General features: G+C 35.1%; 5 protein-coding genes and 1 long non-coding RNA gene across 8 annotated transcripts in view; 3 read left to right on the top strand and 3 right to left on the bottom strand.

Annotated features, from left to right (window-relative positions):
* The window catches only part of LOC21397145, a 9,077-nt gene extending 2,474 nt beyond the window's left edge, over positions 1-6,603 (top strand). For both annotated transcript variants that reach the window (XM_010095251.2, XM_024163776.1), the window contains 3 exons: positions 5,567-5,640; positions 5,791-5,943; positions 6,405-6,603. In XM_010095251.2, the coding sequence (XP_010093553.2) occupies positions 5,567-5,640; positions 5,791-5,906 (190 nt within the window). In that variant the 3' untranslated portion in view covers positions 5,907-5,943; positions 6,405-6,603. The remainder of the gene's footprint in view (positions 1-5,566; positions 5,641-5,790; positions 5,944-6,404) is intronic.
* A 1,052-nt stretch (positions 6,604-7,655) lies between these two features.
* On the bottom strand, positions 7,656-9,783 carry LOC21397144 (gamma-interferon-inducible lysosomal thiol reductase). Of its 2 annotated transcripts, XM_024163779.1 has the most exons (6): positions 9,308-9,783; positions 9,125-9,182; positions 8,836-8,901; positions 8,475-8,615; positions 8,092-8,184; positions 7,656-8,016 (listed from the first exon to the last, which is right to left on the bottom strand). In XM_024163779.1, exons 1-6 carry the CDS (start codon positions 9,343-9,345, stop codon positions 7,945-7,947), a joined length of 468 nt encoding a protein of 155 aa, XP_024019547.1. In that variant the 5' UTR covers positions 9,346-9,783; the 3' UTR covers positions 7,656-7,944. The 2 variants fall into 2 exon arrangements, with proteins under 2 accessions (XP_024019547.1, XP_010093552.2); XM_010095250.2 differs by having other exon boundaries at positions 9,125-9,783.
* A 2,434-nt stretch (positions 9,784-12,217) lies between these two features.
* Positions 12,218-16,751, bottom strand: LOC21397143 (protein TIC 56, chloroplastic). Its single transcript, XM_024163775.1, has 5 exons — positions 15,951-16,751; positions 15,003-15,200; positions 13,772-14,054; positions 13,093-13,255; positions 12,218-12,705 (listed from the first exon to the last, which is right to left on the bottom strand). The coding sequence occupies exons 1-5, from the start codon at positions 16,660-16,662 to the stop codon at positions 12,511-12,513; spliced, it is 1,551 nt and encodes a 516-aa protein (XP_024019543.1). The 5' UTR covers positions 16,663-16,751; the 3' UTR covers positions 12,218-12,510.
* A 5,196-nt stretch (positions 16,752-21,947) lies between these two features.
* Positions 21,948-25,160, top strand: LOC112091044 (gamma-interferon-inducible lysosomal thiol reductase). The gene is made up of 5 exons (XM_024163778.1): positions 21,948-22,470; positions 23,567-23,632; positions 24,425-24,562; positions 24,693-24,785; positions 24,882-25,160. The coding sequence occupies exons 1-5, from the start codon at positions 22,159-22,161 to the stop codon at positions 25,065-25,067; spliced, it is 795 nt and encodes a 264-aa protein (XP_024019546.1). The 5' UTR covers positions 21,948-22,158; the 3' UTR covers positions 25,068-25,160.
* An 18,311-nt stretch (positions 25,161-43,471) lies between these two features.
* Positions 43,472-46,462, top strand: LOC21397142 (cationic peroxidase 1). The gene is made up of 4 exons (XM_024163767.1): positions 43,472-43,950; positions 44,627-44,818; positions 45,449-45,614; positions 45,833-46,462. The coding sequence occupies exons 1-4, from the start codon at positions 43,720-43,722 to the stop codon at positions 46,216-46,218; spliced, it is 975 nt and encodes a 324-aa protein (XP_024019535.1). The 5' UTR covers positions 43,472-43,719; the 3' UTR covers positions 46,219-46,462.
* Positions 46,463-51,874: 5,412 nt separating this feature from the next.
* LOC112091047 lies at positions 51,875-52,463 on the bottom strand. The gene is made up of 3 exons (XR_002901977.1): positions 52,436-52,463; positions 52,079-52,132; positions 51,875-51,912 (listed from the first exon to the last, which is right to left on the bottom strand). It is a non-coding gene; the product is annotated as an uncharacterized LOC112091047 (long non-coding RNA).
* Between the last annotated feature and the right edge of the window lie 2,567 nt (positions 52,464-55,030).

Here is a 55,030-nt window from a genome sequence, read left to right as displayed (position 1 = left end):
GGGGTTGTCTATTGTAGAATAAGGGGATTTATAGGAGGGGGAAACAAAGGGGAGTTAGTTAGAGAATTGTTTTGTGAGAAGTTGAAGAGTTCAGGTCTCTCGAAAACCTGAGTGTGGGAATCGTGTCCGGAAAGATTCTTGTCTCAATCTTCCGATAGTTGTTTCAATTCAATAATTCGTGCTTAATAACATTTCTACTTACCAATATGGTATCAAATTGGTATCAGAGCGTCGATCTTGCGTGATCTGTGATGGCGGCCAGGAAATTGGAGGAAAGACTGGGTACCGTGAAAGAACAGTTGAGTTCTGTTTGGGAGGGAATTGCGAAGGAGATGGAAGAAGTTAAGGATGATTTGCAGAAGATTCCTGCATTGGAGAAGAACGTGGCATTGATTTTGGGAAAACTGGACTCGTTGTTGCAGAAACAAGGAGGAGAGGATTTGGAATATAGGGAGGGCTAGGGTTGAGAATGGGAGCGGAGGCGGACCGGTGTATGAGCACCGGGAAGGAGAATTCCGGTTGGGAGGGATGACGAGGCGAATCGAAATGCCGATTTTTGAAGGCACAAATCCAGATGGCTGGATTTTTCGTGCTGAGCGATTTTTTGCCCTAAATCGCCTGGGAGAAAAGGAGAAATTGGAGGCGGCAGCCATTAGTCTCGATGGCGAAGCTCTGGCTTGGTTTCAGTGGACGGACGGGCGCCGGCCCATACGTGATTGGCTAGAATTCAAGAAGTTGTTGCTCGACTGTTTTCGACCGTCGCAGGAGGGGTCGAACTGTGAGAAGTTCCTTGCTCTCCGGCAGGAGGGAACAGTGCGCGCGTATATAAGGGATTTCGAGATGCTGGCCGCGCCTTTGACGGAGATTCCCACGGCGATCCTCGAAGGTAACTTCATCAACGGTCTTAAGCCGGAGACTAGGGCGGAAATTCGCCTGCTTCAGCCGAGCGGGTTGAACCGGATCATCGAACTAGCGCAGAGGGTGGAGGATCGAGATTTGGCTTTGAGAGGAGCTAAAGGAACGACGTCCAGCCCGTGGATGCGACAACAACCTTATAACTAGCCTTTTCGGAGCCAATAAACAAATACCTTCAAATCAGCCATGTCCAACAACAAGTCGTTTGGCCCTTCCCAAAACGACAAGTCGTTTCTGCCAACAGGTATGCCTTCTGTTAGGCGTTTTTCTGAGGCTGAAATCCAAAAAAGACGAGAAAAAGGCCTCTGTTTTAAATGTGATGAGAAATATTACTTTGGACATGTTTGTAAGAATAAGGAATTGCAGATTTTGATTTTAGAAGAGGAAGAGGAAGTTAGTCAAATTGAACAGGAAGAAATTACAGTAGTGAATGAGGAAGAGGTAGTGGAACTTTCTTTGAATTCAGTGGTGGGAATCACCACTCTGAAAACCATGAAAATACGGGGGTTAGTTGGGAGTCAGGAGGTGGTTGTGCTCATCGATTCGGGAGCCACCCACAATTTTATTTCCATGGAATTGGTGAGGAGGTTGGACCTGCCATTAGTTACAACCCAGGAGTATGGGGTGATTATGGGGACAGGAAAGGCTGTGAAGGGGAGTGGGATTTGCAGGGGATTAGTGTTGGGGTTGCAAGGGGTGGAGGTGGTTGAGGATTTTTTACCCCTTGAGCTTGGGAGTTCGGACGTCATATTGGGCATGCAATGGTTGGGATCCCTTGGCAATATGACTGTTAATTGGCAGACATTAACAATGAAATTCAAGGGGGGAGAGTCAACGGTTACGTTGCAGGGGGATTCGAGTCTCAGTAGGACATTGGTTTCTTTAAAGTCCATGCTGAAAACAATCAAGAAAGCAGGAGAGGGGATCTTAGTGGAGTTGGGATGTGTACAGGTTGCAGGGGAGGGGAAGCAAACGGAAATTCCAGAGGAGATTTCGCAAGTATTGCAGCAGTTTGCTGCTGTTTTTGAGAAGCCGCAGGGATTATCACCTACTCGGGCTCGTGATCATGCGATTGTACTTCAAGAGGGAACTACTCCTATTAGGGTGTGACTGTATCGTTATCCACAGGTGCAGAAAGATGAGATTGAGCGCTTGGTTAACGAAATGTTACAAGCGGGCATCATTCAACCTAGTGCCAGCCCGTATTCGAGTCCGGTACTTTTGGTTAAGAAAAAGGACGGGAGTTGGCGTTTTTGTGTGGATTATAGAGCTTTGAATTGCGCTACTGTCCCTGAACGGTTCCCAATTCCAGTAATAGATGAATTATTGGATGAGTTGCATGGGGCGAAGATCTTTTCCAAGTTGGATCTTCTTTCGGGGTATCACCAAATTAGGGTGCGCGCTGAGGATGTACCAAAAACAGCATTTAGAACCCATGAAGGGCACTATGAATTTTTGGTAATGCCGTTTGGATTGACAAACGTGCCGGCCACTTTTCAGGCCTTAATGAATGAGGTGTTTAAGTGTTTCCTACGGAAGTTTGTGTTGGTGTTTTTTGACGACATCTTGATTTATAGTACGACCTTGGGAGAGCACGTGGAGCACTTGTTTCAGGTCTTTGAGTTGCTGTGGCAGCATAGTTTGAGAGTTAATGATAAAAAGTGTTGCTTTGGCCAACCTTCACTGGAGTATCTCGGGCATATTATTTCAGCCGAGGGGGTGGCGGTTGATGAGAGGAAGATTGAAGCAATGCTAATTTGGCCAGCATCCAAAACATTGCGGGAGTTGCGGGGTTTCTTGGGTCTCACTGGATATTATCGTAAGTTCGTCAAGAATTATGGGATGGTGGCTAGTCCTTTGACTGGGCAACTCAAAAAGGATCAGTTTGGGTGGAATCAAGCGGCGGAGGAGTCGTTTGTGGCATTGAAGAAGGCCATGACTACAGTTCCGGTGTTGGCCTTACTGGATTTTTCTCAGCCCTTTGTGGTTGAGACGGATGCTTCCGGCCATGGACTAGGAGCAGTGTTGATGCAAAATGGTCGTCCAATTGCCTTTTACAGCCATGTTTTGTCCCCTCGAGGCAGGGCACGTTCAATTTACGAGCGTGAGTTGATGGCAATCGTCTTGGCCGTGCAGAAATGGCGACCATATTTGCTTGGAAGGCGATTTATCGTTCGCACTGACCAACAGAGCTTGAAATTTTTGTTAGAGCAGCGACTGATTAGTATTGAGCACCAAAAATGGGTTACTAAGGGCCCGTTTAGTTCGCTGATTCGAGTTTTTAATTCGAGTTGAGATGTGATTTTATGTGAGAGCTTTTTACTGTAGCAAAAAAGTTAGATGTGATTGTTTGTGAGAGCTTTTTACTGTAGCAAAACTCGAATTCTAAACTCGAATTAGCGAAATGAACGGGGCCTAAACTATTGGGGTATGACTTTGACATCCAATACCGGCCGGGAATAGAGAACAAGGCTGCTGATGTGCTTTCTCGTGTGGAAGGGATGCCCTCTTTATGCACACTATCGTTTGTACACGGTTTGGATTATGGGGAGATACAGCAACAGGTGTTGTCGGATTCCCGGCTGATGGGAGTTTATCAGGCTTTGTTATAGGGGGACACCAGCTATCCTAGTTTTTCGTTGGAGCAGGGTCGGCTTTTGTACAAGAGTCGGCTAGTCTTGGCCAAGTCTTCCCCGTTAGTGGCTGCCCTATTAAAGGAAGCGCATGATGGCCCAATTGGCGGGCATTCAGGGGTGTTCAAAACTTACCGCCGCTTAGCCTCTTCTTGGTATTGGGTGGGCATGTTCAAGTTAAGGAGTATGTTGGTCGCTGTACGGTTTGTCAACGCAACAAGCATTCCAATTTGTTGCCCGCGGGGCTTTTGCAACCTCTCCCAATTCCGGATCAGATTTGGGAGGATTTGTCCATGTTTATTGAAGGCCTTCCTAAGTCCGAAGGCTATGACACTATATTGGTCGTGGTGGATAGATTGAGTAAGTATGCCCATTTTGTGGCACTTCCACTTACCTACATAGCCGCGGATCCGGGCGTGGTTGTTTCGCAAAATTTCGCTTTCAGTTCGTAGAGTGAATCAAAGATGTGTTCCGCTTGATTCGTTGGAGCAGGGTCGGCTTTTGTACAAGAGTCGGCTAGTCTTGGCCAAGTCTTCCCCGTTAGTGGCTGCCCTATTAAAGGAAGCGCATGATGGCCCAATTGGCGGGCATTCAGGGGTGTTCAAAACTTACCGCCGCTTAGCCTCTTCTTGGTATTGGGTGGGCATGTTCAAGTTAAGGAGTATGTTGGTCGCTGTACGGTTTGTCAACGCAACAAGCATTCCAATTTGTTGCCCGCGGGGCTTTTGCAACCTCTCCCAATTCCGGATCAGATTTGGGAGGATTTGTCCATGTTTATTGAAGGCCTTCCTAAGTCCGAAGGCTATGACACTATATTGGTCGTGGTGGATAGATTGAGTAAGTATGCCCATTTTGTGGCACTTCGTCACCCTTTTACAGCTCCGGCGGTGGCTCATTTGTTCATGCGGGAGGTGGTTCGCTTGCATGGGATTCCTCGTTCCATTGTGTCAGACCGTGACAAGGTTTTTTTAAAACCTCGTCAATGGATGCGTTGGTTGGCTTGGGCGGAGTATTGGTATAATACATCATACCATTCTGCGGCCAATACTACACCCTTTCGTGTGGTGTATGGCCGAGACCCTCCACCCTCGGCCCTCCACCCTTGATCCGGTTTGGTTCCGGCAAGATAACGGTGGCGTCGCTTGAACGTCAGTTGGAGGACAGAGACGTTGCTCTGGATGAATTGAAGTTACACCTGCTACGGGCACAGGACAAGATGAAGGGGGTGGCCGATGGCAAGAGGCGGGATGTCGAGTTTTTGGTGGGTGATTTGGTGTTTCTCAAGTTGCGTCCTTATCAGTAACTGTCATTGTCCCGTCGCAGGAATGAGAAGTTGGCACCCCGTTTCTTTGGCCCTTATTAGGTGGCACAGCGGTTTGGTAAGGTGGCTTACCGTTTGCAGCTTCCTGAGTCAGCTCGCATCCACCCGGTTTTCCATGTGTCCCAACTCAAGCGTTGTTTGGGATCGGCTGAGGCCTCTCAAGAGCTTCCTGCTCAGCTTACTGCGGACATGGAGATGTTGATGGAGCTAGCGTTGGGTGTTCGCCAACCTAGAGAGGGCAGCGGGAATGAGGTGGAGGTGTTGATCCACTGGCAGGGGATGCCCACCTTTGATGCTACATGGGAATCTTTTTTAGCTATCCAACACCATTTTCCATCTTTTCACCTTGAGGACAAGGTGCAGGTTTGGGCGGCAGGTAATGATAGGCCACCGGTGCACTTTACTTACGTAAGGAGAAATAAAAGACAGGGGTAGAATGGGATTCTGCGGGGGGTGGGGAGAATTGTTTTGTGAGAAGTTGGAGAGTTCAGGTCTCTCGAAAACCTAAGTGTGGGAATCGTGTCCGGAAAGATTCTTGTCTCAATCTTCCGATAGTTGTTTCAATTCAATAATTCGTGCTTAATAACATTTCTACTTACCATTCTGTATCAGAATTGTAAATCTGGGTTGTTTCTGTCTCAATATTTGACAATTTGATTTTTTGGTCTAAAAGTGAAACATGTTTTTTGATCTGCAGGAGGACACTTTCTATGTTTGCATCCGTGACAGATATCATTCCTGATCTGTATGATCCATCTAAAGTTTCAGGCCGTATGCTTCTGCGATTAACTTTTATCTTTCTTTTTAAAGAAAAAAAATAAATTCACTTTATACATGACTTATTTTTGTAGTTATGTCAAAAAACGAGCAAGGATTTTTAGCTTCCGATAATACTGTTCTCCTTTACCATGTGACCTGCAGATATTGTTGATCGAGAAGAAAGGGTGGTCAAGAAATTCGAATTTGACCCAACACAGATGAGTGCTTTTGATGTGTGTGATAGCATTTGGACAATGATAGTTCAGGATAAAGTTTGAACTTGCTACCCTTAAAGATCTCGTCTAATGCCTGGCGGTAATTTTCTCACCTTAAGATGGCTTCTTTACTCTATAGAATGTTCTTTATTTAAGAATTGTTTTTGAAACATTTTTTGTATCTGTGTCAACCTTACTTGAATAGTATCTGATCCATAGGCTTTTATCAACTGTCCTTGGGTTCTAAGCACATTTTCTGACGTGTTATTAAAAGATCATCTAAAGCTGATACGTAGGGATGAGATCATTCATTTAAGAGTTAATGCCTAGGGTTAGCCACGCTCAACTTTCAAGCATAATTCATAGCCAAAATTTCATAGTTTTGGCACATGAAATAATATTAACCTTAATCATTTTTGTTCTAGCCAAAAAAAAAAAAAAAAAAGTCATTGATCATTTTATTAATTAGGCAAATGAGAGGAAGACCTTAAGGTTATACAAATTAGATGATTTAATGATGTTTAATGCTTGGAAATGAAATTTCTTTCTCTGCTTCCACAGGACTCTTTCCAATTCCTAATTGGCTATGCAATTTTCTTCTCGGCGCCATTTTCTTATTACGGTTGTATCTCTAATCCTGGTTTGTTAACATGTAATTGTCAATGATAAATTGAGATTTTGATCGACTTCACGTGATTCATATTTTGTTGTTGAAAACCTTATTCACGTCAAACACCTTTATGTTTGTGAGTTATTAGATTACCCGTCTTATGTCATCGATATTTCAAATCATTAGCTTATAATCTATCATACTTAAAGCTCTCCCACATTAATCTATTCTAATAATAAAAGATTCAGTTGCTCAGGCCCGTTGGAATTAACAATAACAGGACAAATGTTATGATGAGCTCTGGTCATTTATTATAAGGAAAATCTAGGATGTGCTTTGGTGCCCCATGCGAGTACTGTAAATTGTTTTTCTTCTTTGTTATCAGTTTGACCATTGCTGAATGCGACTAGATAACAAAATTTATAGCAAGATACATAATAGAAGTCTGAATTTTTCTCAAGAAAAACTAGAATTGAACTTTATTGATCATAAAGCCCCAGGCCGAACTTACAATCTAACAAATCATTAGTGATTTGAAGGATTAAGTTCGTATGTCCCCTTATTTGTGTTCCCTTTCATATTCTCCCAATAAAATCATATAATGTCAATTAAAATATTTTAGCTGTCATGACTATTTAATTGACATGATATGATAGCATGATATTATTGAAGGGACATGAAGGAAGACATGAATAAGAGAACACAAGAGTCGATTAAGGTGCTTCCTTCTCATCCAACTCAACAATGAGTTATTCCCTCTTTAAAATTCTACCGTGACCCCCTCTCCATCACATTACAATCTTTTCTCTCTAGAAGCGGCCAAAAGAAAACTACTCCATCTACAGCGCAAAACGTCTAGCTAGTTAACTCTTATTATTTTTCCTCGTACCTATAACCAATTGGTGGTCGATCATTGAGGTAGAGAGAATTGTTGAATCAATTTTCAAGAGTTGTTAGCTTTACGCCTATTTAGGATTTTTGTGTGTGCTTTTGTTTTTTTTGTTTTTTTTTAACTAAAAGTAAAAGTTAACGGCTTAAAAAATTACATCTTTTAAAATAAATTAAGGAAATACTTTAGTGTGTGCAAATCGCTTTCCTACATTTAAATCACTCTGGTGGCATATGCATCCTTTTATGTACAGAAGCAATATTGAACTGGGAACTCTACAAAAATAGATGAGCAAAAGAAAACATTTTTTTTTCCACTTTTATGAAGATATGTATTGCTAACATAAATGTATTTTTTTTTTTACTTAATTTATTTACATAAGTAAAACAGACACAACCCAGGATCACATATTCACTATGGTGTAAAACGCAACACTATTCACCACCTTCAAGTACAAACGAGGGGGAAAGTTCTTTTCATCATGGAAATAATGTTGATCATGTGGATATTATATATAAACTCTCTCACACTCTTCTCTTTCTCCCAGCAATATTGACTAATTTGCAAACTGGATTTACTTTCCTGTTCCAACTAAAGGAAAACTATTGGCAGGCTATAGGGGCAGAATTCCCTTTATAGGCCTTGCATGCATACGCGGTAAAGTTATTATAATCCTGCATAATTCAGAGACATATGGTGCTTAGAGAGTGACAACGGAAACAGATAAAGGGAAATTAAGGAAATCTTACCTTTCCAATAGGTTGGTTATTCACAACCACCCAAGGTACAAATGTGTGAGGCGGATTAAGTTGAGCAGTTTCAATAGCATACTTTTGTTCAAGCTGCAAATCAGTTGAAATTTCATACTAAATTAACTGGAACCCAATTGGGAACTTTAAAGAATACTTTCTTTTCTGGGGAAAAAAAAAAGGACAAACACAATGTCAAGGATCTTTTTAGGATGACAAAACATAAATTTAAGTAAAACCTTGTATTGCTATGATTTTTTGTCCAATTTTGTTCACTTGACTTTAAAAAATAAAAATATGCACCGACAATATTAAAGACACACTAGACCCTAGCATTGACCCAAAAAAAAAAAAAAAAAAAAAAAAATCCTACATCAGTGTACCTTTGTTCCATTTACGCTATTGATGCAGTTCAACACAGGTTTCTGATTCAAACCCAATGAACTGAAACAAGTTCTCCAATCCTTGTACCTTCCCTCAATGACCAGAAACTCAAAGCAGTAAATCAAAGCAAAATGCTTGTTCTGCATCAGAATTTAGTAGAAAAAATTATGAATCTAATTAACGTGAGAACAATATTAGAATAAACGTCCCGTTCATTTCACCGATTCGAGTTTTGCTACAGTAAAAAACTCTTAGAAACAGTAATATCTAACTTTTTTGCTAAACTCTCAGATAATCACACATTAACTCGAATTAAAAACTCGAATCAGCAATCTATTATTTAGAAGAGTAGAGTCTAACCACATCACGCAAGACATTAACGGTGCAGGCTTGCAGAGTATTCAGCTGGCATTCATCTGAGCCATTCTAAAAAAGAAAAAAGAAAAAAATTAAATTAAATTGCATAACAGTTACTAATTAATAGGAAGCAAACTATCAATACGAAAACCCGAAAACTGGTTTTCAAGAAAGAAAGATGCGCATTTGGATGGTGATATTTTGATAAGAAAATGAGAGGAAACGAAGAAGAAACGCAATGTTTATGCATGAAAAATGCACAACTAAGAAAACCCAGACGGAAAAATCTTACCTGACAAACAATGGCGTTGCTAGATTTGTTGACATAAGCATTACCCCAAGGGATCAACCTGAGATTCAGAATTGTGTTCAGACCATTGTCGAAAATCCGAGCAAGATTTTTAACGATGAAAGTGGCACAAGATGGGTTTAGAGCCTCATAGTATACAGAAAGATTTAATTTCTTAGAAACGACCTTTGAATCCTCATAAACTTTGCCATAATCCAAGTCATAAGCAGCGACACTATGACTCTGACATATGAACAAGAGAAATGGACAAGCAATGACAAATGTGAGCACTAAACTTGGAGAACCCATTCTTGAGAAAAGCTTTTTAATATTCATGTGTCTTATATATATTGGCTTAATGTTGATGTAGATCACCAAACAGTAACGCTCGCTGTTGCACCTTTGTTTTACCACCAATGAGTTTGTGTAGCGTTATGTCTTTCCTTTTTTTTTTTTTTTTTTTTTTTTTTTTTTTACTTCAAAATTTCCAAATAGAATATTAACAGTCCTATAGGTCTTTCTCTATCATGAATAGGTTGTGCAAGACCTATTACAACTCGTCTGGAGCGGGGCTTATTCTTTAAGTTGAATTATTCTGGCCCTTTTAGTTCCATTATGGGCTACATTATTTCTTCTCTCAATGATAGAAATGGCCGAAAGGGGTCGGGATAGCACCAGTGATCCATTTTTCTTTATTCAGCAAAAAACAAAAATCAAAATTCTAAATTGCACCTTTCTTTTGCCTCATGTCATGAAAGTGAATTATGTCCTTTCCTATTTTCCCAATTGACAATTTGTATTCAATATTTCTTGTTTCCTGTAGAAGTAATTGTACAAAAGCTTGTGATGGCTTCCAAAAGAAATGATAGTTGTTTCTCTTTCATGGTTGGCAAGGTGATGTTGATGATACACGGACCAGACTACATCAATGCACTCTGCTAGTTGCTGGCTATGAAAGAGCCAAAATCATTAACTCTCGAATGTTTGACGTGGTCACCCAATTAATTTGCGTCTATCTATTCATATTTCATATGTCCAACATTAGAATTTTCTAAACACATATAAAGAATGTTTTGTCTGCTTATGATGCGTGTTATGGGGAATATGAGCCAAATCAGATATACTAGATTACCATCTTTGAATGATGATATGAGGTTAGATTATTAAAGTCAATGTTTAATATTGTAAATATTGCTAGACTGGTTGAGCTGTGAGAGGAAAAGACTACCCTTGGATCATATTTATGAAGTGGACCATCGTGGATGTCGTTTTAGAAGCATTGTGGCCAGTCTTTTAGGAGCTATTTGTCAATACTTGCTAATTTGCTCATATACATATACATATAATATATATATATATTTGACAATTATCTCATTGCCTTATTTTTTATTTTGGGCTTTTTTTTAATGTGTTTATATATATCCATTGCTTAGTTCAATTTTCCATCTGCCGGTTCTTTACCCCTTTTTTTTCACATGAGCACTGGCGTGAACAGCAGAAACTCTAGAAGGACTTGAACTATTTTATGCTTTTTATTATTTTTTTATTTTTTAAAAAATGGGATCAATGCCACAACTACCAACCGCTAACAGCTTATGATTTGCCTTATGAGTTATAATGGTGGGATCGAAGCATTCTTTGAATTGTGATGAAAAGACAAACTCGGTCAGCATTCACAGGAATATCGTCGAGACTTGCGACTAATAGGACATGTTCTCAGTTGCACAACTTCTTTCTCTATTTTACTTTTTTTTTTTTTTTTTTTTTTTTTTTTTTTTTTTTTTTTTTTGTTTAGATCCGAGACTTGTTTGTTTGGTATTTTGATCCCTAAATTAAAAAATTTACCAATCTCATCTCAGTCATGAATCTATTTATGTTTGCGGCGTTACTCCAAGTACCAATAAATGTTAAATCTCTCCTATTTTTATTGCCACAAAATCCCTTTTAAGTTTTTACTAGATTGACACGAATGTTAATATTAGGATAAATGCCCTGAAGTTTTGTTAGGTTGGCATAAACGTCCAAAGACTTCCAACAGATCACCATAAATTGCACGGTCCCCGATTTCTTAATTGTGGCATGTTAAACATGCTAAAAATTGTTGGCCCAATCAAAAATTAAACTAATCCATCTGAAATCCATGAAACGATAGGGTTAATGTTGTCTGTATGTGTTTATGTGAATACGTTTTTTTTTTTGTCATTTCTTGGCGTTGAACATAAGGTAACTCAACAATGTTATTTATGAGCACCACAGCATATTTGCATCCACCGACAGCTTTTACAAACAAGAAATGCTTGAGATAAAAGCAATTGTTTGTAAAACTTTTAAAATAGCTTGGGTTTGTCCTTTTCTTGCACTCGTCTGAGTTTGAAAGAATTATTTGTGACTAGTGCTTTGAACAAATTAAAAAGTGGAACCAACTATAACCTGATTCATTCTGATCAACGAACAAACTTAGACAACCGTAATGATGTTACCCAAAAAATAGTGCTAAATGTTATCTTATATGAAATCGAACCCCGCGTCTCTTTATTTATATTCATTTTTACATCTTTCTAATATATCATGTCATATTAATTAAAATATCATATCACGTCAATTAAAAAGTCATGACAACTTTAACTGATACTACAAGATTTTAGTAAGAAGACACGATAAGATTTTAGTAAGAAGACACGAAGAAGGACACGGATAAGATTTTAGTAAGAAGACACGAAGAAGGACACGGATAAGGGACAAATGAGCTCCAGCTTATCCGATTAGGTCCAGCTAAAAAGCAAACAAGCTAAACGAGCAATGTCAACCCTCCAAGGAACCGGTTATGGAAAGAGAAGCTAAATAAGATGCACGACGCCACTTAGTATTTAGCCTTAAAGGGTTGATTTTTTTTTTTTCCCCTTGCTTTACTTACTGTGTTTTGTCTTAAAAAAATGAACAAATTATGTTTGAATTTATAAACCAAACGGCCAATGATAATTTGTAATTGATTTATCAATGCAGGGATTCAACTTCAAAACCTGAATCTACGGCTGAAATGGCCCCTTAATTAGTTTGATAAACACTTGTATACAAAATGCTGTCTCAAGACCAATGAAAGCAAAAGAAGACTTACATAATGCAATTAAAACAAGCCAACCAACAGAACCTATCTTTAAGTCCAAATATGGATTCCATATGTACTCTACTATCCTCCTCCACAATAACAAACATGACCTGGAGTTGCCATTTGTATGATCAGATGTGAGATTTGGGTAAAACACTAAAAGCAGTATAATGAAGACCCAGCATATTCAAGAACCAAAAGTCATCTCTGGTTTCCCAAGAAGAAACACATTTATATAAAGTGAAGATGTACGCTTTTCTTTGCCACCAACGGAAAAATTTGACTATTTCCCTATAACTCGACGATAAAGTTCTTCCTCCCCGGCTTTCTTCTTAGCCAACATCCTCTCCTTCCGTCTTGCATCCCTCACAGCAGCATCAGCATAGACTTTCTCCATTATTGTGGTGAAACCAGGAATTGCCTGACTCATTTTCCGGTAAACTGCACTGCTAAGCTTTTCATAAATCCTCAGTATTCTCTGTAGAAAAATAAAACATGAGACAACTTGTTAGAGATTTGCTTGTCCTTGGAGGATATGATAAATAGACTGAAGCCAAGAGAAATTTCACAAGAAAATTCAGCCAGTTTTCCTTCTTGGGATGGTGTCCATTGCATTTAGAAGAACATGCAGACACATAAAATGATTATTCGTATCAGCTAGGAACAGGAAACTACGAGAATAGAGCCTTAAATCTTTCAGATCAGCAAAGAATATGTGACCAGTTTAGCATACTTTAAACAGTGTTTTTCTTCCAATAATTGATGGAACCATGATTTGTGATTTTGCCATGTTCAAACCGTGAGGAAATATCAAGCTCAAGTGCAGAAGAAAACTTGGTTTTGAAAGTCAGGAGCAAGTCTATACCATGACATCCTTATTCCATTTTCGAATGTATGGAGGGCCCGTCGTGTATGTACCGAGAGGCTCGCGGTACCATTCCCCACCATATGTTATCTGATCCATTGCTTGTTCAACGCTTAGAACTTCCCATGGCCTTAGACCAGGGATAATTTCAGCCAATTGACGCCTGCCCCAATAAGCAAACATTGCGTTAGTTAATCAGTTCTTGATATGCAATAGCAACAAAGCTATTTCAACAAACATATTGAATAGATTTAAGTGTGATGAATTGTCATATACTCAACCCCGTTCAGAAAGAAGGAAGCCAAGCGGGAGAAAAACACGGCTCTTCATTTTCATTACTCTTGTAACAAAAAAAAGAAGAAAAGGAAAAACTGAAAAAAGGGTGGTAATCTATAAAATTTAAATATGTTGGTGAGTGCTTCATTCCAGTAGTTGACTACTATGAAACAATTTAAGATCCCAATACAAAAAGCATATACCTTTGAAAGAAATTAACCTTCATCAACACCCCTAATTAAGTTTCTAAAACAAATAAAATAGCTATTATACACTTTGCTCCCCAGGGGCAGCTTCTTCTCTCGATTGACACAACATAGCTCCTCTACCAGTGAAACGTTAATGACAAAAAGGAAATGCAGTTTTACTTTTGGATTATAAAAGATTATACGACAAGAAATACCTAAGATCATTTGGAATATATTTGTTTGGCATGTGATCCTGTTGAAGAATTGATGTCAGTTCTGAGCCACTAGCCCAAAGAAATAGACAATGACTTGGAATTCTAACACCAGGCCAAACACCACCATTAGCTTCCAGTACAGCTAAATCGCGTCTCTTGCTTTCATAAGCTTCTCGTTGGGCCTGCTCATATGTTTTTGGCTCATGCCCCTTCAGAGGAACCCAAGGAGGAATGCCTTTTTGCAGTTTGTGAAGAAAAGCAGTAGCAGCAGCTCCAAGTCTAACTATAACCACAAATTAGTCTGGTTATAGCACAAATTGATTCCTTTTGACACAAACTATTAAATAATAACAACAACAATGGAAAGCGATGAAGAAAACAAGATATGATATTCTTTAAAGTGGCACAGCTTCTTAGCTCGTCTAAAACAATCATAATAACCTACCTACGCCAGGTCATATGTAGCTATGACATGTTCTTTCGTCTCAGAAGATGTTATAACCCTTGGGTAGAACTCATCCCCAAAAGCTAGCTTGTAGAGAAAGGGTGCCCAAATGGTTATAAACCCACATGCTAAGCCCATACTTTAGCAATGTGGGACTCATCCAAGACCTAACATACCACCATGCTTCCGACACCGACGTCCACGGCGGCCCACTCTGGATGGCCCACTCTGGCCTTTCTAGGTCGCCCCTTCCGCAACGTGGGCCTGAGGAGGAGCATGCTCTGATACCAATTGTTATAACCCTTTGGTAGAACTCATCCCCAAAAGCTAGCTTGTAGGGAGAGGGTGCCCAAATAGTTATAAACCCACATGCTAAGCCCATACTTTAGCAATGTGGGACTCAACCAGGATCCTAACACAAGATTGAGACCAACCTAAAAAATCTAAACTTGAATTTGTTAAGTATCATTACTTATGAAATAGATAACTTCATAATACTGTCAAAAGAGATATAAAGTTCAGCAAAATTTGATGTACTTGCCAGAGACATCCTAACTTTCTTCTATCAACATTTGCAAAATCATTTAAGCTGAATCCTTTAACAAATCTTGTACCAAAGAATAAGGTATTGCGATTTCAAAATTTGAAATCAGAAGGCCATTTGTATCAAGAAAAAGGGAACATTCTTTATCTTTCGGTCAACATATGTACCCCAACATACAATCATATATATCAACAAACTCGCTCAAGCAACAAAAATACAAGTATGAAGGAAGATTAACAAACCTTCCCACGTGGCAATCGCACGTTCCATGCCATAAACCATGTGAATTGGCGCCCATTCATCCATGTCTTCACCCCAAATGAACGTGTCTTTATCAATGATGCCAGCCCCCCATGCAGTTTTGAGGGTTATCAACTCACATGGTCCTCGAGTACGACCCAACCGATCCTTATAGTAAAATCCACCACTCCTCATGATAACTGCCATCAGTAAACAATAACAGCCTCATTTAAATACATAAACAGCATTCCAAACAGAATTTCTTTCCATTATGTTCACTGACGGCAGGGATACTCTGCTACAAGTACACATTTTACAGCTAGTGCCAAAGCTAGAAAAAACGGAACACAATACCGAGTCTGAGAAGAGTTTTTCCAACTAGTTTCCAATAAGATAAGCAGTAAAGATTATTGTTAGAAACAAACGTAGAGAAATCATTGGGCCACTCGAATCATTGTTTACACCCGAATACATGGAAGTACATTCACAAAATTCCTTTATTGTGATAAAAATGTATTCAAGCAGTTCAAAATGTTAAAAAGTTTCAGACAACAAAAAAAAATCGTACTAAAACAATTCTCAAATATTAAAACAATGGTAAGAAGGCACTTGACAGATTGTTTACAACTGAACTATATAGAAAAATAAAAATAAAACAAAGCACTAAAAGTGAAACAAATGCACAGAATACGGGTGCATTCACAAATATACATTATCAAAATGCATTGCACTAACTCAATAATAATCAAACTAGAAAACAATGGTAAAAAGAAAATTGACTTGTTTACAACTGAATTATATGAAGGAAAAAAAAAAGTACTCAAAGTGAAACAAATACACAGAGTACAAGCGCATTCACAATTACACATAAACAAGTCTTAATAACAATAACACAATTCCATAGCAACAAGCATTAAAACCAACCAATTCTGAAACCAGAACAAACTTACAATCATAATAGCGCTTCTCGAGGCGCTTGTAGCCGATGGCCTGAGCGACGTCGATGGGGCGGCCCGACGGGTAGGGCCTCTGGCGGAACCCCCAGAGCCCAAAGAAGAACTGCCTCGCAAAATCCCAAAACTTGTCATCGGACTCTTGCTTCGTCTTTATCGCCTTCCTCGGCATGGGCCGGCCGTCGAGCCCAATCACGTGCGGCACCGACCGCCATAGCTTCCGGTCCTCTCTCCTGTACGGATTCTCGTTCTCCTTGAGCTCCATTTCATTCACAATATCCGCAATCTCCTCTGCCCGTCTCAAGAACTTCACAACCGGATTGGCCCAAAAGTCCTCCCAGAACTTGGCGTTCTCTCTGATCTCCTCCTCCGTCGGGTTTTCCTTCTTCTCGAAAATGGGGTCTTCGTTGAGGATCTTTTCGACCTCCGGGGCGTAGCGGTAATCGGGCAAGTTCTCGCATTCCCAGAAGTACTGGTCCAGCATTTGACTGTACGGACCTTTGGGTTCTTCGGTCGAGGAGGAGGGGTTAGTTTCGAGTTGTTGTTTGTCTCTGTCGAAGAGGTTTGAAGCGGAGAGAGAAGCGAACTTTGAGGGGGATTCGGTTCGGAAGAAGGAGAAGTCATTGAGCTTGAGGAGGTTCAGTGGAGGAATTGGCTTCGGTGGTTTTGAGAACCAGCTTTCGAATGGGTTGAAATTGATCGATGCCATTGGAAACAAAGGAGAAAGGGTTTAGAGTTCAGAGACTGTAAAATGGGATAAGGTGAGACTCTGTTCTATGAGAGACGTTTAAAGTCGAGAGAGAGAGAGAGAGAGAGAGAGATAATTTGAGTTTTTAATTCGTAAAAATTTTTTATTTAAGAATTTTTTATTATAATAAAAAAATTAAATATTATTATTTTTTAAAATTTTTTATTATAATAAACTTTTAATTATAAACTTAAATTAATAAAATAAACGGCGTGTGCACGACCCGATTCTATTCCAAACACTCAGGCTCATTTACCAAACAAGAAAGGAATGTAACGGAGAAAGAGAAACTTGGTGAGCTCTCTTTTAAAAAAAAAAAATTAGCGAACTTATTCTTTAAATATATTGGTATAAGATTTTTATCTTAACTCCTGATTAAATATTCTTTTAACTATTAGATGGTGTAATAAAAATAATTTTATTCACTTTTTTATGTTTATTAATATTAAAAATAGTAATGTTATAAATATAATTATTAAAATATTTTTTTACATAATTAATAATCATTGATTATATAGTAATTCATTAATAGTGGATAAATAAATTTAATATTCAATTACTTTAACACGAAATTAATATTAAAGAGTGCAAAGATTGACATTTCCTTTCATCATTTCTTATTTTTTGTGGACTCGTTAAATTTTTATTACAAATTTTATAAATAAATATATTATTAAATAAAAAAGAGAATCACTTTTTATTTTTTATTTTTCCTTTGATGTAAAGTAAACAAGCCTAAGGATTGTTAAGACATTATAAATGAAAAAATTGCAGTAAATAAACCAACTTTTACGACCTTTAAATGTAAATAGTAAGGTAAATTGTATGAATAGTCTCTAAACTCTTTAAAAAGTGACAGTTTAATTTTTAAATTTTTTTTTTAAACGAATTTCAAATTATTTAGAATGGTACAATATAATTATTTCGGTCCGATATTGTCAAAAAAGTAACGCCATAGTGCATGTGAGATATCGCATGAGCTATGTTTTTTGGAATATATGTGTAAAATCGGGAGATTTGGGCACATTTTTGACCCATTTAATTCACTGATTCGAGTTTTTAATTCGAGTTGAGATGTGATTTTATGTGAGAGCTTTTTACTGTAGTAAAAAAGTTAAATGTGATTGTTTGTAAGAACTTTTTACTGTAGCAAAACTCAAATTCTAAACTCGAATCAACAAAATGAACGGACCATTTATCTCTCTCTCTCTCCACTCTTTAGCAACCATGTCCGAAATCTTTTTCCGCAGCTACGAGCTCCGCCTCCTCCGCTGCACCCTCCCTCCCTCTCCTTCTCCCCCTCTGCCTTTGACGACGCTCACAACCAACACCCTCTCCACTCGCTTATCACCGACCTCCTTGCCTCCATCGAAGCCAATCACTACCTCGAAGTCCTCGCTTCCTGTCTTGTCTTCGGACTCAACTCCACACAGTCGCCGCTTGACGAATCCTCGTCGGCCAAATAGAGTTTGTTTTCGCTTTCTCTTCTTTTCAAATTATTTAAACTAGATTCGGTGATTCCCATGTAGTTTATATTAAAAAGAAGAAGAAGAAGAAGGCCCTTTTGGCGTATTGTGTGATATTCTAGAATTTGATATAAAGCTTCTGTTTTGGGTCAAAGGCAACTAGAAATTTGAGTGGTTTTTATGAGATTGCTGGAAAACCCAACAATAATTCTTGCTTTTTTAGCCGTTTTGTTCATTTTTGTTATCGTTCAGGTTTTGGATTACTTATTTTAAGAAGTGAGTTTTTCCTGGATAAGAGAGTTTAGGTTTTAGGTGAAGTTCTGAGTTTGATCAGCTTCTAATTTGGGTCAAAGGCAGTGGGATTTCAATAAAAGGGATTGATTTTGGACTTCGGTGGAAGAAGGAAAACAAACCCAAAAAGAAGTTAGGATTTTTTATAACTAAAGAAGAAGATATAAACTAATCTCTCCGTTCAAGTGTAATTAAGGGCATTTTCATCGTTTATGTCAAAACATAACCCACGTGATATCACGTGCACTGTTCTATTATTTTTTAGACGACATCTGATGAAAAAGACTACATTATACCTTTTTAAATAGTTTAAGATTCATAAAAAAAAATTTAAGACTAAAATATCACATTTTAAAGAGTTTGAGAACCTTCGTACAATTTATCCTAAATTGTATATAGTAGGTAGTAAATAAACGGTAGATTTATCAATCACTATATAGTGTTTGGTAAGGGGATTCGTACATTAATTCGAATCATGATTTATGGTTCGTTACAGTATTTTCTCTCATAAAAAATACACGTAAATCAAAAATAGTTCTAATCTCATGATTTTAATCTATGAACCAAACGTTTAGTAAAAAATAATATACTGTTTTTAATTTTCTTTTATAGAAGACGGTTTAAAATTAAAGGGATGTTTGGTTGGAGGATTCAAACCATGATTTGAATCATAATTCATGATTCGCTACAGTATTTTCTCTTATAAAAAATACACATAAATTAAAAATAATTTTAATCACATAATTTTAATTCATGAACCAAACGTCTCGTTATTTTTTTTTTCCCCTTACTTTTACCTTTTTATAGGGTTTCTATTTTTTTCCTCAAATTTTCTCTCCGCCACGCTAGTTTTGTGTCTATCTTTCGACTCTCTTTGAACCTCCCCTTCTCTAGCTCTCTGTACTCCCTATTTCTCTCTCCATCAATTTTCTCCTTCAATCTCTCATCGAGACGATTGCCTGTCGTGCCCCCTCTACAAATGTCATTCACATAGATCGCGAACTTCGTCGCGATTTGCGTCGACAGAGATTACGATTCCGTTGTCTTCCCGAGTTCCATCAGTGTCTCAAATTGTTGGCTAGTCATTTTTTTTTTATTCTTTTGAAATTTTAATGAAAAGCAATATTAAAGTTATAATAAATACGGAAAACAACCCTAATCGAGGGCACTGTTTCAAAAAGCAGCCTTAAGCAATTGCTTAAATGACCTAGAGGTTGAGCCTATATTATTTTGGGGCAAACAAGATTAGCTGCCGCGATTTTCTCCACTTCTTGTTAATACTTTTCTTCTATATTCTTGGATTTTATATTAATTTTAGTGTGATTTTAGTAGTAGGGTATCAAAATATGCGACTATAGTTAGGATTTTATTTTAAACCCTGTATTTATATTAGGTTAAATTATTTTTGTACACTTTTTGTTTTGACGTGATTTTAAATAAATTTAACATGTATTACTAGAAAACTCCTAATTTTCAAGACCAAAAAAGGTAGTAAGTAGAAAACAAGAAAATGGAGTAAATATTAAGCATACAATACTCCTTCACGCATTCTTTTTTTTTTTTTTGGCAGTAGTATTTCAATCCATAAAACTTCCAAGTATTCTAATGTTGAAACTTTACGTACCCTACATTCAATAATAAAATAGCTGGTTTATTCCTCCTAAATACATACTACGTACGTACATACGTATTAATTGGCAGACGGTTTTTGCCAAGGGATGGTTATATCACATCTCTTGTTATAATCCCCTCTTGGCTTTGTAGGCATCAAATGTTACAGCAACATTGACCCAAGCAATATGGCAAGACATGGACTCGTAAACCGTCGTCCTTGGACTCGCAATGGATTGTGAGGCTCTGCTTATCCGGTAACATGTTTAAAATCTCGACTTGCGTTTCGGGTTTGATAACTGGACTGATCACTATTTTCTCTTGGGCGTTCTGGGTTTTTTCATCTACGCTAGTGGTGCTAGTGCAAAGTAGAAACAACAATGCAGAAAACAAGGTTTGGCGACCGCCTTCCAAATTGACTCATCTTATTGGAAAGGGTATACACTACAAGGATTGATATTGTTTCACAATGCAATGATGTCTATATATATATATATATATATGCTGAGTATGTATATATTTATATTCGGGTAAATAAATGTAGGAATTCTACCCAAAAAAAAAAAAATTTTTTTTTTGCAAGAATAAAATAGTAAAACATGGGGTTTCATCAATTCTTGAATTGTCGGTTATAAAACTCTATGCGGATTTACCATAAACATTTGGACAAGTAAATGTCATATAAATATAAATAAAGGAATAAACTCAATATGTTTCCCTTTTTTTTTTTTGGCTGGGGATAAGAGTGAGTTAAATACAGTCGGTTAAAAAATAGGGAATAAAGAGATAGTAAATGAAGATCCATCAGTAATTTTAATTTGGAAGGTTATAATACGATAATATGAGAATTTTATAATAAGGTGGTCTATTGACATTCTTCATTCTACTTTTTACGCATACATATTTAAACCATTTCAATTCTACTTATTATAACCCACTTAAAATTTTAAAAAAGTCCTTATAACTAAATTGCATTGTTTTTTCTTTTTTCACCCGCCCACCAACCTAACGTAACTTTTATTTCTTTCCTTTCGATCTTTCGATTTTTTTTTTCCAATTCTTTCAATGAATCAATTTGAACATTTACTGATATGAAATCATGTGTCGTTGTTTTTTCGTTGCAAGGGATTCATAAGAAGATCATTGGTTTCCAAAAGCAAAACAGAGAATCAGAATAAAAACGTATTTATACAATCAGATGAAATGAATAAAAACGGGCATCGTTCATTTCACCGATTCGAGTTTTCAGTTTTAGATTTCTACAGTAAAAAGCTATCAGAAAATGCCACATTAATTTTTTCTACTACAGTGAAAAGTTCTCAGAAAATATTACATCTCAGTTCGAATTAAAAACTCGAATCCGCGAAGTGAACGAGGCCAAATTAAATTGAAAACATTCTCTCTTCAATTTTTTTTTTTTTTGAATCGGATAATCTTTCTCTTAAAAAAGTTTTTGCGAATCAGAAATATTTGATAGTTTGATATTTTGAATAAAAAAAAGTTTTATATTTTGATATTTTGATATTTTTCTCTTAAAAAAAGTTTTTACGAATCAAAAAGTTTTTAAAAATGTATTTTGGATTATTTGATATTTGATATTTTCAAATTTCTAATTTATAATCAATTCATACATATCTCTCGGCCAACGGCAGATTTTTACACATGGAATCCAAAAATAATCAAGAGAATTACTGATTTTGGAGGCTTTCTTTTTTTATTATTATTTATTAAGAAGATTTTGAAGATAGATAAAAAAACCAAAACAATATTTCATAGCACATAATTTGCTAGATTTTGGGTATGTTTTGTTACAAGCATAACTTTGGGTTAGCAAGGGATAATTACTTGCTTCCAAGGCACTAATTTCCCCAAGAAAGTAAGGTGGAACACCGGAAAAGGCAAGACTAATAAAAACGAATAAAAACTGGATAACACAACCATAAAGAAAAATGTGGACCCTCCAAAGACCTGGATACCCCAATAACCATCACTCAATCTGCCTTTCAAAACAGACCCCATTATCAAGCATTTTGGTAAATTCCATTACCAATTCCCAAACCAAAATAAAAGGCCACTATTTTCAGCTCAGATGCATTTGAAACTTCAGAAGCTTCTTTTCTCTGTTCTCTGCTCCAGAAAATCAATGGCGGGTCGTCCATTGTTTCCCTTTTTTGCTCTGAGTTATTTTACATTATTCTTGTCTGTAAATCCGTACAATTCTCTGGGTTCTCAGAAGGTTGAAGTTTTTTTGTATTATGAGACTTTGTGTCCGTACTGTGCGAATTTCATAGTGAATCATCTGGTGAAGATCTTCCAGAACGGACTCATCTCGGCCGTCAATCTCAGAATGGTCCCTTGGGGTAACGCTTGGATCAACTCCAACGGTTCTGTCGTTTGCCAGGTCGCTTCTCTCTCTCTCTCTAAAATCTCTCAAATCAATATCATTTGTTTTTGCTCTTCTTTTCAAGTTTTTACCCGGTCATTGAAGTTGGAAAAATGGTATTGGCCACGAAAAAGATATCTGAATTGTTTCTTACCAGTTAGGATTCGCTTTGGAACTTTCTCTTCTGTCTTCGGGTTTACAACGTAGCTTCTCCAATCCAGTGTGGGCCCACCAGCCTGATCATACCCCATCATAATTACTAAAATACCTATTTACTAGTCTCTTGTATCTTCTTTCATCTTTTGTCACGCACATCCCCTAATCACAAATACATGTCTTCTTTCTTCCACGGTGTATCATATTCTAATTACGTTAGAAGTTTTTGAAAAGGAAATGATAAACATAAAACATTGGGTAGTTTTTTTTTTTTTTTTTTTTTTTTTTTTTTTTTTTTTTTTTTTAATGAAAAATAGCCAGTTTAATGTACATAGAATAGTGAGTCGTTAATTCAGAACTAAACATTGTGAAACCGTTTACCTATGTAGTAGTACTAAACATGAAAGGAGGGCCGATGGTGACCTTTCTTAGTTAATACCAGAACTTATAAAGAAGTTATGGTGCGTGATCTTGCACAAGTTTTAGGGGTTAGTCTAATTGTAAGTTCTGGCAAAATAACTTCAAGTTTCATATTATTTAACCATGAGCATATTGGATCACTCTATTTAACAAGTTGATTTTTCAAGACGAAAGCCACTCAAATGTTTTAAAAAGTCGAACTATTAGTAATTAAATTCTTCATCATAAACTTGTAATATAAGTAAATATTTTTAAAAAGGTGCCCTATTATATTGAAAACGTCTCTTTCTTGTCTCTAATAATCTCTTTCGGTGTTGCACAATAATATCTCTCTCCCATCCCTACTAGCTGGCCTATTTATTCTAGGCCTCTAATGCTTTAGGCTGACAGATTACACAATCGGTTTCCACGTGCGAGACTACCTTTGTCAATCGTTACGCTTCTTCAATTTTAATTTTTTGGTCTTTATTCTGTATATATTTATTCATTGTCTGGCGTGAAAAGATTAAAACTGAAGTTTGGACATTGTTTTCTGCAGCATGGAGCAGATGAATGCTTGTTGAACACAATGGAGGCCTGCACTATCAGCATCTACCCTGATGTGGTAATTACTGATTACTATATATAAAAAACCCTCATATTCTAAAATATAATTTTATGCGAAAACAATGACCCATGATATATATATGTGTGTGCGCGCCCGCGCGTGTTATGTCAGCTCAAATATATAGCTGGCTTGTAGACTTGGTCTTGAAAATCAATTTATGCTTCCCTATTGTAGGCATGTGACATGTGAGCTCTATACCATAACCATTTTACTATATGAGAAAATGTATGACAGTTTTTGCAGCTGTCCAACCAAATTGATCAAATCTGGACCCACGTGGTCCTACTTGATCCTATGGCTGAAGGTCATTTAGGATTCGTTCTCTGATTCGAATCATGGTTCGTGGTTCGCTACAGTATTTTTTCTCACAAAAAACACACGTAAATCAAAAATGGTTCTAATCTCATGGTTCTAATCCATGAACCAAACGGGTTAGTAACAACTGGCACTACCAAAATTGCTCACTTAAACTTGTGTTTATAGCAATATTAAAAAGCCCATCTATTCACACTTAGGCTAACTCAAATGGTTGGATGTGTAAGTGTGTGCGTGTGCCTGCCAGGATTTGAATTTTAATGGTTTCATTTTTTTTTTTTTTTTGAGTAAAGTGGGAGCCATAAGTCCCATCTGTCGGATATAGTCTTTTTTTAATTGATTAATGTTTTTCAAAGTTTGTAGTGGGAGATTTGAACTTTACACTTTAAGATAGAATCAATTGTGGAATTATCGTTAAGTTATATATGCAGCCGCTGATTGATTGCTCTTGATAATAACTAAATTGTTGTGCAGTACGCACATTTTAGATTTATCCACTGTGTGGAGCGGCTCACTTTGGAGAACAAACACACAGAATGGGCCAAATGCTTTGAAAAGACAAAGTTGGGCACACAGCCAATTGATTGCTACAACAGTGGTTATGGAAAAGTGGTTAGTTTTGTTCATCTTTTTTTTTTTTTTTTTTTCCTTGGTGGTTTTTGATGTTTTCAACAGAATAAATCAATAAATCATCCTTTTTTACTAGCTTGATTTTGAATTTTAATTGGCATTTGATTCATAGATTGAAGACAGATATGCACAGGACACCGCCAAGCTTAATCCCCCACATAGGTTTGTTCCGTGGGTGGTTGTGAATAATCAACCACTCCAAGAGGTCAGTTTCTTGTTAATATTGTTTGGTTTTTATCTCTATGCTTTTGAAAACTATCACTTTTGTTTCCCTCTCTCAATAATTGTTATCTAAATGCAGGATTACCAAAATTTTATGGCTTACATATGCAATGCTTACAGAGGCTCTCCAAAACCTGAGGCTTGTAGATCAATTTCATTTGAGATCGAATCAACGGATAAATCGAATTCAGTGCCTGAAGTATGCCGTGCAGGGGAAGCAAGAAGCTTTACATCATCAGAACTAGCCAAGAAGATTCCAAGATGATCAAAGATTAATGTTAGCTTAGAATTTTCCGGGAAAAACAGAATATTTAGCTGCCAAGCAGTAATAATGATATTGCTGGTCCACTTATGCCAATATTCTGAAAATCATTATTTGGCTTATTAAAATTGCCATGCCTTTAGTTCAGAATCTTGAGCTGGTTTTTCTTTTATTGGGATTGGTCCTATTGGATAATGGAATATTTATTAGCGCTTGAAACCTCGTTTGCCATATAGGAGAACAGAATTTCCCTCGTTTGTCATACACGAGAGCAGAATTTGCTTATGTTCAGACGATTTATAGCAATGTTTCACATTTTTTGGAGATGATTTCTCAAGGCTAACTGTCCTTTATCATTAGGTTAGCTTTCAGAGTTTCAAACTGATATCTTTTACCCCACTTCTGAATCCCTCCGATGACATCTAGACCATCCAATTTGAATTAGGCTCGCCATGCGAATCTGCATTTGGAACTAAAAGTCTTAACTCTGTGAAAATTCTGATTTAAATCCCAAATCTAGACTCGTCTGCCCCTCCTTAATTTGGTGATTTGAACTCATCCGCTACAGTAAAAAATTCAGAGTTTTCAGTTTAAACTAAAAAAGTTCAAATTACATAAAGTTTGATATGCGAAACACACGAAGCTAAAAAGAATGTCCGACTACATTTAGGTTTCTTCCTTCTTGCATGTATAGCGATTGACACATTGCAGAGAAACAACGAAGAGATCAGGAGAACATAAAGGATCAAAGAATTTGAGTGCTCTATGGCTAAACTTGATGGTTCCAAATTCTAAGACATTATTTATTTCTGAATCTCGTTTTTGTTTCCATGTTATTGCTATTGAGAATTAGACACCCTAATTCTCTACTGCCGATAACAATAAAATTGCAGAAAAAAAAAAAAAGCCAAACAAACAAGAACACCCTTCAGGTCGATCCATGTATTGTCTATGCATTATAAGGACAATTATTAGACTTCGTATCAATGTAAGAATTTTGTGGCCCATGTAATGAATTAATAGCCCATTAATATTATCAGCCTTATTATTTATTTAAATGGTTTAATAATTATTTTAATACTAAAATCTTATTAGGTATGAGGGATTACAGTTCAGATGTGTCTGTATCTTATGAAGGAATGTGTGCTTTGATGGAAGACACTGATTCATAGTCTATAAAAAGTCTAGTCCTCTCTCTACCCAATTAATTGTATATTCATTCCATTAGAAAAAATAAGTTAAAATTACAGAGGATTTAGAAAGATAAACTTAGAGCCCGTTTGGTTCATGGATTATAACCATAAGATTAGAATCATTTTCGATTTATGTGTGTTTTTTATGAGAGAAAATACTGTAGCGAACCATGTGTGACGACCCTCCTATAAGGCCGCCACTATAACTTAAACTTTTAACTTGTACTTACTGGAATTTCTTAAAATTTGCGGAATATTTTTTTTTTTATATAAGAAGGAATAATTTCATAACTCGTAACAATAATTTCAAAAGAATGAATCACTAAATTTCTTAAAGCTCTTCTTAATTTCAATTAAGATAAAACATTCTAGAAATATCTTTCAAACGAAGCATCGTTTGAACTCTTGTTTCAAATACTCTTCAGAAACCTTTCTAAAACTAGCCCATTCAATTTGGCTTTAAAACAGATTTCGAGAGAAATCTTAAATTCAAGTACATTTTTAAAGTTCTTTTAAAATCAATCATTTGAATCGTCATGTTTAAAATTCGTTTATTTGTTGCATGCACTATTGCAACGTTCTAAAACTTAAATACTCAAAACTATGGTCGTTAGCTACAACCTCGGTTTCCCTAACATACATATGTACATATACTTTTTAAATATACATGCTTGAAACCTTTGAATCATATAAACATATACATGGTTTTACTTAAACTTACTGCGGAAGATTTGAATGTTAGCGGTATCCATTCCCATCTCCACCATTCGTCCGCCGCTCGCCATTGCCCTTCAAGAATTGCTTATGGGTTTCTTACCTACAGCATGAACATATCTGATTGAGCTTTCACTCAGCAAGTAGGAACTATATCTTACAAAGTAACTGTGAGTACACATGAATAAATATGCATGAGCTGATTATGCTTAATTATGATGTCTTATCATAGTCTTATTATCTTATCTTATCTTTCTTACTGATGGGTCCGAGTGCTCGCGTACCACTTGCGCACAATCATCAGAACGTAAGGGTTTGCAAGGTCCCCCACGACACCGTGATTATAACTTGAATGCCTCCCTTCAGTCGGAGGACATTATTGTTATTTTCTTTTTCTCTCTTGTGGAGCTTGAGTTACCTCCCTTGTGGAGGCTGGGACGGCACTCAACTGATATTATGCTTATAAGTTCCTCTTAACTTATTAAGGTGTATGCAATATGACATAGCAGAGCATACTATAACATGGAATGTACTCAAACACATATAATTCATGTGTGCTGCTTATGTGTATGCAGCATGACATAACATCGCATACAATACTTAAAGCATAAACATGCATATATAACATGTGTAACTTTTTCTTTAAAATCTATTCATACTGTAGGCGAGATTCCTACTTGCCTGATTTACAGAGCTAGAATCCACTTTTCACCAAACAGCCTATTCTCTTACTTGCTTACTTTTGAAAATGAACACCCATTGAGAGTGTGAGATTATCTGTCGTTTACTATTCTATTTTAGCAGCTTATGAAGAAAATCTAGCCCTTTACTTAAGGCATGTATTCCTTTCCTTTATTGAAGGATAATTTACTATAAGGATCAATTTAAATTCAAATTCATCCTTTATCCTGCTGTCTAATTTTAATTCAAATTCAAATTCCCATTTAAAGTCAAACTTCAAACTAATTTGAATTCTAATTAGGTAATTTGTCTAAAAAGTAAACTGGATAATATGGAGAGTAAGCAAATGAATCACAGAGAGACTCTCTTATTGTTGGGCGTGCGCAATATGTGGTCCCACCACATGTGTATTCAAAAATTACATATTAAATAATCACATTATTTAATATCTACTTAATTATTTTTTAGTGATATTAATTCCCAATAATTCATCTTGTCTTGTAAATATTACAAGGATGATGTGGGGACTTATAGACCTATAATTTTGAGCTTCAATAAAACTAATAATGAATTAAACTCTTTGTCTAATTACTTAATTCTATTAATCCCAAAAGTTACGCCACTATAAACTTGAAATTGCACTATCGAAACTGTATACATAATTTACTTCCAAGAAATTGAAGTGTCCATTTAATATAGTTACTACATGTATATTGATCCTCTATAAATAATTCATAATTAGAGCTACATGAAATATGTTAACCTCTCTAATTTCCTCTTTGATTACGCCCAAACGTGTCGAAAACAAAGCGGTCACAGTAGCATAATTAGGACGGTCGTATCCACAAAGAGGAGACAAATTAAACAAGAAACGTTTAGCAAATAAAAAGCGTTAGGTGATAAATAATAAAATAAAACTAAATGAGAATGAGATTTTCTTGTTGGGAAACTAAAGCGTAAGAAAAATATATGAGAAAACTATATAATTAAAAATTGGTAAGGCGTTAAGAATCCCCTATACGCTTTGTTCACCCGTTTGGATTTTGATTTTTGAGATTAATCAATTGAAAGTTTCACATCCCAAACTATCAATTAGAAAATAAGAGTTGAAGAACTTGTGAATAAAAATGTATTCGAGTAAATAAAATTCTAACATTAAGAACTAAGAAAATTTTTTTTATGAGAAATCTAAAAGTGACAACATAACTCGGGATGGTATTGCAGTAAAAGACTACTCATAAAATAATGCCTACCATTATATTGTATCATGCAACAATAACATAAAAAAAGCTTGACTAGATATATATAAAAGTTATTAATAAAATATATTGATATGAGGAAGAAATGTGATTAAAGAAAATTATTTACTCAATGTATAAAACTTTCAAAGCATTAGAGAATCAAAACCCAAACAAGCTCACTACACTTATAGGATCATCTCTAAGCTCACCTAAATATTCTAGCCTAGCTTGCAAAGCATTCTCATAAAATTCTAAAGAGAAAATATGAGAATAAAAGTACGATAAAAATGAGAGAAAAAGTATCTAAACTTAGGTTAAAATTCAACAACCAATAACCTTGGTAAAGCCCCTATTTATAGAGTTTTTTTGGTGCTTGTTTACACAAAATACTCAGCCGCAAAAATTAAAAAAAAAAGAAGAAAATGTTTCCAATTAATTGGAATTTACAAAGAATTAATTTGGATTATAAAAGCTCATTACATAAGAGAAAACAACAGCCACGAACGTTCTTTAGCTGAGAAAGGAAGTTGGAAGTAGAGATGCAACAATGGGCCGGGGTCCGTGGGCCAGCCTAGGCCCATCTTGACACAGTGACGGGTCGGACCGACACGGCCCGTCACTGTTAAAGGCACGGCCCATTACTGTTCAAGGCACGGCCCATCACTATTCAAGGCACGGCCCAGCCCATAAATATTGGTAGGCTGGGCTGGGCCAACATATATCGGCCTATGGGCCAAGCCGGGCTGGGCCAGCCCGTCTAGGCCCATGATGGGCCGGCCCAGTCTGGCCCGTCTAGGCCCATAATGGGCCGGCCCAGCCCAGCCCATCTAGGCCCATAATATGTTCGTGTTTTTTTTTTCTTTTTTTTAAGTAATTTTGTAAACATCTTATGTATAATTATCCTGATTGTACTCTTTTTTCCTTACTAAGGTTTTGTGCCACTGAATTTTCCTTAGAAAGGTTTTTATTTAACGAGGTAATCGTAAGTAAAATGTCATTTTTCATATTTTCATTGACTATTCAAACTTATATATTTGTTAACTTGTTTAAAAATTTAAAAATTAAAAATTAAAAATTGCATGCTTAGATGGGCTGGCCGATCTGAACTCATAATGGGCCAAGATAGATCTTGAGTGGGCAAGCCCATTCAAGACCCATGGCACGGCCCATTCTAACCCGTGGCACGGCCCAACCTGACCCACGTAAAATTAGCCCGTGGTGTGGGCTGGGCCGATGTCATTCTTATACAGGCCGGCCCGGCCCACGTGGGCCTAAGGAGAACGGGCCAGACCGGACTGAGCCAGCCCGTTTTTACATCTCTAGTTGAAAGGTCGTGCACGGTGGGACCCATGGGTTTCTTGGGTTGTCTTTTGCGCGTGCTTGGCGCATTAGATGGAGGCGGCACGCATGTGTGCTGTTAACAAGGAAAGCAACTTAGATAATGTGGCTTGACTTGGACTGATAATTTCTTGGGCCCTACTTTTGTTTCTTACTTGTCAAATTTGGCCCAATTGATTTTTTCTTCAAAACAAATAAAATCAAATTATCAAAATTAAATATTTCCAAACTAAAAATTTAAATTAATTCGATGAAAATTTTTAATTAAAACTTAATTATTTGATAATTATGTACACAAAAAAGTGCATTTTTGTGCACTTATCACTCTTTATCCTTGAGTGTCATTAATATTTTAATAAATAGTGATTTATAAAATAAATTCATAAATCGAAAATCTTACTAATTCAAGGAACGAATCTACCCTTAAGAGAATTATTTATCTGCTTCTTTATTTAAGAATGAATAGATTTCATCTCATATATTAACATTCTCGGCTACTTATTTCTCCAGGTCTCCAAGATACAAGGAATATGATTTAACTATCTCGAAATTCATACCGAGTAAATCAAAAAATACAAATCAATAATTAAAATATGCTAATAACTCAAGATTAAGATCAATCTATATATAACTATTAGTAGACTCAACTTAAATTCCTAGATCTCATAGCATGATCAATAATGGCATGAACCTTCACATTTTTGGCGAGCTCCTGTGGTCATCGCCTAAAACATACTAAACATATATGTTTATATCATAATTAATATTCATAAATTAAAATTTGGTGATACGTCATCATTAATTAATTGTTAGTATAGATTGCAGTATTACATGTGTATGGTGAAAATGAGGTACAAATTTAACCTCAACAGAATCCTTGAATTTAAAAATAAGTAGATAATGCTCACACAATTCAGGATGTGAGAGAGCCATATTTTAAAATAAGATTAACTCTAAATTTTAGCATGTCATGTTAAAGGAGCTGAGAGCCTTTATTACCTTGTATTCACTAAAGTTATTGAAGAATACTACTCTATTTGTTAGTATTAGAGGACGTTTCGTTTATGTATTTATAATCATGATTCAGAACTATTCTCGTTTTACGTATATTTTTTGTGAAAGAAAATACTATAGAGAACCATGAATCATGATTCAGAATTATGGACGAATATAGGAAACAGACGTCCCCTTAGTTATTTTCTCCTCCACTTACTGTTCAGTATATTCTTTGTATACCGTGTCCCATAGGAGTAGTACACCAGTATAGGTTACCTTGTTCATTTTCTATAAAAATGCTTAGAGATACTACCATTGTTTAACGCCACCCTTAATCCATGGGCCTTATATTATGAGATTCATTCTTTATTTGTGAGTGGTGCTCAGTACTATTGATATCTTATGCTATTATTTGTATATATATCACGTGTGTCAGTATTTTGTCAGAAACAATGTCAAATTTCTTCCTCTTTATTTTCTCTGCTTTCATAGCCAGAAACAATACATTATATATGTGTTTGGATATACATATATTTATGTATATGTATGTATAGGCTTGTTTACTCTAATAATATTGACTTATCAATGAATATCATCATTTTAATAGAAAGATATATTGACCTGACAGTTGTTATAAATTATATAATTGATCAAAAAATTTATGAGTATGAATTAAATTTGATTTTTTTATATTATGTTATTAAATTTATATATTTAACTGGTAACCACTGCAGAAACGTAATTATTGAAAGATCGTCTGTACATCTATATATATATATATTTATTGTTTGGAGAAACTTCAGATAGTAACATTTTATTTTGTTGGTAGGGGATTATACAATTCCTCATTGTCGAGCTACTTTCTCTACAATTAATTCAACTCGAAAGAAAGCGACAAATTTTTTGGTGTTACCGTGTTGAATGAACGTGTAAAGCACAATTGGAGAAACCTGCTGTCTTGATCAAATTGGCATCAAATCATAGATTCACACGGACAAGGTCAAAAAGAAGGCTACACAATGTTTGAATATCAGATGCACTTTAAGAATATTTCTCTTATTTAAAAAATAAATTTGGAATAAAGATGTCTTTCACATAGAAAGCTTTTGAAAATTTGTGCATGCAAACATAGTTGATGGTTGGCCCATTATTATCTTTTCACCTAAAATCCTTTTCTAGAAATGTATACGTATAAGTAATCCTCTCTGGTGGTTGTAATCTAATATGATATTACTAATTAAAAAAAAAAAAAGGAAAGGGCAAAGGTCAATGATGTTAGAAAGCATTAAAGAATGTGTTACGATTTTCATTTCATTGCTTGCTTGTAGCGCAATGAATTGTTGCCCAATCCCCCTACTCCAAATTGAAGTCTTCTCTTTCCCACTTAAAGGTGCTCAGTGCATTTTTCTTAATAGATAAAGACGTTCAATTGGTGTTTTGCATGAAATTTTTAATTTTCGTTGAGTAACCTACAACCTTCAGTACTCTCCCACTTTTAACTAATTGATTTGACAAGTGCGTATACAGATGAACCGACTGTGAAATTAAAATGAATCAGTAGTGTCTTCGTGTTTCACCCGATATCACTTTCAGAATCTAATATGGAGAATATATATAATATCAGTCCGTGCTCTCCTCAATGATTCACAGAGAATAGGGGAGTTCATCCCTTGCCGCTTTACCACCACCATTGATGGATACATGGTCCTTCTTGATCCACGTAGATTCACTGGATGCATGAATATTCAATCAAGAGCCCATAACTTAAGTGCTGAAAGAAAATTCTCTAACATACGTTACTCTATGCAGTTGTTAGATATTGACAACAAGTTACTAAATTTAATGCTTGTTGCATGTGATCAAAAGAGCTAATTAATGATTCTTTAGACTTCAAAAGCTAAATTCTTACCATGCCGAAGCTAAGATTATAGAGCAATCAAAGTTAGGTATTTATGGTGTCCCATCAAAAAACCTACCAAGACTATTTACATTTTAGTATGGATACATATATTGGTACACACTAAACAATATCCGATACTAAGCAAGTTTCTGACTGAATCATTATCAATAAAAAGAAAAATTATTAAAAAAAAAAAAAAAAAGAAAAGGAAAAAACAAGATAAACAGCCTATCCAACGAAAAAAGCATCGACAGAAGAAAGAAAAACTAAAAAATTACAAGAAAAAAAAAAAAAAAAACTGGAGATAGTTGCATCAGATAACGCCAAGAATCAAACTTTGAAAGATATATTAAATGTCTCTTTAAACATTTTTCTAGTAAAAATCCAGTGGAAAACACTAGAAAGCGTAAAAAAAAAGTGCAATTGATTTTACTTATATAATTTGCATTTAAACGTTTGTAAGTTTATAAGCTTTAAAGCGCCGTTTCATTGATTTGAGTTGAGAGCTTAAGTTAAAAAATAAATTTATGTGAGAGAAAATACTACAGCAGAAAAAGTTAAATTTAAATTTTTATGAGAAAAAAATATTATAATTAACAAAAACTTAAGTTGTGATTCAAATCAAGAAAATAAACGGGACCTAATTATCAGGCGCTTATATATAAAATTAATGACTTGAGGAGTTATTACGTACGGTGTATTTGTGTGTAGTATTAGTTGAAGACTTTTTTTTTTTAATAAGCAAAAAATCATCGAAAGCGAAGAAAATTATCTTAAAAAACTAATTAGAAAGACGAAAAGAACAAAAGAACTAAAATTAAACATAACATCAAAGAAGCAATGTATGAAAAAAAAAATGTAAGCATATTTTAAAATCTTTCTCATGTCGAGTTTTAAGTTTGTAAATGCATTTTTCTTCTTCGAAATATTGTTTAATTTTTCTATGAAATATCAAGATCTGCAAATTTTTTTTAACTGAGTTATGCAATTTTTTACAATAACTCAAAGCAAAAATTTATGAGTTGACGTTAAAAAAGTTTCCACACAAGTAGTTCAAGTCAAATATTTAGAAATTAACGGCCTCATTCATTTTACCGATTTGAGTTTTTAGTTTTAGATTTCTGCAGTTAAAAGCTCTTAGAAAATGTCACATTTAATTTTTTCTGCTACAGTTAAAAGCTCTAAAAAATATCATATCTTAGCTCAAATTGAAAACTCAAATCCGCAAAACGAAATATGCCTCATTAATCACGAAACTGCGATGCTAGGAAATGATCTTGACTTTAAACAGTAAATTAAGAATAAAAACAAGCCAAGATTTTCTTTCCACGTTTCTGAATTTTTGTATCACCATGCATGAGAGAAAATCATGCCGATTTAATTATTAGGTTTAGAATGTCTTTTGTGGACCAGTGGAAATCCTTTTTCTTATTTTACCAAACTATAATAAGTCTTTTTGTAAGTAAAACACGCCATCTATTTCTCGGTCTACTAAGAAGCATTACTCGAGAATCCGAAAAACATATCTTATATATATACACGTATGACCAGTACTTTATATTCTCAAGTATATGTAGACTCTAACGTTTGCAGATATATAGAATAACCAACGAGACAAGAAAATGAGACAAAAGTCTTGATTCAAAATGCCGAAGAACTAAGCAATGTTGGTACTAAGATTGTTAACAACGATAATGCATAATACAACCAATACTACATTTGTCACTAAAAACAATATAAAAACAGCATACGTAATATGCTATATATTTTATTTTTTATTTCTATGCTAATATTATTTTAAATGTTATATTTACTTTACTGTTTCCATAATTATTTGCTTTGAAACTCATAGAACTAAACTTCTAACAAAGAAATAAGTTAAAAAATAATTTTGTAATGATTAAATAAAAAAAGATAATATATCAATCAATAACAATTAAATATCAAATTTTCATTTGCTACATTTGATGGTTTGTCAAAAGTCTAGCATTTTGTACATTTAGTATAGAAAATAACATTGCATTGAAAAGTAAATTCAAATACTAACAATATTTAATATTGGCATTCCAATGCATGTTCTAATAAAGATAGAAGTCAAAAATCAATTATTAAGATTATGATATAACTATTCGTTGCTCCTAGTTTTCAACACAAGTAACCATGCAAAACTTGGCCTTTTGTTAACTTTTTTCCTCACTTTAGTTGGTCGCTTTGGCGTGGAGAAAGAGATTGTCAAATAAATATACCACCCAAGTCCACAACATATCATGTCATATTAGATTATGATATAACTAAAAGCGCTCCATTTGCTAATTTGACTAGCCTTTAATTGGTCAGTGTCTCTGGAAATGAGAAAATTAAGATGAAAATTAAGAAATGCAGTCAACTACAGTAATGATGAGGGTAACTACGGTTTATTATCACTATTGGAGTTCTTAAGTAATTACACTTCACTATTATATTTCTTTAGTGTAGTTTTTAAACTGTATTTTTATTTTTAAAAAGATTAAAATAAAATAAAAATAAGAAGTTGAGAATCCAACCATTAGAGTAAACCAAACGAAAGAAAAATACAGTTTAAAAACTACACTAAAGAAAAGACAACTAAAAACGACCGGAAATTAGTACACCAGTTTCATTTAGGAAGAATTTGAAATCCTTCCCTTCGAACACATAGAATATAGGCATTTTTCTTCTCAGAGTTAATGATCACGTCTTGTCGCAGCTTACTGGGTTCCACTAATATATATGTTACATCTGATTTTACGTTTACTGTTTCAGATGATATTGGAACACGGTTTAATTAATTAAGATCTGGGTTAATTACATTCAGTTGTTCGAGTAGAATAAAGTGCATAAAGTAAAAGAACAAACAGCAATATGATATCACAGTTCGGTACGCACACCTACATCTGCGGGGCCACGCCCAAACAATAAACAGTTCACTATGTTCCAAAAATTACAGACACTGGATGGACTTATTCATTCAAGGACTCCCTCCTAGACAATGATGCCGCTGTGACGAATCTCCAAGTGATTATTTAGCGTGCACCACACGTTTTCTATTCACTTGGTGAACTCCCTTCGATCGACAGAGCTTCCTCCCGAAAGCAATAAATCCCTCTCCCGTAGGACAATCTCAATAACACACAAGGCTCACAAAAACTCACATACATCTCTTTGAATATTTTTTTAGTAATAAGCTCTCAAATTCATAGACTTTTCAGCTGGAGATGTTCTATTAAATCTGTGTTTACACTGATCAACCTTAAGGCCTTTTCTTTTATAGAGCTTCTAAAACTCCCCTTATTTCACGTTAATCACATACGCCCCATAACAAATCTCTTAATCCACCAAGATAGCTTATTTAAATTCTCTCCACGATCTTCTCCAAGTAATATGCATGCTATCTTATCTACACAAATAAATTTGCTTCATTATCTCCTTGATTTTCTCAATGTAACTTCCACCGAGTATTGCATGTAAGGCAAGTCAATAATGTTAAAGTAGATTGAAAACATCCAATTGCTTCCAACCGATTATTGCAGCACAAACATTTATCTTCATATAAATTTCAAACCTCAAATCTCCATGCCATCATCTTCCATTTAAATTCAAACCCATGTCTCTTTATCTCTTTTTAGAATCTTATTTAAATTCAAATAATCCATGCCTTATCTTCGTTTGACCAAAGCCTTATTATTATCTCTCCAAATCTCAATCAATGTCGTATCTGCAACTTTAACTTTAAATCTGACTCGGAATCTTCTTCTGCAATCTGAAATCTTCTTGAACCTATTTTTTGAATTTTTACAATATTGCCAATAAATTACCAACTAATAAAAATACCTAACAATATATTTACCCTGAAACCACTATATTTTCTTCTTTTTATAATTCCATCATACTTTCTTTTTTCATGAATTTACAAACTAAACATATGTTTTCATTCTACAATATTAATTAAATAATACACTAGTTAAAAGTAAAATATATATATACACACACATAATTAGCCCCTAAACGAAAGAAATGAAAACTAAAATGGGGATAGTACTCAACTAAAAACATATCATGCATGTAAAAAAAAAAAAAAAAAAAAGAAGACACACACACACACAAAACTTCTCATATTTGACTAAGATGCATGGTGTGAGAGATTCAACAGTGAGTTTGGCAAAGTAGTTAGTGAAATTTCAAAACTACAGTGAAGCTTCATAATTTCTAAGCTTGCATCATCAAGTTTCTCCTCATTCTGTTTATAAAAGAATAAAGGTATGTTTAACATCGCGAGCTTCAACTAAGAATCATAAATCATAATTGTAATAAAAATAATTGTGCGCCCCACATAAAGAAAAAGGTGACAAGAGAGAATCTCTCATATTAGTTGTGGTCCATGCAACTCATGAGAGAGATAATTATGATCAGAAACAGAGAACACAGGGGCTGTGAGTTGGCTTTGAATTGTGTTAAAAATAGATTGGATGGACCGTAAAGAAACACAAAAATGAAACAGATGATACAAATCCTTGCATATACTAAATCTTCTTAAGATAGCGCCAAGTGGACAGCGTGTATAATTTAAATTTAAAGGGCTTTTTTCACTTTATTTATATATTTATTTTATGTTGGGTTCTCAAATTTTTTAGATTTTAACATTTGGGTCTTCATTTTGAAAAGCTGGAGGCTGTTCGGCAGTATTTTTTTTGAGTTAAAAACTCAAAAAAAAAAAAAAAAAACTCTAGTTATAATTTTATTTAAGTTCATATTTTTTTAAATTTAAACTAAAACTTGAGTTTAAATTTCTCCTTCAACTCGAGTTCAGAAACTTGAACTCAAATTAATGAATATTATTTTTTCTATTCTTAAAAATGCTATAACTTTTTCGTTTTAATTCTGATTGAGATGATTTTTTTTCTATGCGTTAATAACGAAAATACGAATAAAACTCCACCCATATACCCTATTAAAATTTTTCATCAGCATTGAGTTTTTATTAAAATATTATCTAAATACAAATTCAAGTTTTGACTCACTCAAACACAAAGTCAAAAAGATTTTTATCTCAAACTATAACTCAAATTTACACAACTAAACACAAACTCAAATTATAACTTTAACTCAAATTATAACTCAAACTCAATTTAAAATCTACACTCAAATTACATAACTCAAAAAGAATAAAAGAACAGCCCCTCCCCTGGATAACTTGACATCCAGACTCAGAGAGGAGATCTGTTGTCCTAAAAGGCTGTCTCCGTTGCTGTCTCATTCACCAAAGTTGGCCACGTGTCTTAAGAGGTGAACTCCCACTATACCTCACTTGGAGGCCTCGAAAAAAAATTGGTTCAAAGTTGCTGAGAGTAATTTCACCAACAAATCACAACGCACAGGTTGTTATGGTCCTTGAAAAAAGTTTTTTCTTATTTCTTTTTTTAATTTTCATCGTTTTCATAAATCTTATTAAACAACACCATTGAAGAGTGAAGACGACAGAGAACTCAAATTTCCGTCCCCAGCTACAAAAGCGTTATCTGAGAATGGAAATAAAGGAAAATTGAAATTCATCTTACATTTCCAGTAGTATACATGTAAAAAAATATTTAAGTGGAGGACGATTTCTCTCAACTTTCCAACAACATGCAGAACTATAGAGGCTCCGACAAAGAAAAAAAAAAGAAAGAAAGGAAAAACAAAATCATTTTGTGAGAGGAAACAAAAATCATTACAGTAAGTTCTGGGCATTATCATTGACATTTTGAAGAATCTTGCCGCCATTTACAAGAGAGGAAAAGGGTAATAGACTTATTAGTTTTCTTAATAAGGTATTGCCTATGTGTAATTAGGATTTTCTTCTCCAAACTCAGTTCAATAGGATGTCAAGGACAAGGACACGTGGTCAGCTTTGGTGATTGGGAAGACACCCGCTCCGGACACGAATACCGGACCAGAAAACCCGCTCCGTGCGAGCTTACTTTTACAATTTTTATTTTTGCTTCAGCCAAGTCCTTCCAGCTTCCAGCCGTTTGGCTAAGCATAAAGCTGTGCTTAATGGCTGGTAAATGAGCATAATGGAGGCTTAATGGTGATCAATGGAGGTAAACCATTTTGCCATGTTAATAAGCTAAATACCATCAGTTTCATTCATAAAGGTCCGAACCTTGGTGTACAAAGGTGGCCGGATTCATCTTGAGGGAAATGAATGGTTTCTTGGCTGTAATAATGTAAGATTAAGCCCCATAATTGCTTGATTCTGAAACTTTTTTCTCAAGACCCTATATAAAGGGTTCTCCCCATGAAGGAAAGACACATCTTTCAGAAATCTCTCCCCCTCTCTCAGATTCTCTCTTGCTTCCAAAGTTGTGTGTTTTATTTGTCTTGTTTTGTTCCGTTTTGGTGGTAGAGGAAAGATCTAATTCTAGTTCGCCGGACGGTTCTAAAAGTGCATCGAACTACCGTCGTTGTCGTTGTATCCTGGGAGACGGACATCCAACGTAACCTCAAGCACACGCCGGAGGGGACGAATCTGTTTTAAGAAAAACGTGGTCCACGTGCCTCGACTTTTTCCAATTCCATTTTCAAGTTTGGAAGGAAGGTTGAATTAATTTGCATTGTATAATTTCGGTTTTTCATTTCCCTATATTTTGATCTTCTTTGTACTATCCAATTTCGACTAACAGACCCGTCATATCTGCTTTTAGAAATATACAATTTATTAACTAATTTGACCATAAAAAGTATGAAAGAAACAAACTGTAATTAAAGATATAATTGATCACAATTAAAGGGGTTATTCCAATGAGAAAGTTTAGATTGTAGGTCTAACAAATTTATGAGAGAGAGTGGTAAAATTCAAATGGGGAGAAAGTGAAAGATGAATAGAAAGGGAAAATGTAGAAGAATATTGATGGTAAGAGACTATGGTAGACACATGGAGCTAAAAAGAAAGAGAGAGACAAAAAAAAAAAAAGGCAAAGCATTATATAAAGTATCATTTGTAAAATAAAATGGTAGACATATAGAGTTAAAAAAAAAAGGAAAAAGAAGATAAACCACGAAATGATGGAGTTAAAAAGAAAGAAAGAATATTCAAGTGGTCTTTTTTTTTTTTATTATTCAAGTGGTTTTAAGGGGTAAGAGAAAAGACAAAATTTATGATAGAAATTGTTTTTTTATCCTATCAATAAGCACTGCTATTTTAACTGGATTAAAATTTCAAGTTTCAACAAATGAAAGCAGTTATGCTCACATGCTTTAAATTTTTAATGTGTACACTCATAGATTATACCGTTAAAAAGTTAATTCAACAGTTAAAATAATATGACTTACTGACAGGAAAAATACTTGTCCCTATGATAAATGTTGCAGAGAAAATATAGTAGACAAATGGAGAAAGAAAAGTAAAGAGAAAAAAGGGAAAAAAGTTAAAACAAATAGTTAAAAAGAAAAAAAAAAGGAAAAAAGAAAGAGGCAAGCTGCTAGCACCATAACGGTGCATTTGTGACTACCAAAATTAACAGAGACTATTATTTACTCGTTTACATATAATAGTTTAAAACACGTGATTTGCGCATGGGTATTTAGTTTGTTCACCTCTAAAAATATATGATTTTACAAAAATAGATGTACCAAAATACATATTTCTATCAACACGTGTGTTTCAATCGAATATTACATAAACATAAAATTAAATATGCGTACCATTTTAAACTAAGAATGGATTTCGGTTAAGATAGGTCAAATAGAAAATTAATCATGATGTACATATAAGAAAAAAAATGTTTTGAGAGGGCTACAATAAAAAGACGTTTAAGTAAAACAAATATTTTATAGCAGCTAATTTTTTAAAAAATAAAATAAAATGTAACAAAAATAATCATGAGAACAAGGAAAAAATTATTTCAATGTAACGATTAAAAAAATGTATTTATGATACTTCTCAAGAACATATTTTAGAGGATTACAAAAAAAAAAAAATAATTAAGTAGATATAAACATGAAACAAATTATTCCCTTGTAAAAAAATTAGACTATAAATTTTAAATGTAAAATATTTGAGATAACTGCAAAATAAAAAAGCAAATAAAAGTAAAAAACAAAAGAAGCAAAAACAATCACTAAAAAGTAAAACAAAAATAACTTGACCATGACTTTGAATAGTGCATCGTGAGAGAAGCTACATGAAGTTCAATATGCTTTCTTTCTATGTTATAGAGATATAGATTAGGATGAGGATATATATATATATATATATATATTGTCACGTTCTTACTTTAAAAGAAACATTTAGGTCGTCTGTTCTCATCTTAAAAATAAGACATATTGCAGAAAAAGCGCAGAATAAAAATACAAACTGTATCCTAATATTTCTCATGATTTTCAATGTTCAATATATTATAATTTCTCTTCCTAATTTAAGTCAAATTATCTATCGTGCATGTATTAAAGCTCTCTACGTGATATAAAGACATAATATTGACACAGAAAAAACAGTTGTTAAGCGGTGTATATATTTTAGTACTAATCACAATGTTAGTACTTCCATTCATTCCCACGGGAATGAAACCTCACCGCTCCCGCCAAATGAGTCCCATGGAACTCAAACATCACTGTATTTCGGTGAAAAGCCTACTCCATTGACCAATAAAAACAGTCCTTGTTCGAAACTCTCTTTAGTTTTTGGTACCAAATAAATAGAAGATAAAATTAATCCGAGTTTTTTTTTTTTTTCTTTTTTTGCAATAATCCTGGCTTTCAATCTCTCTCTCTCTCTCTCTACATATATACATATATATATATATATATGTGTGTGTGTACTGTCAAATATTCTAAATAAAGATTCAACCTTGGACATGAATAGAGTTAGGCTAAAAGTACTTGAAATCTTAAAAAATAAATAAATAAATATATAAATAAATAAAATTCTAATGAAATACCCAACCTAAAACAGTACTAGAGGACCTCCATCATGTTTGACCAATCAAAGGGGTATGTTGCCTTGATTTTTCAAAACTTATCAAGAGCTAATTGACGTAAAATTTGTACAGAAGGTACCAAATGCAATTCTTGACATCTATTTTTCACTTGTTTTGTTAAGGGAATCCGGCTCATTATCAGCAACAAAAGTACTATATAGGTTTTGTTTTCCTATGAATTAAACGGTAGAATATGCTTGTGCAGTTTTATATTTTATGTTGGATTAATTTTGCTTGTCTTCCTAAATTAAAGTATGAGGACCTAATATCTTACTTGGCCTTCGAATTTGTTTTGATTTGTATCAGTTCATGGGTCTTAAATGTTACAAAATATTTCAACCACACCCTCCACCTGTTTCTCTCTCCAAGTAAAGCTAATGTTACAAATTTCAAAAGTTCAATAACAAACCCTAGTTCTAGGAGGATTGATGAAACTGTGTTGGTTTATAAAAGAAAAACCATATTGCCAAACTGCTGGCGCGTAATTAGGAAGAAAGTCAAAGTTGCCGCTTAAGTTGACTCTCAGATTCCTAATGAGGATATATTGATATATATATATATATATATATATATATTTAAAGGAAGTATATACATTGATATTTGTTTCATCAAAAAAGTATATATCGATATTTAAGTGCTAACAGAATATATTTTCATGTCCTGACACCTGTGTTTTTGTTATACAAACTGAAACTATTCGAGAATGGGATTACAACAGCTTAGAGCCAGCAGCCCCCCGGCCCGATGTATGGCCCCAGTATATATTTTTATAACTATATAGTTTTTCCCACCCTTTTCTAATTTAGCCCCAGTAAATTTATATAGATTAAATATAGCCCTTTAAATCAAGTTTACCGCATTATATATTTTTAAAAATTTATAATTTTCTCCCTAGTTTTCTTAATTTCTTGCCTTATTTTATGTAACTTCAAATTTTATGCAAAATTTTTAAAAAATTTTATTAGCACTCTTAGTTTTTACTTCTAATTACACCTTATTATTTCTTTTTCTTTCTTTTTCAAATATGTAGTACCCAATTAAAGAAAAATATCATATATAATAATACTAAAATTAATAATTAAAGAAACAAACAAATATTAAAAAGAAATATGAGATTTTCAATATTTATTACCCTATGAATTTAGTTTTAATTTTTTTATTAACTGAGGCCTCCTTAACAAGTTTTATGGTAATGTCCCTGATAACAAGTCAATATGTACTCCACAAGTTCCAGGAAAAATAAATAAATAAATAAATACACACATACACGCGCTAATTACAGCAAACAGCTAGCCTTACGCGTAAATTATTACTATAAAAAGAAACCACTTCGCGTTCTTACTTTTACTCCCTCTTTTTTCCTCAATTTTTTGTCATCCTCAGGCTCAAAGTGTATAGAACATTCTCTGCATATATGTGTGTGTGTGTGTGTGTATAGTTGACTTGACGTGCCGAATCTGGTCCTGATAATAGTAAAATGCAATACAGCTAGACTTGATCATTCCTATAAATAACACATGAAACCTAATAGAACCTCAACCAATTGGCACTCATAAGGCATAACCTTAGCTCAAACCTGCTTCTCCGTATCTTTCTTCTCTATTATACGCCTTAGAGATGGCTTTCTTCTATTATTTCTTGTGGTCATCTAGCAACTTAAGAACCTTCTTGTTCTTGTTTTCGCTTCTTACCGCAGTCGCCTCCGCCCAACTATCCTCAAATTTCTATAGTTCTTCATGTCCTAATGCCCTTTCCATCGTCAAGTCGGCAGTAAAGACTGCCGTTTCTAACGAGGCTCGTATGGGAGCGTCCTTGCTTCGTCTTCATTTTCATGACTGCTTTGTTAATGCAAGTCGTTTCCTCCCTAGCTTCTTTTATTTATATATTTTTTTCATGTCCTTGCTGATTTGTGTTATTTATTTAGTACTAATTAATAATATCTAGACGTCTAAGATTAGATTAACTATATATATATTTATTTAATGAACTAAAGAGAGTGATCAAATTACTTAAAGTATATGAAAGATTATTGAGGAATGGTAACTACTAAATTAAATTACTGAATTTCTTGTTTTTACTTTTGAATCTATCAAGAGTACACAATATGAGAACATAAAACCTCACGACGTAAAAACTTACTAATTTCCGTTGAATATTTCATTGGTGTCTGCAAACTATTCAAATAAAATAAAATATCAAGCTTATAATAAAAAAGTTCGAGAACAGGGCAGTTGGTGGAAAACTAACTTTATCTTTACGTACTTCTTACACAAAATTATTGGTTGCCTTGGATATAACTTTTTGACTTATGGGACGAATCTGCGCATGCATGAAAAATAAGACACGGTCCTTTCAGAAAATGCCAAATAGTATTGATGGACATCAATATCATGGCCATACTATTTTTTGTATCCCAAAATAATTGTCAACATATAAAGAACACTTGATTGGGGAAATTTTCATAAACTAGTTTGACTAACAATATCAATTATACGTTAATTTGGTGACTAATTGCGTACAACAGGGATGTGATGCTTCGATACTGTTGGACGACACATCAACTTTCACAGGAGAGAAAAACGCAGGACCTAATGCAAATTCAGTGAGGGGATTTGATGTTGTCGACACCATCAAGACGCAGTTAGAGAGCGCCTGCGCCGGTGTTGTGTCTTGTGCTGACATCTTGGCCGTTGCTGCTAGGGACTCTGTTGTTCTGGTGAGTAAAACTGAAACTCCTAACCTTCCTTTATAATTTTGAGACTGATGATAAAACACCATCATTTATGAAAATAGAAAGTCGGACTCAAACATTAGAAAAATGTTTCAAAAACAAATGGTCCTAAACACCAAAATAAATAAAGAGTAGATCTTGTATTGTGAGACTCACTTTTATTAATGTGTGGTTCTGAATATTATTGTGCCTTAAACATTATTATGAGACATAAACAGGACACCTTTTAAATTTCTAAAGGTTGGACTAATTTTTATTATAATTTGTGGTTGAGTCAGAAATAGTTTTTAGTTAGGACATATAAAATAAAAGTTTCATAGAATTTTTTATTAAAAAGAAACATAATTATAGCAAAGTGGGGGTGTGTGTCGCACTTTAAAAATGTGGCTTTGCCACTTGCTAATTCTCAAGATTACGTAAAACGACACGTGATCATTCAAATATGTTATATTGTTGACGCATTTGTTTACAATATTTTGATCATTATATCAAAGTGGTGCTAAGCACTATGGTATTATATTTGGCCTTCCTTTTTTACCTTCTAATACGTAATTTTGTCTCGTTGATCAATAATATCTCAAGGTCATATTTTTGGATTTTACTTTTACTTTTCAGTTGGGTGGACCCAGCTGGACTGTGCAATTGGGCAGAAGAGACGCAACCACTGCAAGTCAAAGTGCTGCCGGTTCCAACATCCCAGCTCCAACGACGAATCTTAGCGGCCTCATTACTGCTTTCTCAAACAAAGGTTTCACTACTAAAGAATTGGTGGCTCTCTCAGGTTTGTGGAATTTAACGACATAAATTAAAGGAAAAAAGAAGAAGAATAAATTATGCCCCTTTTTAAACTGGCAATTAACAAATATATTTTTCTCCAAACTCAATTTAAGACGATTGATATAATTGAATAATACTAGCGATCTCCACTGATGGGACGACCTAAACTCCTATTGGGTAGTTTTATTGACTCAAAGTGTGACACCAAGAATTTCTTTTCAGGTGGTCACACAATAGGCCAAGCAAAGTGCTCGAGTTTCCGTGCCCGGCTTTACAATGAAAACAACATAGAGGCCTCCTTTGCGACATCAACCAAATCAAAGTGCCCGAACTCTGGCAGCGACAACAACCTCTCACCGCTCGACGTGACAAGCCCAACGACTTTCGACAACGCATACTTCAAGAACGTAGTGAGCCTAAAGGGGCTGCTTCACTCCGACCAACAGCTCTTCAACAACGGCTCCACGGACTCTCAGGTCAGAGCTTACAGCACCAATCCAACAAGCTTCAGAACCGATTTTGCCAACGCAATGATCAAGATGGGAAATCTCAGTCCTCTCACTGGGACAAGTGGTCAGATTAGGACCAATTGTAGGAAGGTCAATTGATCATGTAAAAGAACATCGTTTTGGTGTTTGGAGTGTGTACTACTTTCGAGTTTGGTTTTGGTTACTTTGTGGCATTGGCAAGTTGTAAGAATAAGAGTTTTAAGTTTTAGTTTCCTCTTTAAGCTTTTAATTGGATAAACAGGCTTTTGTCGTTAATTATTCTAGGCTTGATTTGTGCTTTGTCTTGCAATGATATGTAAACTGTCGCGTTGTTTCCCATAATTAGCAATTCGATAGTTGAACATGTGCATCTCAAATTTTCTCTCCCATTTCAAAATATATATATATATATATATAAATATTTATCAAAAGTTTCTATTGAAGGGAGCAAACAATATATATGACACTTCTGTGTAATCTAACCAAGAAATTACACGTCCTATGTTTTGAGTTGTTGGTTTTGTTTAACTTGCTATAGTATGCGGTTAGTTGCTGGTACGATTAAATTGATCGTCTCATTTACACCACTAGTGAGATGGATGGGATTATATAGGCCTTTGCATATTTGAGTTTTAAATTTGAGTTAATATTTGATTTTATTTAAGAGCTTTTCACTATAACAGAAAAAGTTAGATGTGACTTTTTAAGAGAATTTTTAACTTTAATAAAATTGAAATTAAAAACTCGAATTGAAGAAATGAACGGGACCATAGTGTCTTCGAATGATGTACCGCATATGATGCGACCTTAGTTAAATTAAGGGCAAGACAGCCGGGCCTTGAAGAAGAAGTTCATACGTACGCTGAAATTCATAGCATTGCTCGAACAATAAAAAAGGTGGCAAAACAGATACAAGAACACGAAACATGGCAATATCAATCTTCTAACATGATGAGGGTAACAACAAACAAATCGACTATGCACAACTGACAGCAACATATACAATATTAGTCCTGCTGACCTTTAAATTCATCTACTATTATAACCTGAAAGACATATCAACAAAAGTAGCATTCATATATGGAATCCCAAAACAACAATTCAATAAAGAAGAAAGTACAAAAGGGATATTTCTTCTGGTCACTGGCTTTTCTTTCAACACTTTGTTAATTTAAAATCTACTACCTGTTAAGCAAATTATGAAATACAAAAATGAACAGATTACTGAAAATAATAGAATTATATTAATATGAAAATTGCAGAAATTGAGATTACAAACGAAACTAAGATGCAACGACGATATTAAAAATACAATAATAATAATGAATGAAACAATAGAAATAAATCAAATGTTTAAACTAAAAAAACACCAAGGCTTATGTGTCATACAGTTTTCTTAAATCATATTCGCCCCCTTCACCGTAGGTGCATGAGGATAGGTAGGCATCTACCTCCAAGATACAACGGTTTACTGTAGCAAAGCCCCACAACAATGCTACCCTAGAAAACTGAAAACTTGCCAGAACTCCTCTGCCCTTCATTCATTCCCGAACTCCTCGAGTTCATTTATTCATTCATTCATTCATTCCCGAACTCTCGAGTTTGATACTGGAACCCTATGGAAAAAACAAGCCAAAGATGTCAAATCTGTCAAATAAATCTAACAGAAAAAACAAGTCAAACTGATCATCCATCCATTCATTCATTCATTCCCGAACTCTCACGTTTCATTCATTTATTCATTCATTCCTGAACTCTCGAGTTTGATACTGGAGCCCTGTGGAAAAAACAAGCCAAAGATGTCAAGTCTGTCATTCATTTATTCATTCATTCCCGAACTCTTGAGTTTGATACTGGAACCCTGTAGAAAAAACAAGCCAAAGATGTCAAGTCTGTCATTCATTTATTCATTCATTCCCGAACTCTTGAGTTTGATACTGGAACCCTGTAGAAAAAACAAGCCAAAGATGTCAAGTCTGTCATTCATTTATTCATTCATTCCCGAACTCTTGAGTTTGATACTGGAACCCTGTAGAAAAAACAAGCCAAAGATGTCAAGTCTGTCATTCATTTATTCATTCATTCCCGAACTCTTGAGTTTGATACTGGAACCCTGTAGAAAAAACAAGCCAAAGATGTCAAGTCTGTCATTCATTTATTCATTCATTCCCGAACTCTTGAGTTTGATACTGGAACCCTGTAGAAAAAACAAGCCAAAGATGTCAAGTCTGTCATTCATTTATTCATTCATTCCCGAACTCTTGAGTTTGATACTGGAACCCTGTAGAAAAAACAAGCCAAAGATGTCAAATCTGTCAAATAAATCTAACAGAAAAAACAAGTCAAACTGCTCATCCATCCATTCATTCATTCATTCATTCCCGAACTCTCGAGTTTCATTCATTTATACATTCATTCCCGAACTCTCGAGTTTGATACAGGAGCCATGTGGAAAAAACAAGCCAAAGATGTCAAGTCTGTCAAATAAATCTAACAGAAAAAACAACCCACACTGATCATTCATTCATTCATTCATTCATTTCATTCATTCATTCATTCATTCATTTCATTCACTCATTTATTCCCGAACTATAGAGTTTGATACTGGAGCCCTCCGCCATTCATTCATTCCCGAACTCCTCAAGTTCATTCATTCATTCATTCCCGAACTCTTGAGTTTGATACTGGAACCCTGTGGAAAAAAAGAAGCCAAAGATGTCAAATCTGTCAAATAAATCTAACAGAAAAAACAAGTCAAACTGATCATCCATCCATTCATTCATTCATTAATTCATTCATTCATTCCCGAACTCTCGAGTTTCATTCATTTATACATTCATTCCCGAACTCTCGAGTTTGAGACAGGAGCCATGTGGAAAAAACAAGCCAAAGATGTCAAGTCTATCAAATAAATCTAACAGAAAAAACAACCCACACTAATCATTCATTCATTCATTCATTTCATTCATTCATTCATTCCCGAACTATCGAGTTTGATACTGGAGCCCTCCGCCATTCATTCATTCCCGAACTCCTCAAGTTCATTCATTCATTCATTCCCAAACTCTAGAGTTTGATACTAGACCCCTGTGGAAAAAACAAGCCAAAGATGTCAAGTCTGTCAAATAAATCTAACAGAAAAAACAAGTCAAACTGATCATCCATCCATTCATTCATTCATTAATTCATTCATTCATTCCCGAACTCTCGAGTTTGATACAGGAGCCATGTGGAAAAAACAAGCCAAAGACGTCAAGTCTGTCAAATAAATCTAACAGAAAAAACAACGCACACTGATCATTCATTCATTCATTCATTCACTCATTCATTCATGCATTTCATTCATTCATTCATTCCCGAACTATCGAGTTTGATACTGGAGCCCTCCGCCATTCATTCATTCCCGAACTCCTCAAGTTCATTCATTCATTCATTCCCAAACTCTAGAGTTTGATACTAGACCCCTGTGGAAAAAACAAGCCAAAGATGTCAAGTCTGTCAAATAAATCTAACAGAAAAAACAACGCACACTGATCATTCATTCATTCATTCATTCACTCATTCATTCATTCATTTCATTCATTCATTCATTCCCGAACTATCGAGTTTGATACTGGAGCCCTCCGCCATTCATTCATTCCCGAACTCCTCAAGTTCATTCATTCATTCATTCCCAAACTCTAGAGTTTGATACTAGAACCCTGTGGAAAAAACAAGCCAAAGATGTCAATTCTGTCAAATAAATCTAACAGAAAAAATAAGTCAAACTGATCATCCATCCATTCATTCATTCATTCATTCATTCATTCCCGAACTCTCGAGTTTCATTCATTTATTCATTCATTCCCAAACTCTCGAGTTTGATACTGGAGCCCTGTGGAAAAAACAAGCCAAAGATGTCAAGTCTGTCAAATAAATCCAACAGAAAAAGCAAGCCAAACTGATCATTCATTCATTCATTCATCCATTCATTCCCGAACTCTCGAGTTTGATACTGAAGCCATCAGCCATTCATTCATTCCAAAACTCCTCGAGTTCATTCATTCATTCATTCATTTACTCATTCCCGAACTCTCGAGTTTGATACTGGAGCCCTGCGGAAAAAAGAAGCCACGGATGTTAAGTCTGTCAAATAAATCTAACAGATAGAATTCATTCATTCTCGAACTCCTCTTGTTCATTCATTCATTCATTCCCGAACGCTCGAGTTTGATACTGGAGCCCAGTAGAAAAAACAAGCCAAAGATGTCAAGTCTGTCAAATACATGTAACAGAAAAAACAAGTTGAACTGATCGTTCATTCATTCATTAATTTATTCATCCATTCATTCATTCCCGAACTCTTGAGTTTGGTACTAGAGCCCTCTACCATTCATACATTCCTGAACTCCTCGAGTTCATTCATTCATTTATTCATTCCCGAACTCTCGAGTTTGATACTAGAGACCTGTGGAAAAAACAAGCCAAAGATGTCAAGTTTGTCAAATAAATCTAACAAAAAAAAACGAACCAAACTGATCATTCATTCATTCATTCATTCATTTCATTCATTCATTCCCGAACTATTGAGATTGATACTGGAGCCCTCTGCCCTTCATTCATTCCCGAACTCCTCGAGTTCATTCATTCATTCATTCATTCCCGAACTCTCGAGTTTGATACTGGAACCCTATGGAAAAAAATAAGCCAAAGATGTCAAATCTGTCAAATAAATCTAACAAAAAAAACAAGTCAAACTGATCATCCATCCATTCATTCATTCATTCCCGAACTCTTGAGTTTCATTCATTTATTCATTCATTCCCGAACTCTCGAGTTTGATACTGGAGCCCTGTGGAAAAAACAAGCCAAAGATGTCAAGTCTATCAAATAAATCCAACAGAAAAAACAAGCCAAACTGATCATTCTTTCATTCATTCATTTCATTCATTCATTCCCGAACTCTCAAGTTTGATACTGGAGCCCTCTGCCATTCATTCATTCCCGAACTCTCGAGTCTGACACTGGAGCCCTGTGGAAAAAACAAGCCAAAGATGTCAAGTCTGTCAAATAAATCAAACAGGGAAAGCTAGCTAAACTGATCATTCATTCATTCATTCTATGGAAAAAACAAGCAAAAGATATCAAGTCTGTCAAATAAATCAAACAGGAAAAACAAGCCAAACTAATCATTCATTCATTCATTCATTCATTCCCGAACTCTCGAGTTTGATACTGGAGCCCTGTGGAAAAAACAAGCCAAAGATGTCAAGTCTGTCAAATAAATCTAACAGAAAAAACAAGCCAAACTGATCATCCATTCATTTATTCATTCATTCATTCATTCATTCCTGAACTCTCGAGTTTCATTCATTCATTCATTCATTTCCAAACTCTCGAGTTTGATACTGGAGCCCTGTGGAAAGAACAAGCCAAAGATGTCAAGTCTTTCAAATAAATCTAACAGAAAAAACAAGCCAAACTGATCATTCATTCATTCATTCATTCATTCCCAAACACTCGAGTTTGATACTAGAGCCCTATGCTATTCATTCATTCCCGAACTCCTCGAGTTCATTCATTCATTCATTCGTCATGTATTCTCTGTCAGTTGATACAAGCGAATTGTATATTACCCACTTGGGATTAACTCTGGAACACAGAAAAAGAATCGACCCAGATCAATCATTTCTTCACAAAACCAAGAAATAACTAAAAGGTTGTAACTTCTCCGAGAAATAAATTCTCTCTGTACTAACTTGAACAACACGGATGAAGGGTGAATGTAGACTTCTTGCCTCTTATGGTCTTGTACTTCCCACTGTGGCTGTATGCCTTTAGAGAAGTTGATGGGCATAAATTATTCAGCGCGTTAGCTAAAGAAAAAGGGAGAAAAGGAAAGGAAAGAAGATGATAAAAGTCGATGCTTAAAAAATAAAAAAATAAAAATCAACGGTTAGATCATGTTTACGCAACTACAGATTATGACAGAATCACTCACTTCTAAATGACACGCATTTGCAAAAAACCCAGCAGTAATTGCCTTTCTCACTGCCTGCAAGAGTTAATGAGTAGCTAAACAGTGAGCATTTCATTTGCTGTAAGATGTAGCAAATGATAAATACGCAACACGGGTCATGATATGAACTATTAGAGAGAGATATATATATATATACAAAATATGAACATCCTACAGGAAAATTGTATCAGAGAATAATCAGCATTATCTGTTTTGCAGTAATATGTTTAGCTAAGATTAATTATCTTATAAACAGAGCACCTGCACAGCTACTTAAACTGGGCCGTCATGTCCCCTTGACCTAGTTTATGTAAATAGTGAATGTGCGGTAAAACTTACCAGCATATCTCCTTCACAGGATTTTAAGGAATTGCCCATTCTCTGTGATGTTCTTCTGAGTTGATCTCAAATTTCAATTACTTTTTTCTGCAAGGCGCAAGCCAATCAAAGATGACAAAGTTAAAGAAGGGGGAGCAAGAGGATGGAAAGGAAGAAAATATACACACAAACTCCAATAAAATGCACAAGATGCAAGCATCTTAAAAGAAGCTTACAGACCAACTTTTCATTTTTCATGACAGAATGAAGAAAGAGCAGAATGAAAACGTGTTAAAGATTCCCAAGATAGAAGCGCACCATGGCATGATAGTTCACAAAGTTCTTATGACACCACTGTGAAGATTTACCAGACTGGAAAAATCCTTTATAAACATTCAAGAAGGTCACATGGTCCCCCTGCTCGCCATAACAAAAAAGTTTAAAAGTCAACCAAACTGATGCAGAAGCATTTCAATAGTTGTTTATGTCCTATAGTCATTTGGCATTTTGAATATAGTTGTGTCGTTTTGGTGTATTTATATTTGTTGCTATGTGGCTGTAATGTCATTTTGACTTATTAGATGTACTAAACTACATGTCGCTTTGGGTGTTTGGTTATTTTCCCTAATGCCTTAAAAGGCGAGGTCTGTAGGAAGATTAGCAGTTTTTGATCATCTGAGTAGAAATTAGAGAGATCTTTCTCTTGTTCCTTTGTTTTAGGTGGATTTGGAACCTCAATTCCTTGCTCCGTCCGGGTTAGGCCGATAAAATCTATCCCCAAAAGGCTTTCTACTTCACAAACTAACAGGTATAAGAACAAGAGTATTACTTATCCACCCTGGAAAAAAAGTAAAAATAATCTGTTAGAATCCTGGTTGAGTCCCACATTGTTAAAGTATGGGATTAGCATGTGGGTTTATAACAACTTAGGCACCCTCTCCCTACAAGCTAGCTTTTGGGGATGAGTTCTACCCAAGGGTTATAACAATTGATAACAGAGCATGCCCCTCCTCAGGCCCATGTTGCGGAAGGGGCGACCTGGAAAGGCCAGAGTGGGCCATCCAAAGTGGGCCGCCGTGGACGTCGGTGTCGGAAGCGTGGTGGTATGTTAGGATCTTGGTTGAGTCCCACATTGCTAAAATATGGGCTTAGCATGTGGGTTTATAACCACTTAGGCACCCTCTCCCTACAAGCTAGCTTTTGGGGATGAGTTCTACCCAAGGGTTATAACGCAATCATATGGAAAAAAAAAAAAATAGTACCTCAGCAGCAGCAAATCTCAACTTTGCCTCATCCAGTTCCTTTTGAGCTCCCTTTCCAGAAACCCAAATAGACTGCAGAATATCACCATACTTGTTAACAGTGTCCAAGGGAACATTACGGTTATATTTTATTTGATGCTCATATATTTGTACCATATTCTACTCGTTTGCTATACTTCTTTTTCCTTGTTCATGTAGCAGGTTTTTTTCCGTTGGAAAATAAACCTAAGAATTAATTGAACAAGGACTTACTTGAATGGAGAGAATGGCAGCGATAGTTATTATCTCCTCTGAGCATCCAAGTTGACTTGAGGACAAGATAATTTTTGAAATCATAGGATCCTAAAAATATTGCAATCAAATACGAGTAAAATTATAGAATCATAATGTAGAACCATAGAGAGATAAAATCAAATTCTTAAGACTTATAGAACAGGGATAACAACACCGACTTGGGGCATAGAAACGGCTTAAAAATATGTAAAGGGAATAAAGTTTAACATACTAATGGAATCTTTGCAACTTGGAATCCAGCCGGAGAAGTAAGTTTGGCATCATCGTCCAAAACTCCAAGTGAATAAAGTATTTCAAGTGCCCGAACCATGGCTTCAGGTGATGGAGATGCTGGCCAATCAAAGCCCAAGATATTATCTATTCCCAAGGCTTTTAACTGAGAAGTGGAAGAGCAAGATCAAAGTCAATATACCATTAGAGTATGATTTTCCAAAAGTGACAATGCATTGTGGAGTAAAAAATGTGTAGTAAGGACACGTTATACTATTTGAAAGAAGGAACTCTAGTCAATTTATAGTCTCTAACAAAACTCCAACTCCTAACTTAAAACAACAATAAAGTCAATTTTGCAGGTAAAGCAATCTTTCATACAACATGTTCACTTGCAAATGATGATTAGCACCATGAAATGAGAAAATACATCTGGGATGTAACTTTTTTAAGAAGCTAGTACTCTTTCAGATATGATAGTTCTGCATACAATCAATCAGTTTCACACCATTACGACATAATGGCATACCTGAATGACGCAGGAAACAAGATTAGATCGTTGGATCACTGGAATCCCCTCTGTGGCCATTTCATTGATAAAATACTCTTCTGCGTATAGCCTTGTTGCACCCACAAACAAATATTTCAAGGTCAAGCCATAATTTCTAGAATATGCTTTGAAAGAGAGAAGCATGGATTTACATGTAAATGTAAATCACCTAACTTGATAAGTATCAGGGTTTTAGGTACAAGTAAATTATATAACTAAAAAATAGATACTAATCAGAAGGTTTTAGTGGGTCAAAAATTCTACATCTAAATATAAAAGGGAAAGTGCATTGGGAATAGC

Source organism: Morus notabilis, unplaced genomic scaffold (assembly GCF_000414095.1).
Source record: "Morus notabilis unplaced genomic scaffold, ASM41409v2 Scaffold403, whole genome shotgun sequence".
NCBI lineage: Eukaryota > Viridiplantae > Streptophyta > Magnoliopsida > Rosales > Moraceae > Morus > Morus notabilis.
This window is presented reverse-complemented; position numbering and strand designations above follow the sequence as displayed.

Bases quoted from the DNA above. Each gene is read 5' to 3' on its own strand.
- LOC21397144 (XM_010095250.2), bottom strand. From the start codon at position 9,457: ATGAATATTAAAAAGCTTTTCTCAAGAATGGGTTCTCCAAGTTTAGTG. The intron at 8,902-9,124 runs GTAAGATTTTTC...TTTCTTTTTTAG, and splicing joins GCAACGCCATTGTTTGTCAG to AATGGCTCAGATGAATGCCA. The intron at 8,017-8,091 runs GTAAGATTTCCT...TGAATTATGCAG, and splicing joins ATAACCAACCTATTGGAAAG to GATTATAATAACTTTACCGC.
- LOC21397143 (XM_024163775.1), bottom strand. From the start codon at position 16,662: ATGGCATCGATCAATTTCAACCCATTCGAAAGCTGGTTCTCAAAACCA. The intron at 15,201-15,950 runs GTAAGTTTGTTC...TACTGATGGCAG, and splicing joins CGAGAAGCGCTATTATGATT to TTATCATGAGGAGTGGTGGA. The intron at 13,256-13,771 runs GTATTTCTTGTC...TTATTGGGGCAG, and splicing joins TATATTCCAAATGATCTTAG to GCGTCAATTGGCTGAAATTA.
- LOC112091044 (XM_024163778.1), top strand. From the start codon at position 22,159: ATGCATTTGAAACTTCAGAAGCTTCTTTTCTCTGTTCTCTGCTCCAGA. The intron at 22,471-23,566 runs GTCGCTTCTCTC...TGTTTTCTGCAG, and splicing joins ACGGTTCTGTCGTTTGCCAG to CATGGAGCAGATGAATGCTT. The intron at 24,786-24,881 runs GTCAGTTTCTTG...ATCTAAATGCAG, and splicing joins ATAATCAACCACTCCAAGAG to GATTACCAAAATTTTATGGC.
- LOC21397142 (XM_024163767.1), top strand. From the start codon at position 43,720: ATGGCTTTCTTCTATTATTTCTTGTGGTCATCTAGCAACTTAAGAACC. The intron at 43,951-44,626 runs GCAAGTCGTTTC...TGCGTACAACAG, and splicing joins TTCATGACTGCTTTGTTAAT to GGATGTGATGCTTCGATACT. The intron at 44,819-45,448 runs GTGAGTAAAACT...TTTACTTTTCAG, and splicing joins CTAGGGACTCTGTTGTTCTG to TTGGGTGGACCCAGCTGGAC.